Source organism: Cottoperca gobio, chromosome 1 (genome assembly GCF_900634415.1).
Source record: "Cottoperca gobio chromosome 1, fCotGob3.1, whole genome shotgun sequence".
Taxonomy (NCBI): Eukaryota; Metazoa; Chordata; class Actinopteri; order Perciformes; family Bovichtidae; genus Cottoperca; species Cottoperca gobio.
In genome coordinates this window covers 6,498,150-6,552,459 of record NC_041355.1, presented here as the reverse complement: position 1 = coordinate 6,552,459, position 54,310 = coordinate 6,498,150, and the positions used below count along the sequence as shown (strand labels likewise).

General features: G+C 41.2%; 4 protein-coding genes across 9 annotated transcripts; 1 reads left to right on the top strand and 3 right to left on the bottom strand.

The window, feature by feature from the left end:
- Nucleotides 1-6,473: 6,473 nt before the first annotated feature.
- On the bottom strand, nt 6,474-21,806 carry arfip1 (ADP-ribosylation factor interacting protein 1 (arfaptin 1)). 4 transcript variants are annotated; one of them, XM_029442171.1, is made up of 10 exons: nt 21,340-21,806; nt 19,791-20,176; nt 16,007-16,108; nt 13,745-13,853; nt 13,036-13,137; nt 11,847-11,959; nt 10,228-10,449; nt 9,273-9,430; nt 8,755-8,929; nt 6,474-8,642 (listed from the first exon to the last, which is right to left on the bottom strand). In XM_029442171.1, exons 2-10 carry the CDS (start codon nt 20,172-20,174, stop codon nt 8,487-8,489), a joined length of 1,521 nt encoding a protein of 506 aa, XP_029298031.1. In that variant the 5' UTR covers nt 20,175-20,176; nt 21,340-21,806; the 3' UTR covers nt 6,474-8,486. The 4 variants fall into 4 exon arrangements, with proteins under 4 accessions (XP_029298031.1, XP_029298091.1, XP_029298167.1 ...); XM_029442231.1 differs by having other exon boundaries at nt 21,486-21,806; XM_029442307.1 differs by lacking the exon at nt 13,036-13,137.
- Nucleotides 21,807-21,938: 132 nt separating this feature from the next.
- Nucleotides 21,939-39,305, top strand: fam193a (family with sequence similarity 193 member A). Of its 2 annotated transcripts, none has more exons than XM_029442065.1 (23): nt 21,939-22,331; nt 23,864-23,938; nt 26,158-26,397; nt 28,789-28,964; nt 29,068-29,235; nt 30,045-30,291; nt 30,402-30,526; nt 30,640-30,787; nt 30,908-30,982; nt 31,092-31,166; nt 31,249-31,361; nt 31,723-31,965; nt 32,141-32,297; nt 32,495-32,641; nt 32,855-33,133; nt 33,471-33,693; nt 33,782-34,096; nt 34,733-35,015; nt 35,150-35,336; nt 35,813-36,052; nt 36,231-37,125; nt 37,718-37,799; nt 38,259-39,305. In XM_029442065.1, the coding sequence occupies exons 1-23, from the start codon at nt 22,110-22,112 to the stop codon at nt 38,350-38,352; spliced, it is 4,809 nt and encodes a 1,602-aa protein (XP_029297925.1). In that variant the 5' UTR covers nt 21,939-22,109; the 3' UTR covers nt 38,353-39,305. The 2 variants fall into 2 exon arrangements, with proteins under 2 accessions (XP_029297925.1, XP_029297846.1); XM_029441986.1 differs by having other exon boundaries at nt 21,940-22,331; nt 33,782-34,144.
- Nucleotides 39,306-43,683: 4,378 nt separating this feature from the next.
- Nucleotides 43,684-47,117, bottom strand: tnip2 (TNFAIP3 interacting protein 2). 2 transcript variants are annotated; one of them, XM_029435173.1, is made up of 6 exons: nt 46,595-47,117; nt 45,915-46,208; nt 45,696-45,785; nt 45,213-45,476; nt 44,908-45,048; nt 43,684-44,734 (listed from the first exon to the last, which is right to left on the bottom strand). In XM_029435173.1, the coding sequence occupies exons 1-6, from the start codon at nt 46,910-46,912 to the stop codon at nt 44,480-44,482; spliced, it is 1,362 nt and encodes a 453-aa protein (XP_029291033.1). In that variant the 5' UTR covers nt 46,913-47,117; the 3' UTR covers nt 43,684-44,479. The 2 variants fall into 2 exon arrangements, with proteins under 2 accessions (XP_029291033.1, XP_029291025.1); XM_029435165.1 differs by having other exon boundaries at nt 43,684-44,737; nt 46,595-47,109.
- Nucleotides 47,118-50,900: 3,783 nt separating this feature from the next.
- On the bottom strand, nt 50,901-52,368 carry sfrp2 (secreted frizzled-related protein 2). The gene is made up of 3 exons (XM_029438473.1): nt 51,873-52,368; nt 51,525-51,605; nt 50,901-51,205 (listed from the first exon to the last, which is right to left on the bottom strand). The coding sequence occupies exons 1-3, from the start codon at nt 52,366-52,368 to the stop codon at nt 50,901-50,903; spliced, it is 882 nt and encodes a 293-aa protein (XP_029294333.1).
- Nucleotides 52,369-54,310: the final 1,942 nt, after the last annotated feature.

Genomic DNA, 54,310 nt, shown 5'->3' with positions numbered 1-54,310 from the left:
TTGCAGAATGAGTTAAGTTAAATCTAGAACTCAGGCCGACCAATTTGTACAGGTCAACAACCTCCAAAACAACGATACAGAAGGCTCTGCATGGAGGATTAACGTGGCTCGAACGAAACTGAACAGTTTCTTCACTCTCAAATCTGCAAAATTGGTGTTAAGGGGATTATAACGTGGTGTTATTTGTCTAGAGTGAGGAATAAAATCCTAATGAGGCCAAGGTACAGTACTCAGCACCTCAGGCCATGTGGAACTAAACCATCAATATGAACAAACATGGATCATTCCAGAACAGGTTTATCTTCTAAACGTCAGCAGAGGAAGTCTCCGTCTTGCTTGTCAACAAATAAGTTAATACTCTCATTTAACAGAATCTAGTTATGCAACTTTTGAAGTGTTAAGAGGCAGGTAATGAGTGAGGAGTGAGACGTCCCCCTGCAAACAGCATCTTCTTAAAGTCTGCAGTGCACTGTCCTCCTAAATTAGTTGAAAAACAATTGAAGCCTGCTCTAACTTCAGGTTGGCAATCACTGTAAATCCACTTCGAAACGGTCCCTGACGCTCCTCTGCCTTTACTCAAAATTGGCACACGATTCACAAACGTTACTATGAATAGACCGCAATCTCCCTTCCATCTCGCTCTGCATCAGAGTCCCCTTCTGTGTGAAAGGAAAGCGGTCAGCTGGAGGTGACAGCTCTGTCTTTTTCATTCCTAAAGTTTCATAGACATCTTGGTTTTTTTTGTGTAATTGAGCGTGAATTGCTAGAGGAGTCAATATGACACATGTTCACTCCATTTAGTGATTAAAAGAAGTTACTCTGTAGGTGTTATTATTTATAGTGGGACATTTAGACGACAATGAATATTTTCTAATGGAAAGAAACTGTTGGTAGAAACTTAAAACAACAAGCTGACATTTATCCATGAGTTCTTATGACAGCAAAGTAGGTTTCTGGGTTATGTAGTGAAAAACACTTCGTCTATTTGGGGCTCTTAAAGCTCTGATTAATGACCACGTCACATAATTATGGCATTCTGATCCGCTGCTACACTTTGAGTCTTGTTTAATGAGTCATGAAAATTAGTTGCAAGTAACTTTATCATCCAGTGACTGAGCTCCTTTTCCTAGAAATGTTCAAATTTAAAGAAAAAGTATTTTACATTACATATATAACATTTATATGGTGCTACAAGTCTGTCATAAAACAATAGTTAGATATGACATATGAACATTTGGATGTTATAATGTCTCCTGTTCATACTGGACATTAAAACATCCTTCCTAATGTGCTGTCAAAATAAATGATGTGGGACAAAAATGTATTAAAACGTTTATCTGACGTTAATTTGAGGGATCAGACAAATCAAGTTGATATCCTCCAAAGTTATCGTCTTTTTAATACAAATGTCCCTCTTTATTTACTCTATAATTAAACACATTGATCAGATCTATCATGGAAATCTATACAGAAAAATATTCACAACATATTAAAAACTTTTAAGAGAAACTGTGTGCGACAGCCTGCAGAGAATATGTCTAGCTTCCTGTTGACACTATGACAACATTATTTATGATATGCCTGATATTGGAATTAAAAGCAGAAGGATTGCCAACACTGTCATAAATCATATTATAGCTTACATCAGATCGTACAGCACCATATAATAAATACCTCCCAGGAGAATGTAATGGAGATGCATATTGACACAAATTAAACCTCATAACCCCCCAAAATTGTCATGTAACTGCAGTCCCTTCACCGGGCCTCCTCTTGCTACACAAACACCTGCAGAGTCATAGAAGGATTTTGTAAAGACTGTGTGCAGATGCAGTCGCCCCCAACACAACATATCCCCCAAGCTTAGCACAAAGCTGCTAATAACAGCCCGTGTCTGAAACGAGGTTTTCAGATTTGAAAGATTAAAGCTGGCAGTTTGCAGAGCACGCGTTGCTGCTCTGTCAATTACTGTTTGAACAGGCTTCAGACGGGTTCATGCTAAGACTAATATGAATGACTATCTCACCTGTAACACAGGTTGTATCGCGCCTGTCAGCTAACCTGTAACTGAGGAGGGAATTCATCTAATTATATAACCACCAGGAAAACCTTTCTTAATCAGATTCAAACAAACAAGGAATCTGCGCTTATCCTCTGACCAGGCAGAAAAATGTTTTGAACGTGTCACTCAGTACCTCGTGTGTGTGTGTGTGGGGATCATAACGTCTCTCACAATCCCAAAATAAATGTTTGCTATAATGACACGTCAACCCCGACATTAGAGCATTTCCAATGATGCTGAACTCGTTAGTGGATTCATTGATTGGTTGATTGACACTTGATTAATAATCCTTTAGCTATTTATTAAGCAAACATTTGCTGGTTGCTGAAAAAATGATTTTCTTACTTATTTAATGAACTAAACAATCAATCCATTAATCAAAACAATAATATGCAGGTTAACTGATAATAAAACAATCTGTAGTTGAAGCCCTAAAAAAGGAATTAAGCATGTGCGTGATGATATATACCATGAGATGCCCTAAATGTGTCAATTGTGGGACATTTTACAACACCATAGTATCTAAAGTCAGTTGCGAGTTAATTAGCTACACCTGCGTAACACTGATGTGTCTTATATAATCTCCTCCCTGTTTATATCAATGAGGGAAGACTTAGTACAAATCACCTGTCAGTATAATGCAATACAAACAAACAGAGCTGATCAGAAAATCAACACCTGTCTCACAAAAACGGAACATTATAACCTTCATGACGTTACGATCTATCACAGGACTTTTTGTATGACACTGCATTTTCTTTGGCTAGGTGTACCGAATGACCTGGCAACAGAGTATATATATATATATACATCTTTAAAAAGGTGTTCAAACAAACTACACCACCTGCCGAGCACCAAACAGACACCATGAGCAACTAGCTGCTAAAGAGACAGGATTTGGTGGAGACCAAAACAGAGCGAAAAAGGAGAGTGAACAATGGACTTCAACTTGTCAGGTGGACACAAAGATGTAGCTGCGTGTCTGCTGAACTGTCTTTATATATTGATCACCCACTTCTAATAGGATGGACACAATGACACAGCAGCTTCAAGACGTACTCTATAGAGCATTTTCCAGAAGTACATTACACTTCAGATCACAAAACAACCACTGAACCTCCGAATAAGAACCACATGGCAAACCCAGAGAAGAAGAAAACAAGGTGAAACAGAACCCACTCAGGTGAGGTAATGACAAGGAGGAGGGATGAGATGGGGCAGACGGAGAACACCATCTGCGAGGCTACGGATCAAAAACAGAGCTTTGACTCTTCTTCCGTTTGTTCTTTTGTCAACAGGTGATCAGTGTCTCGCCTGCAGCAGACCACTGCGTCTCTAACACCTCTGGCTCGCGCTCCAATTGTTGCTTCAGCAATCTGAGCCTTCTGCTAAGATCAGCTTTAGGCAAATCTCACTGTACCTCTTGGCTTTCACAGTCTTGTGCAGCGTTAAACCAACGTCTGCCACGGAAGCTTACAGATTAATCAGAGCAGAATAACACAAGTACTGTTTGATTTAGTAGAAGCTCAAACCAAACAGATCCCGAGTAAGGGCTATTACGATGTACAAAGGTGACAAATAAAGCAGGTGTTCAGGTCACCATAGAGACAACAGCAGGGAAACAAGGAGGGAATGCAAACTTGTTTACATGGCGGCGGGGAAAAGTGTTTGCCCAAGGGCCCGGAGACACAGCAGGCTTCATTAGAATACACTTTAATACCTGCAAACCACTACTTACATGCAGCGCATGTACACGGATCACATTACAGACCCTCGCAAAGCACAACAGGAGCCACTGAGCGATGTTCATAAATCCCCTAAACAATATTTATTGAAACATTTGTGGAAGGAATATTTGTTGTTGACAATTTTCTTATTTTCTTTATTAGACAGTTTATAGCTGAGAGATTTGGATTATATTTTTAAACCGTTTTTCATTGCAGATTAAAATGTTATTTATAAAACAAGGACAGATATTTAGGCAATAAAGACCACTCGAGTTGACCAGGTTGCCAACAACTGTTCAGCCCCTCTCCTGCTCCCACAGAAATAAATCAAGTCCCCCAACATCTTCCTCCTCTGGGATGACGTCAGAGAATTGAGTTTTCCATGTTACCCTCTGCTTCCACAGCAACCGGGGGGGTGACACCGCCCTCTCCCTTGACCTGACCCGGGGAGAAACCCTTTTTTTCCACGGGGGGGGTATTGTTCCCAACACTTGAATGGATTGCCCTCTAATTCATCTCAGCATGTATAGTAGTGTACAAAAGCCAAGGAAGCCGGGGTCTGAGGGGCAGAACAAAACCAACAGGGGCAGAGTTATAACGCCATACATGCTGAACTAGTAAGTTCTGTTAGTGGATCCGCAACAACCACCGCAATACTGAAACACTGCTTCCAGTAATCACTTTAACCTAGACTTCAAATGTCCATTAAATAAAAGGGCTGCGTTTTATTCTTTTGTAGTAGCAACCAAAATCCATCCAAAGCGCCAAAGAATGTCAAAAACTCAAATAAAGTACTGGAAATTAGCATGTTTAAGTATCGGTAAAAGTATTAGTGTAATCAAATACTAAAACATATAGCACCAATATTGGACCATTTTAAATAATATTCTGTCCAAATACAATATTTATGGTTCATGCAAGTAGGTAAACAACCAATTACACACAACTTATAAGCTTCAGTCATTTGCATACAGTGATTCTTAACTGACTACAACTACAGTATCTAGAAAAAGTATTCTGGTATTGACATATTGTAAAACATATAAAAAATGTTTGATTCAATGCTGTGTAACACGATAATACATAACAACTTCCAAAGGGGATTACTACTTTGTAAACTGTGACTACTACTCTTTTACATTACAATGTGGTTGCTTGAATGAGATATACACCTTTAGGTATACAATTCTTAATTTGTTGTGCAATAATTTACATGTTGAGCTCTATACATTACCAACATACAGCAAAGCAACACACTCAGGCCTCAAACTACACTAAATCTTCATTATGATGTAATTTTGGACCTTAACTGCATTGCAGGACACCTTCTGTGGTCCCCTTAAAAGGCTCAAAGAGACAATAGAGTGGTAGGAAGGTTAAATGCTGTCTTTAGACTCTACTCTCACGGTACAATGACTTTTCACAGCAGAGTTGTAGCAGGTCGTTACATATTTCACATCCACACACACAGCATGATGCGGCGGTACCGTCCTGCTTGACTTACCGGGGGGGGATGAGAGGGCTCGCGGGGTCACGTAACGCGCTCTGACACCGTTGGAGTTAGTGGTCGATACTTTTCAGAGGAGAAAATCTGTGTTGTTTCAGGTTATAAGCCGGTCAGGTGAGCTGGAGCTGGTGTCCTGGTCGAGCTGCAGCACAAACAGTGCAGACACACTCTCCAGCAGCTGCAGCAGCAGCAGCAGCAGCAGACGGCGGCGGTGATGTGAGCTTCCTCGTACGTGATTGGGCCAGGTGGAATAGGCACGTTCACGCGTCCCCCTGCGCGCGCCACACGCAGCGTGTGACCACTGGTGCAATCACAAGGCTGCAACCAGTGACATAAACTCAGGTGGTTTAATGTTCTGATCCAGATAAAGATCAGAAACGCACAGATCTGCGGTCATCAAAATAATGGATCAACTTTTAAATCAGAGCATTAAACGAGTGTTAATAAATAATAAACTAAAATACAAACTAGATTAAAAAAAATACAACATACCTTTTCATTTCCTTATTTTTCACCAGTTATATTGTATTCCTGTTACAAAAATGTTGGAGCATCTCTCTAGTTTTTGCAAAAATCACTAAACTACACAATACAAAATATAATTAAGTTTCTTTTTTTTTTAAATAGTTACTGAATTAAATTAATAAATAATTTTGTAATTGCTAGTTAATTAATCTGTACACTCAGACATCTTAGAACTGCAGAGCTCCATTCCTTTCAACTAAGAAACATTAAACTGCTGCTTTAAGTCTGGAAAAGGAAATCTATTTGCTTTGCGACATTTGAATGACAATGTAACTACAGATAAAACACATCACTGAATCTGTGATCAACATCCTCAAAGCTTTTTTAAAGATGAACCGGATCCTGACAAATGTATACTCGTGGGTGTGGTGGGTACCTAAAAGCACCTGGACTTAAGTAAACAAGTCCATTTAAATCCATAAGTCAACAGACTATAAACCGCTGCTGTATTCCTTGAAAAGAACAAAAAACGGTAAAACTTCTCAAACGGCATGTCATAAGCTTTCCCCCTCAGTGATAATGTCTGCATCCTTTTTCGCTGTAGCCTTCTGTTACCAAGTGTACTATAAAGCTTTATCTTGCTTCATATTTCTTTGTTGGCCCCTTGTGGGGACTCGTCATACAACCTGCTACTACAAAACACATCTAGGGATAAAGAAAAGAATCTTTTATTTTCCCAAAGAGGTTACACAACATTCATAATCCTTCTCTTAACTCAACATTTGTTAATGTTTCATTATTACAAAAAAGGTAGAGTCCCATTAGCACATCATTATGTAGGTCTTCAGGAAAAAAAATCAAAATCAAAAACTACATACTTAAGGTAAAATAGAGAAAATTACAAATATATATCCATCTATTTCAGGGAAACAATAGATTGTTGTACAAGATTCACACTCTCAAACTGCTATGGTGAGCCATAGGAAAAGTACAAATCAACCAAGTGAGGTCATGACAGCTGGTTTTCAATACCAGAGTACAATATGTCCTCTTTGAAAAATATACTTTCATGCAGCCCAATGAACAAAACCTTTAGAAGCTCAGACAAAGGATGCTGGTCTTTCAAAATTTTGAAAAAAGAAAAAAAAAAAAGTTTCCCAAGTTAATCATATTTTGGTTTTCACCTTACATATCATACACTTCTTACAACTTTTTTTGTAATTCGTCTCAAATGCATAAATGTGCATATGTGCAATATGGATAAATATCTTTGAGAACAGCAAGTCTTAAAATGTATTTGAACCTTTCGCATGTTAGTAGAGTATTTATTTTTAACACAGCTATCATATTTCTTACATGTACAGTTGTACAGGCTCTAACTGTACCGTCCTCTGAGTGTGTGTATGTGTGTGTGTGTTTGGTCCCTTCTCTTCCTGCGAGAGTTGGTCCCGAAAACTGGTAATGAGAGCGCCCGTTTTCAACAACAAGACCAGATATCAAAGCACAGGGAAGGAAGAGAAGAACAAAGTCAAGGCACATTTAGTCTCATACAGTAAGGCTGGTCCTTCGATCTCTCTGGAAGAGAATCATTCTTTAACCCATTCAGTCATATGCCACGAATGAAGACAAAAGAGGGAAATGCCAAAAAAAACAAAAAACAGAGGGCAATATAAATTAAAAGTAGCGTCCTGTCAACATAATCATATCACAACATACATGATTTGTTGTGAACGGACATCAATATGATTTTAACATATCAAGTTAAGGAAATAGTTTGACATGTTGGGAACGTAGAGTTAGATGAGAAGATCAACACAACTCTCATGTGTATGCATTAAATATGAAGCCACAGCCTGCAGCTGGTTAGCTTAGCTTAGCACGAAGACTGTAATCAGGGAAAACTGTTAGCCTGGCTCTGTCCTCGGGCACATAGCCTCCAATATAACCACAACTTGATTTTTTACACTTTGGTTTTAGTGAGGTTTAGAGGTGCACCAGAATGTGTCTTACATTTGAACAGAGCCAGGCTAGCCGGTTTCCCTGGTTTCCAATCTTCATGCTAAGCTAAGCTAACCAGCTGCTGGCTGTAGCCTTATATTGAACAAACTCTCAGCAAAGAAAAGCAAATAAGCGCATTTCCCATAATGTCAAACTATCATTTTAATATGAGTTTGATTGTAAAAGTGACCAGTTTGCATTCGCATGACTCCTAAATCTTGAATGCCACTTCACCCTGTAAACTCATGTTCAGAGTCTACTGAAGCTTCCCGATTAGACTTTATTAAAGCATTCATCCCAATCTCAGTCAACTGAGCAGAGTGCAGTATATGATGAGCAAACGGCAGTCGTTTTGATCCCGTAGCTGCCACTACAGAGCCAAGTTAGCCGCCGTGCTGGGATACAACATTCATATGCTGGAATACAGTTGGCCATTTACAGTTTCCAAATGTGTTCAATGCAGCAACTCCTGTTCAACGGATTTGTCAAACAGTTTAAAAGTGCGTTTCCTATGAGTTCAAATAACTGCAAGATGAAAAGGATGATTAAAACAACAAGAGTACAATGGATTGTATGGGTTTTTCTTTTTTTTCTTCATTTTTTGTTAAGAGTTAAAAGATTTACAAGTGTGAAAGGCAGTGACAGTAGAGTTGAAGGGTTCCTGTAGTTTCTGTAGAATTTGACATTTTCTGTCACACTGAGCCACTGTGGCTTCAAAAAGGAGCGATTAGTGCTCTTCCAGCCAAGATGGACTGTCCCCACCTGGCATTTTCAACTTGATGTGGAACTGCTTGAGTGTCTGTTCCAGCTGCTGTTGGTTTCCAGCGTAGTACGCAGCTATGGCATTGTGGAACAGGACGAGCTGCTTATGCAATACCTTCACCTGTTTGGGAGCAGGAAAAGGAAATGAAGAGATGGTGAGCAGTGAGCACATTTGAACTGAAAGTCATTATATTGGCGCAGTTATGTGGAGCAGAACAAGCCACCACACCGACCTTGTTCTCTTCCAGGAAGTTCAGCTTGACGGCGACGTCGTTTCGCATCCTCTCGTATTTCTCGCGGTGGATCTGGAACTGCTGCTGGGAGTGCTCAATCCTGGGCATGGTGGTGGCATCACGTGGTCCCAGATTCAACTCCTCCAAGTCTGTACGGTACGCATCATACTCAACCCTAGAAGTGTGGTATTATTTAAACAGCATCAGAAATATGCAATACGAGTGTATGCATTATGTGCAAAAATAAACATCACTATACATACATGTGACAAATGATCCCTGAAATGTTAAACATGAATTCACTAATAGCATTATAATAAAAATGTATTTTGAATTTTCTATAGATATTGTTATAATAATGTCGTTATTGGGAATTCTCTTGGCCACGACTATCGTGTAGTGGAAATATGATAACAAGATCGGAAGACTGAAAAATTTCCTCCAAATGTTTAAATAATAATTTGTTTTGGAGATTGTTCGCAGGCACAATAAAACACACACAATCATGCATGACCTACCTGGCAAATTCATACTGTTTGATATTAACCAAGGTGTCTTCGATCGTTTTGTCCACGAGTGTGTCAACGCTGGAGATGAAAAAGTTGATGGCACTCAGCAGTGTGTCTCCATTTTTGGACAAAAGCTTTTGGGTGTCAGCGTTATAGCCAAACTCCTCCTAAAGAACAGAGTAAAATACATTTTAGTATTCTCCCTAAACGTTGCTCATTTGGCAACGATCGCAGTGACAAAAGCAACTGCCAGAATTACACTGTGCAAGTACACACACACACACACACACACACACACACACACACACACACACACACACACACACACACACACACACACACACACACACACACACACACACACACACACACACACACACACACACACACACACACACACACACACACACACACACACACACACACTTAAAATGTATGAGAAAAAATTATGAATTTTGTCAGCATCTGCATCGATTTAACACACATTTCCTTAGAAATATTTAAAAGAAATAAACGAATATGCAGACTAAGCAAGACATAATAAAACAGCAATGGAAACAATAAATCTACAGCACAATATTCCCAAAGAACATCAGTGTCTGAGATACAAAAATATATATTTCTATGATGTACAGTCTTTGTACTGTCCCGTATATGCACTCACTCGAATATGAAAAAGAAAGCACTCGGTATTTGAATCATGGAGCAATATAGATAAATCCTGTAACACACTTGGAGGACTCTGAGAAAGTGCCTTTAAAGCCATTAACTTGTGACGGTTATATCCTAATGCAATAAACATAAAGAGTAAGGGATCAGAGTGGAGTCTCAGAAACATTTGCACACCAGCATTACATGCTGCACTTATGACCCTTTGTCAGAACACTAAGTAAGGATGATAACACGCCCCTTCCCGTTTATCCTACCTAATCTGATACATTACAATGCATCTATATTGACTCACATGCAGTTCTGGTGACTTGAGGCTGAGGTCGGCGAAGGCGTCACCCAGCTGCCTCTGCGTCTGCATTATCTGGGACAGCTGATTGGCCAGCGTCTGAGCCAGCTTGATTACGTTCTGGTACTTTCTCTTGTTGTCGCGGAGGACTTCGATTTGTGCCTCCAGCTCCAGGTCCACTGTCCTAGAGCCCCGTCCCAGCTTCTCAGACAGGATCTGCCTGGTACACTGCAGAGGGCAGCAGCATTTAGTTTAATATTAAGAATGACTGCTGGGAGTTGCTACTGTACTTAGTCAAGAGAAAAAGAGCAGAGAGACAATCAGAGGAATGGAGCCAAAATAGCCAAAAACAAGAGGATATCAGTCATTTATTTTTGTCACTTTGGGGTCGGGAACCTTTTTGGCTGGGAGAGCCATAAAAGGCAAATATTTTGTTATGCATTTCCTTGAGAGCCATATATTTAATAGATTTGAATGCAACTTTATGCGTGCATTTTTTAAGAATAACACGTCTCCGAGAACTAATAGCGGTATCAGCGTTTCATTGAACACGTGCTCTTTTATTAAATAAACTAAACGCTTACGTTATTTATCTCATTTATGAGCACGTTTCAGTGTTTACTGGGCACGGGTGTCAAACTCAAGGCAATTATATCCGGCCCGCAAGAAAAAATCATATGTCTGTCATAACTGGCCCGCCGATTTTGGTAAATCAATGCATGGCACAACCACGGGGAAAGACATTCGAGGAAGTAACTAAATATGTGAATGAAATGAAAGTTTTTGGAAAGCAAAGGGAAACACACCACAGATCTCTGGGACGATGTGAGCTGGCCTGTTTGTGCGACATAACGAACCATCTCACTGTTAAACCTGCAGCTTCAGGGCCGTGTGATCACAGACATGTGTGATGCAGTGAGAGCTTTCTAAGCCAAGCTGCCTGTGGGAGACTCTGATGCAGCAGGAAACTTTGGTCACTACGTGTTTCCAAACACTGACAAACATCTCCACCGCTGTGTTCCCGACTGCATTCTGCTGATCAACTGAGACCATTTGGCGACTTTGCTGCTCAGATATTTAAATTGAACTGCTCAGCAACCCGTTTGCAGTTGACTTAAATATGTTCCATATCTTTTTGCACTTTATCCAATATGTGTATCCTGTTCAATAAATGTGGACCGCGTTTGGCCCTCGACGTAGTCCCAGTTTTTAATGTTGGCCCCCAGTCTACTGCTTGCTTTGTGCAGTTTGTCCTATGCTCGGTTTCGCGACGGGCGGGGCTCCGCCCCCTACACACACACACACGTGTGAACACACCTTCACCTACAGCCAGAGACCGAGCGGAGGAAAGGAGAGGGGAGAACTAAAAACAAATCCGCTGCTAAATGTTTTACTTTAAAATGACACAATATAATTATTTATTACTTGTTAATCATGTTAAATGTCAGCGAGCCATATTGCGTTATCGAAAGAGCCATAGGTTCCCGACCCCTGGTGTATGGTTTACTTTTCTGCCAACATCCTAATAAACTGAGAGGAGATAAAGACTGAGACTAAGACTGAGAGAAGAATCAGGGTGAGGATGGACATAAAAAGAAAAAAAACACAAGTACAGAGAGGATTACTTTATAAGTGTTGATGCTCCACTTTCTCACTAGGTCCAGTTTTTCCATGGCCGGGCTCTTTAGGTCATCTGAAAGGACTACCGCTCCACTCTGTGGCTGTGCATTCATCGTGCCTGGACAATTAAAAGCAATTCACTTAGTGGGAGACTAAGTTATTCGATTTGCAGGCTAAAGGAGATTTGTTGATAATTAGGGAGGTACAATCCAAGTGTTATAATCATTGAACAGTTTGACGAGATTGTCATGTTAACATTAAAACTTTAACACAGACACAATACTACATTTAGAGGCCAGTTTACATGACATCTATCATTGTTCTAATCAAGATGAACATTAAAAATACAATTAAATCATGGACTTACCACCATGGAAAACAGTCACAGTCAAAATGATTTATTGTGGTTTGGGCATAGAGGGGAAACGCTGGAAGATACTGAGCACCGAAACTTATAAATTATAGTTAAAAAGATATCAGTCAAAAATATAGCTGAATACATCAATAAATAATATCGTTAGTTAAATAACTAAAATTGAGTATAAAAATAAATGTTTGCTTACCAGATAAAAAGGGTTTAGATATTAGTTTTAGCAACTGATTAGAGGTAAAAACTATTGTACTACTATACTGTATGGAATTCAATAGGCAAATTCTAAAATGTATATTTCTTTTTTAACTTTCTTTGAATTATTTAACAAAAAGAGATCTATTGATGTATTCTTTTGTATTTTTTACAATATTTTGTCAGTGTCAGGACTCCACAGTTAGAGACTATGGGAGACTATGGGTGCCAACAAAGGACAAAGATTACAAGCATGAAAACCCACTGCGATTAAGTGTGAAAGCAGTATTTCTTTCCAAGCCAAACAAATGCTTTTAGGCATCAGATCTAGATCTTAGGAAAATGACTCTAAAAAGGGAGGGTGTGTGTAAATGCAGATCATTAGCCACTGTAAAAAGCAGAAAACTACTTCAGTTAGCCCAGACTTATGCAGAGACAAAGTTGGAGAGCCAATATACAAGAAGGGAGAAGAAGAAAGGTTTGATTCTGAATGGAGCACAGCCTGTGGGAACAAGGAGCAGGCAAGAAACTGATGAAAACCAAGAGGTACAAGAGGACTGCGGTTAATTTAGTGTGCAGAATGGTGACGATTCAGTATCATCTGATTCATACTCCATCGCTGCTGGTACCTTTCTCAGCCTGACTATCGCTGGAAGAGCGCGCCAGGCGGCTAGCAACAGCTGAGCTGGGAGCTACAGGTGCCACGGGAGACGTGGGCAGGCTTGCTGACCCTGGGAGATATTCAGAGTTATGATTCATTAGTATGTCACCATCCAGTCTACACAAGTGTAAGGGAGAATTTCTCATTGAGGTTGATTTCCTGTGTGTTCGTTTTTCTTCTTTGTCTCATCTCAGTGGCCGTCTCCATGTTGCAGAAATGAATGCGTTAAAGAACAAAAGCCTACCGACCGGCGTAAACAACATGGAAAATATCCATGGCAACATTGTGGTAAACGGGCTACAACAGCTCACCACTCCATGGGGAGAGTTTTTATTTGCATTTGTAACAAGGGGCGTGATGATGAAAAGGAAAGGAGGGTTAAAAGCCTGGAGATCAGAGGAAACTCATTCAAAATTCAATTGGATGTCCACCTTTACAAATTCAAATGTCCACCTTTTCATTTTCACAGAGATTAAAAACCCAAAAGTGGAGCGCTGTGAATACACGGAGAGAAAGACCGTTTGTAAACACAGATACTGCAAAGCACTCAAATTATAGCAAGGCCTGATAAGTTTCTGATGAGCTGCTCCGGCACAAAAGTTTGACAAGCGCGGTACAATGGTGAACACACAAAAACAAGGAGAGCAACAATAAAAACGGGGAGCGAATGTTTTTACCTTTGTACGGTCCGGATTCAATGATGCCCTCTGTTGTTGAAGCAAAGTTGCCGGCGGTGACACAGGACTCTGAGAGGTTTAGGGCCCCGGGGACACTGGGGTAAGAGTCCTGTGAAACAAATCAAACAGGGATTATATTAATAGGTTTAGTGGTTCTTAACAGACATGCAACAGAGACAGGGAACTTTCTGTACTTTCTGTGTGTGTGTGTCATTTGGGGTTCACCAAAAATTCATCCAAAACACAAAAATAATATATTTAGATCAACTTCACAACAAAACTCTTTCCCTCTCCAAAAGTATTTTATTGTAAATGAAAACGGTTGAGAGGGTGTAAAACAGCAGAGGACCATACGTTTTGTGAAGCTGCCGCTACTGTATTGTAACGGTTGAGAAGGGAACGGTCGATTGTACAGACGCAAACATTTCATATCGTTCATGTCACGCTCGTGATTGAAGCGAACTCTCTGCAAACCTAAAGTAGCAAACAGCAGCGATGTGGTGCACTGTTGATATGACATTTATATGCATTCAATGCCTGAGCCAATGTTATGAAGATTTAATGTTTTGAGGCTGCAAAACATTCTTGTGGCTGTGACGTCCTCCGTGCCACAGACCGTCAAGTGTGATGTGAGCCATTACGGTAAGCAGCAGGCCATCTGGAAGCACTGCTCGCTCAGTCAGACAGAGGAGAAGCAGAGGACTCCCTGAGGTCTACTTTAAAATGGCTTCACTGCTAAAAGGATATCACGTTGACTTGTCCGAGCATACCACTGCTACATAGAATGAAACCTATTTTGTAGAGTTGCAAATGTGTCTTAAATGTGTAAGATTGTGATGATTTTCTTCTCCATATATCAGTGGTTCTCAACTTTCTTTGGGCCAGCGCCCCCCTATCCATTATCCAGGTCCCTTAAGACATTCAAACTGTAACCGGTGTTAAACACAGCAGCCTCAGAAATGTGAAACAAGTTGCACTCTCGATAAACGAGCACAAAGGAACAAGTCTAATCCAACACATTAATACATGGAATTGGAGTTTCGGGCTTCAGGTGGAATCGCAATGCAGCCAGGAGCTCAAGAATATTGCTGTGGAATTTAATGCACTTGAAACGGACTCATCGACCAATGTTTCTGGACATCTCGTTCCGTCAAGACCTTCAACTTTAGTCCGCCTTCGCTTCGAAGGAAGCTCTGCTCTTGGGGTAGGCGCTTTCCTTTTTGATGATTTGGGGTTTGACACATACCACAGGTCGAGTTCAGGATCAGGGAATTCATTTGTTGGTTTTCCTTGCATGAAATGCAAATCCGCGAAGATTTCTTGGGCTCCCAAGACTTCCCATTGTAATCCTGTCTCTTTACAGCTTTGGTCCATGCTAGCCTTCCATCATTGTTCTTTCGTGCTGTTGGAAATGGAAATAGTTCGAACGGGGGCTTGCAGTCGCAATTTTTCATCAAACAAGTGCAATCGTGAAGCTCACAATGCGATTCTGCCCATTTATTTAGCTTTTTCCCACCGTTTGAACATCCTTTCACCACACAATTTCGGTGTCCAAATCCCATAACTAGAAGAGCGATGATTACACACTAAAAACTAGCCAAATACAATGTAAACACGCGGAGAAGAAATCCAATATGGCGGCCCTTGTTGAGTTGGTGCTCACTTTTCTAGGCCCGCCACACCTGCATGCATTGCGATTCCACCGGAAGCCCGAAACTCCGATTCCATGCATTATAAATGGAGCGACGTCGACCCCAACGTTCAGAAACTCAGGCGAAAATATCCACGTTTTTTTAAACCCACACAGCCTGAATCAACAGCAGTGATGCAGGTGTTAGCTCTGCTGGTGTTAGCTCTGCTGGTGTTAGCTCTGCTGGGTAGGGGGGGGGGGGGGCTGTTGTCCCCGTTGAGAACCCCTGCCATATATGATAGTAAACTGAAAACGTTTTTGGATTGTTGGTTAAAAACCAAATGTTTTCTGATACATCATAGACAAAACAATAATGAATTAATCGATTAATTGAGCTAATGGTTGATTGATAATAAATAATTGTTGGTTGCAGCCCTACTATTTTGCATTAACGTTTTATGTTGAGCCAACTCAATGAAAGATATTATACTTGCTGTATCGGTTAAAGACATCATAACAAGGGGTAGCATTGTTGAAGGACTTTTGGGGTTTTGTTTGGGAAGCCAGAAGTCTCACATTGTCCAAGACAATAACCGTTTTGAGAGATGCTGTTCTCAAAACAAAGCCCTTACCCTCTGGAAGACCATGTCCGGGCTCTGATCCAGGTCCCCGTTGCTGGTGACTGGGATCTCAGCCGCTGAGCTTCTATGGGACTCCTCAGTCATTGTGCTTTCCTGTAATGAGGACGGTGAAATTAAGTTATTCTTTAAATCTTTTCCAAACATCTTTTGAGAGAGAGACCTCCATTAAGAAAGACAACTCAGGATCCACTAGTGGGACACAACAGTTGTTGGCTGCCATCTTGTGGACACAGCAATGGTGGAAATCTTTAGCCTGGGTCAGGATCAAATACTGATCATTTTATTCTGAGGGCATCATAGAGGCTGCGTTCCTTTTAATACGGACTGCAGCTACTCTTACAATGAAAATACTGTTGAATGCACTATACATACAATTGAGACGTACTACTTTGCACCGTGAAATTTGACCCTCTTGCTCATATATCCGCTGCGCAGAGGATTGTGAGTCAGTATAGCCAGAAAAGCATGCTGACTTGCATACTACCAAATGTGACCGCATGCAGTAGAGCATCCTGGAATGTTTTGGCATACTGCATGTGACATAGCAGCTTAGTGTTGGGACATACTACATCTTTTTGGGTATCAAATCTGACGACGATTAGCACTCAAAGCATCTGCATTTATGTGCAGATATCAGTTTAAAGAGATTATATGAACGCACCCATAGAGATGAGATGATAGTGTGATATCAGGATGAACATATACTGTACACCAGTGATAACAATGGGAAAGTTTTAAATGATCGAATGAACACCATTTTGATTATTTAACATTATTATTACTAAAGACCTATTGTAACATGCGCTATAGTTAAATACGTACACTGATCAGGAAAGGTTTGCAATATATTATGCCTATAATCTGGACAAAGCTCTTAGTGAAAGCTTTGTGAAGTCAGTAATGTTGCAGCATTTACAGATATCTGCAGTTATTGTGCACCAACTTTCAACACTATTTTTTACAACACTGTTTCTGTTTAATGACTAAACACAGGATGGAATATGTTACTAAGAGCATTACATACATCTTTTCCTTTAACATACTTACATTCTTGGTTTGGTGGAGTATTATCAACACAGGATCCTATGTGTCACAAAGGTTCAGTGTGTAATACATCCACTCACGACGCTATGCAAGAAAAAAAGGGCATCAACTAGTTATCGCCAACATCTGCTGTTCTCCACAGCAGCAATGCTTTGGACCGACGATATCTGGTTTCTCGTTGCCATGTTCATGTCAGTGTTTCCTAGCAAATGCAACGTTTTATGTCCCACAGTGACCTCAATTATTTCAGACCACATTAAACCCTGCGTGTCATGTTTTAAAACTTGGAAAATCCTGTGATGCTGGAACACGCATGGAACAAAATGCACAAGGAAAGACCTGTTATAATCTTTTATGAAAAACATAAATCATGGTCCCTCTTGATTGTGCCTGTGGTTTAAAAATATGACACAGCAACGCATTGGTTTGCATAGCTGCACATTTACATGTCAGCTTGTAGCAGGCCACCGGGTGGAGACAACAGTTTGTGGCTCCAGTTTTGTTAAAACTATAATAAACTATAATCACAGTGGACTTAGGATCGAGGACTCTGACCTAACTATTCTATAAAAGGTTTACATGCTAGCTCTAGCTGGTTAATGTGGATAAGTGACACACCTGGCAAAGGGGGTAACACTGAAACAATGTATTATAAATCAATCAGAATTTCTCTCTAAACAAGATCCTTCACCTAGAGGTAGACCTTGAAATGTGTCTAAATAATGCAAATAGCTACCAGATCAGCAGGTAACCAGATCTGGGTCTCGTCTAAACTCACACGACAGGTTTTACTGCGAGAGCTAAAAACTAAATCTGGGGTTTGTAACAATGGGACATTTCATACCAAAGCTAGCATGTTTGGTTTACTATTATTTGGTATATTATGCCTTTACTGACCATGTACAATTCACTTAAACGATCAGACGATACAATATAAAGAACCAGATAGCTTCTTCAAAACTAGTTCAACTGAAGTCTTAATTAATACACACAAAATGTGGGTCATATATTGCAAATACATCAAGCTGCAGTGTACAACGTGTCATCCGATACGGTACGCATGTGTTTATATAAAGAGTTAAAACTGGCCTCGGAGCAGAATGCTTTATGTAAAGAGGTTAGTATGTTAGGAGGATGTTTAGCTCTCTGGAAGTCAAACCATCTTTTAGAAAAAAAAAAGAAAAAGAAACCAGAACCAAAGATCTCTGATATGCTCAACCATAATATAACCTTAAAAAAGACCAAAGTCGAGGTTTTATGTTGGCATGGGTACCAAAGAGTTTACTTTGGGTGTTGTGTCATGTGACAGACACATAAATACTTAAAAGGCCAGATGACGCCAGCATGCGGGCAGCTCAGCACAGACATGCACTGGTAGGCTTTTCTAGCAACCTACTGCTGATAACAGACCCGTGCCTGATAATCTCTGACATCAAGTTTAAACAGCTCTGAAACAAAGGGTGTAAATCCAGACCGATTACACAATTTGCCGACAAGTACTGTTTTTTTATTTTTATTTATTTAGCTGCAGTACCATCAATGTACTGCATCTTGATTTAATATTCTTTTCATATTGCAAAACCTAAAATGGGACTGATTAAGCCGGGTATCCAGGGAGGATCCGGCTTTTCGGAGCAAAGATGATCCAACCCAACATCTGCAAACACTGAAAGAAAGTTTGCCAATAGTGAGTCAGCCTACCGGAGCACAGAGAGTAGCAAAGTGGCTGCAAAATAATCAAGCATATGAAAATGCAAGGTATGGCAAGTCATCTTGTGCCGTTCCCTACAGTATCCTGGATACAAGCAAACATGACGTGGGAGGAAGGGATAACAACAATAAACTAATTGTCCAATTAGCTGCGTCAGCTGAAGAAGAAGGAATCACGGCTTGCCTCTCAAACTACAGAAGAAAGTGACACAACCGTGTTTGCACAGTGCCGAGTTTCTGCTGCAGAAAGGAGTAAAATGTATCTGAAAATGTTGGGTTACTGCTGTGATGCATCGCATGGCACTGAGCCCCGACACAGAACGTGAATCAACAGCCTGACGACCTGAGTAATCACACATTCCAGGGACACAAGAAATGTGGGGATGTCTGAGAATCAGGAGTCCAAACCCGTTTAACTTTCCAAGCCATGTGACAGTATGTAGAACTCAAGAGCTCCATGTGCACCCAACTTACAAAACGGGGAAACATTGTGAGTAAATGGAATCATTTACAAAATCATGTACACGTTCAGTTGCACACAGAGTCAGTGTCCAACAAAGGAAGGCAAAAACATAGTGTATACTTACTGACTTTAGAATAATGTGCATATAGTTTGCATGGTAATAAAACAGCAAAGATAAATTATTCTTCAACAATCACTTTGAGATAAGCCAGCTTTAATACAAAGCAGAGGAAAAGTATGAAGCCTTGATCATCCCCAAACACACATAAGGCACCTCACGGAGCAACACACATGTAAAAAGAAAGCAAGCCACCAACTACTGCACCATCAACAGCTACACCAGCTATATTTCCAAAACCTCCAGCAAAGTAGAAATAAATCTGAAACATCTACCAGGGAGAAACAAACAATCTTTTTAGAGCTACAACTCAGGCTCATGTTGTTGATTATATAGGAAAGAGACCATCACCATCACAGCAAGTAAAGATCGAAACAGCGACATGAACAAAAGCCCAGTAAGGAAGTGCTAGAAGAGTCCATAGTGAAGGTAAATATCACCTTTGTTTCAGTGTGAGAATCTTCACTTTCCTCTGGTGTGTCAGCGGGTTCAACATGAAGATGTGTCACGTGTCCCTCATCTTCTGCACTTTCAAACCTGTGTGCAGCATCACTGTCCCTGCGTGTCACCACACCCTTTCTCTGAATGCCCTCATCCTCCCTCTGAATAGCTTTGTCACTGTTTTCTGCATTTTCCTCAGCGCTGTCAATATCAATGTCGTACAGGACGTCATCCGTGTCATCTCTTCCCCCACTGTTGTCTACACTCTCCTGTTTTACATCTTCACTCAAACTCTCGTCCGCTTTGTCAGCCCCCTCACAATCCAGCTGAGAGTCCTCGGCTGAGGTGTTCCCCGCTTCAGCCTCAAGACTAACTTCAGACATACCTGAAAACAGACAGATAGAAGGGTATAAACAGGTCCAACCAAGCCAGCTGACAGCACTTTACTTTCCCCCTCCAAGTAGCAACTCTATTTGTTTAGGACGCCTAGTGGAAATGACACATCTCGTAGTTAATTATGTACAACACAAGAACATTATGAATGCATTATTGTGAATGAGCACTGTAGGTAAGATATATAGGATAACCTAACCCTAACCCTTCACACACTGTGTGCATTGTCTATGAAACAGATGCATCCATACAGCACACACACACACACATTAAAACATCCATACAAACAAATAGGCACATTTAATTTTGGCTCATGTCCTACAAATCAAGAAAAGAGAAGGTCATTTCCAGCTACCACCATTGTTTGGTATACTCAAACAATGGTCCTTTGACTTGCTTTTGTACTATTTTGTGCTTGAATTGTATAATGTTCTGTTAGCATTGGATGATCTCAACCTTTCCTCAATAACAGATAAATATCAGCAGTCACCTGAAACAGTAAAGCAACCCTTGGCTTGGATACAGACGAACATATGTGAGCTAAGTGTTGACAAGGCAATGTTAATGTGTGCATTTCCAGGTTTTCAGTTTCCTGCAGGAAAATATGACCCATTTCTAACGTGATTACGGCGTTAGGTTTTTAAGCTACATAGGAAATGACGTGGCTGCTATTATTTGTAATGTTGACGGTCAGGCATCACAGCTGTTGTCACAATGTTTGCTATGTTTCTCTCTGCAACATCACACACCGGAACTGGCTCTCAGTTTGAGGTTAGGACAATTACCTGTTGCAATAAAGTCACGTGAATAGCGAGGGTGTCCAAAAGTGATTAAAAAAAATACATATATGCCAGTAACGACACATCATATAATGAAATGTTATGGTTGTATTTCATGGCTAAGCGAGCATTCAACAAACATTTTTGTAGCTCACCTCCCAACCAGTTAGCTTAAAGCTGTCTACTAATTTGATATAACGTGAATGTATAAGAGCCGTTGACGTGTTGTTTGCTAACGTTAACCTAGCTTAACATCAGATAACAAAACATGTGAAAAACTTCAATAAAATAACTTAAACGTTTGCTTCTATTTTGACAGATATGCAACTCAACGCCCTAACGAAATGGCGATGCTGAAAACTTTAGTTAACATTACCTGTCTGCGGTCGTGGCTAACTATTTAGCTGCGAACTGTTAGCCGTTGAGGTGGCTAACTGAAATCCTTGTTGCCGTGCCGCACTGGACGTCTTTTTGAAAGGCAGTGCACGTGCTGTTAATGCAAATGTTGCATAGATATTTTACCAACTTATCATCGATGGTTCTCGACTCTCCTTAAGCACACTAGTCTTGCTGTTGGAACCCCGGAAAGACCGATCCACTGTGCGGGCCCTCGGCTGTCATCAGAAGCAGACCATATCATCTGCTGGTTGCGCTCTCCCCCTGCTGTTAAAATATGCTGCTTGCAGTTTGTGTCCAAGGTATAAAATATGTTCATTTAATTTTTTTTTAAATAAACAGAGTACATATATTTAGATTAATTTAAGTAAAATCGCGAAAATGAGCAGACTAATATGCTAGTCAAGCCTTCGTCGTTAATGTTTATCTCAGCTACAACTCCATATTTCACTTCGCTTTCTACGTTGCTACAACGTGAACTTAACACAACAAACTCAATTTCCCACAAGCCCCGGGATGGAGGACGCACTGTTGCGTTGTAACGCAAGCAGCCTGGTTGAGGCAGTCCGGCTAGAGGCCATATTGGAATATATGAAGTCGGCTTGCACTTTGATGGAACTGAGTGTCTGTCGTTTTGGGAGTCTTTAAATCGCTATCCCGGATTTATACCCGAGTGATTGCGCCAGGCATTCCACTTGAGACCCTGCCAAGTCTGGACGGCAAGTTGTCTCGCTTCTTTTGTGGAAGAAAATGAGTCCAACCGATGCTAAACGAGGGGCTAAACGCAGGAAGAACAAGCGGGGCGGTGGCAGTAGTTGCAGTGCTGTCTGCAATACCAGCGGTGGCAAGGCCGGGGTTGCCTCGGCCCTTGGCTGTGCGGGAACAGCAACACCTTCCTCTGTCGTCAGCTTTTTAACACCTGGCAGCACAGGCAATGGGAATATTGGGTCCATCACGGGCATAAACGGAGAGGTAAGAGTGTCACGCAATGTTAACCGGTGGATGTCAAAACCGGGCGACTAGCTAGCAGCGTTATCAACGACACAAATCTGATTTGGGCCCGACACTGATGCGAGGAGGGCAGCTAGCTAACTAACGTTGACCAATGTAGCTTGAAATTAACTGGCTTAATTACCCCTAAAGCTGGTTGTTATGCTTTGTGGATGGCTGTGTAGTTAAGCTGGCCTTATTATAATGTAATACACTGCCGTAAACATTAGGGTTGCTTGTGTCCTGGCCGAACGCTGTGACTATCATCCTTAGCTCAAGTTGGGACATCGTAGCTGAATCGACAACAACTTAAGACACCATGAAGCATTATTTCGGGCTAATACAGTCCAGGTAGGAGGAGATTATATTGGCCAAACCAAGATTATTCTGGAGCACTATTAAATTCAACACATTTGGACCATAGGCTGCTATTGCACAGATAAACATTGTTAGCTAATGCTAACAGTAAAGAGTACCAACAACTCCAGTCCCGTCGGGCCTCGGATGTGTTTTAATACTAGCTGACCTTCCACTTTTCTTGCTTATATAGAGTTAAATTGGTTATATTTTCCTGATAAGATAAATCAATTTACTAACTTCAGTTATCTAGAGTAGCTTAGTTATACACCATTAGCAAACAAGTTATCACTTAAACAATAACATTGATAGCGTAAGACGTAAGCTAGTTTCTTTGTAACTGACCCATGTTTAACAGTTCAACTCAGATGACTGTTCAAAAGTTATTTACTGAGCGTTTGGGGTCACAAAAATCACACATGTAGCCAATAACTGTATTACTTCAGTCGTTCTGCATGACAGTCAACCCTGTTTTCTGTGTTTGTATGTGTATATGTAATGTGCTGTTTGAATTATAAAGGTAAACAAAGCTTTTCCTTTAGCAATTGTATATGTTTATGATGCATGCACAAACCAACAAGTAACCTCCTTCCTTTTATTTAATGACCCCCCATCCAGACAAATCTTGCACATCATGAAAATGACTTCCTCCATTTATCATAGGAAAATAATAGACTACATGCATGTTAAAATACACTGCATATGTTGAGGTCACAGACAGTTGTTTTTCTACTTATATTGACAAACAGAAGTTTGTCTAATAAGGTTATACTTTGCTTAACACAGATATCTGTCCACTATCAAGTTGTATGTACTTCTTGGGGCCAACTTATGTATTATGAAAAATAATCAGTCAATTAGTTTTACGCAAATTGCAAAAAGAGCAAGTTAAACCTAAACTAGATACAAAATAATCTTCAGTTATGTACACATTATGTTTTTATAGCAGTCTACCTATCTATTGTGGGCAGGCCTGACTGTATTTTTGAACAATTTTCTGCCTTGAATGTGCACAGCACGCGTATAACTTTGAAACTCAGAAAATACATATCTATACTTCACCACGTAAGGATTTTAATTTGTGATGTTATCCTTCACCAAGCCAATCAGTCAATAGAAGTTATACTATCTCTAATAAAGTTGTTTGTATCCCTCAGGTCAAAGTAAACAACAGTGTTACACCACAGTTTACGGAAGGACCAGTGAATGCTGACTTCTCCGGGGTCCTTCAGGTAAATTTACATCCGGTTTCAAAAGTTCATCTAAGGCCACTGTACGATCTTTCTTCCAAAGCCATTACTCATTTTCCACACATTGTTTACACCTTGATGCCAAGACTTGAGAAGGGGAAGCACACAAAAAGACGTCTTCATTTGGTGTTTATTATATTGCCTTTACTCATAACATTTAAAACATTCAGTGTCCGGAGTCACACAACTGTCACACATATCCAGCATATTCAAATCTGATGGTCTCCAAACACAGTTGTGCGCTTTGCAACAGCATGACATCAAGAAGGCGCTCCAACATTTGTATTCAGACTACACATCAGGAATATGAGTTTTTTAACAGTGCTGATGACTCAAATTCAGCTTTCTGTTCGCATCTAGCCATATGTAAAGTTACTGTCATCAAAACATTTCTGTTATGTAAAATGAGGCCTAATCCGATCTTTGTGTTGGCCTGATGCAAAGATCTTGGGCAGTGAAAATAATATCTACAAACATAGAACATTTTTATATAAGGAAAATAACGAACTTTGCCCGTATCCTAGTAAAATGTCTGTAGATCTTATCAAAAAGCCAAATTGTGCTTTCAAAATTAAATCCGTCTGATTGACAGTTCTTAAAAAAGTATAAACGCGTGCATTACTAAACTTGTTTGAATATGTTGTCCTGTTTACATGCGCCATGGTAAGTTATCAACTGGGCTGTAACAGGGTTTTTTTGTGTATTGTTCAGAACAAGACGTTTTATTCAGCACACAAAGGGAATCAAATAATCCACCCTATGCTTGTTCAAAATATGTCAAGTGGCTGTTGACCTGCGCTACCTTCTGTTTTTGTCACCAGTTTTTTGTTATGTTGTAAATCTGACGAGAAATTACTCTATATAGGTCAGGCAAAAACAAGTCAAATATAATACTTTTACAAAAGTGATTGTTGTCATAAATTGAAAGTAGAATTGTATTTGAGTGTTACACAATCCTATTGTGTTGAATCAAACTATGAACTATTTCAGTTGTTATCTGACCTTTGCAGTACATCAGAAATATACTGGCAAACAATTGGGAAGAAATATTGCTTTACTGCTCTACTTTTTTAGTGTAGTAAATAATAAAATAACACTGCTGTAGGAGTGAAGGAAGTTGAGTAACTCGCAGCACCCAGATGTTCAGAATTTCCTGGGAACTACCAGACGGGTAAACCCATAAAATGTTGCTGAAATAGATGCAACGTAACCTTCTTTTAAAAAGAGCCCATAAGCCGTTTTGTTCTCTGTCTAACGGCAGCAATGTGGAGATCATTAATTGAAACTTCTGGCTGCTAATTATGTGTTTGTGCTACTGTGCGGTTCACTCACTGACAAGGCTGCACATTAAGAAAAGGTTCCAGTGTTTTAATGGAGTGCAGAGGGGTGGTTTAGACAGCTGGTGTACCCAGCAGAGAGCAATGGCTTGCAAAGGAATAGAGGCTGATCTGCTTCGATATAGCAGATAAACTGCAGACTGGTCCGTCCTGGAGACGATCTTCGGAGAAAGGCTTTAGTTTGACAGGCTATGATGATTGACATAGTTTGATGTTTATCATGTTTCCTTCAACTAGTAACTGAAAAGTCCCACTGTATGTCAGTATATTTACGAATATTCATTTTTTTTGTCAAAGCCTGTTATGTAAAAATAATAAAGATGTTTTTAGTGCTGGGCGATATGGGCTCAAAGCTCTATCCTGATAAAGGTCATTTAAAATCTTGATAACGATGTACATCATGATATAGAATGTTTTCCGGTAATTCAATAAATAAGTAATCTATATGATATAACCACACTGTAAAGCCTATTTTTTTATGCTCCTGTGTGAATTAAATACTTTAAAAATGAAAAGTATTTCTAAGAACTTTAGTGCAAAATGAACATAAAGGTTTTATATAAAATATTAGAGAAAAACTAAATATTTCCATCTACACAGACTGAATACATGCATGCAGACATAAAGATGATTCAGATTAAGACAATAGGATGATTTAACTGAATTTGAACATATTTTCTTAGTACGTGCTTGTTAGTATTGACATACTTGTGTATCGCGATGTCTCGTTATACGATTCTATTGAAAGACGATAAATTCTCATATTGAATTATCGCCCAGCCCTAAATGTTTTTCGTAAATGCTAAAGTGACTTATGGTATATTTTTCTCTCTCTACTTCCTCCTACTAACATACTCGCAACAGACTCCATTCACGTTCGGCTTGAACCAGAGGGCTCCGTACACGGCCGGCGATCGCTGCCTCTTATGCCGATGTGAGCGCAAAGACAGCGCCGTGCCTTCAGAGGCGGGGATCTTGGGCCAGAACGGTACATCACAGCCCAAGACACCCAGTGCCCTCCAGCTGCCTCTGTGGGTGTGCTCTGACTGCAGGCGCACAGTGGAAAAGGAGGACCGACACACTGCTCTGGAGCAGTCGTTGGGGGTAAGGGGACACTTTTCAAGAGGGGTTTTTAAGTTGTGGGGAAGGAGTTAAAGTTAAAAGACGAAAGCCAGAAGTTTGTGTCTGTAATGAAAGAACGGCAGGTCCTCTGGATCTTTTGAATGACTTCACAGTTTCCAAACATCGTCCGTCTCAGCACAGATGCAATATATCTGCACTTTAACTCGCACAGCTGCGGCCGATCTTTGGATGGTGTAGCTCTTGTGTTCGCATCTGTTTCTTTGCCAGACATTTGGATCAACCCGAAGAAACAGCTGTTGCTGTAAAAAAAAATCTATATATATTATGAGGGACATACTATCATTTAATAGTATGGCTTCACTTTAAACTACAGTTCGACAATAGTATCTAGGTCAAAAATATGCAAATGATGATTTTATTTTATATTTAAACAAAGGACAATGCAGTGGATCAACTGCTTATAATACGATATTATTGTATTACATTTGTTCTTTTCAGTACGTGTATCCCTAAGTTCCAGATGTTCTTCATACTTTGTAAATGTTGGATTTGATTTACACTTCAGAGCTTGACTTTAAATATCCTCTCAGGCCTGTGTAGTATAAATGCCATGATGTCTGAGACTAATGCCTCTTCATATAAAGAGCTTCTTTATGTTAGGCGGCCTGGTTATGTGCTTAGCTTGCGTCTTTGTAAGTCCAACACCAGTGTACAAGTGGAAACATCTTGTGATTCAACATAGCATTTTTCTTTTTCTTTTACTGGAATACAAAGTCACTTTCCATCCTCTGGGTTGTGATTGTAAGGGTGTGATTATTTATTGTAATTAATAAGGCTTTTGGCTATAAACTCTTTTACTATACACTGAATTTATTGAGAATAGAAGTTTGACTTTTATTACAAAGTGTTTGTTTCCATTCTTGGTTTGAATAAGTGAAACATAATGAGCAGGAACATGAGATATTGGTTGTGTGAACTCTAAGCAATAGTTTCATTTTCTACTAATCCTTCTTAAGAAAAGCCGAAAGCTGATTGTCATTATTGTTTATGCATTTCCGCTGCCACTTTACTGCGCTGTGTTTAAGCTACATTTTTTATTGTGTGACCTGAGCCTTAAGTAAACTCTTAATTCAGAAATAGTGTGTGTCTAATAACCACATTTATTGTTTCATCACAGAGGTCATGTCTGGCTCATTTCGCTGTTTGCACATTGATGAAATTCCTGAATCATTATTTAAGCAATAAATTAAGAAAACAGAACTTTAAAAACACCAAATTGGGTATTGCATACTGTAGCAGAATTTCTAAATAAAAATAAAAACAAATTCACAACACTATTAATTTGTGCTGGCACACATGCGTACAGCGTGTGCGGTGCAAGATTTCTTTACTGCAATGACACATTGGCTCAAACACACACAACCACACTGACCCTGTTATTCAAAGTTGCACTAGTTCACAAATGCACCCTGCTGTATACTTTAACACATGCAAGTGAATATGTAACACTAATCAAAGTAGTATAACTCAAATCTTTATTGAGTGCTGCAAGCGGTTGTAACTGTTGTGTCGTCGAGCTGGGTCACATGCTATTGATCAGGCTGTATGTATGTTAAGGCTGGTCTGGTTGGTTTTCCTCGTCGTGGGTGCCTTGGGTTTGGTTTCCTCATTAATGTAGTGTTCCCCAGCATCCTCACAGCAGTGGGGTACGATGCTGACTCACGATATCATCTCCCCGTAGTAAACGGAGCCAAACCACTGGCAAGCGTTTACTGTGAAGTGGCTGCAGAAAGTTTGCCCCAACAGAGATTTCACACTAAATCGTAGCTCCAATAGCTCAGCAAAGATTCTTTTATCAGAAAGCAGCGAGGCTCCTCTCTGTTACTGACTTCTAACCTCAAATCTCCCAGCATGTGGTTCAAGTAAGCAACACTTACCCCGTGTCGTTCCTGTTGTTTGGATTCATGGTTGGCATCACGTCCGTATTACGGGTTCTTAATCGGCTTTAATACTCTCTCCTCGGATTGGCTGATTCCAGATAATGTACCTAGACTACCTCCATTGTCTGCATCGTCTGCTCTTGGCCTTGTAGCTGCCACAGTGAACAAGGAGACGGGTATTGCTGGGGTTTATGAATTTCCAGACCTCTGCAACTCACGGTTCCAGCTTTATAAAGATATAATTTCTTCTCTTGGAGAATTAAAATAAAATACTCAAATACACAATATTACACATCGGGTTTTTTTTGTTGACATGCCCATTATGTGCTAGTCATATGTGTCGTTCGAGCATGTTTTGGACATGATTAACACACATCAATAATTGTGATTCAACAATTTCTATAAACCTCACCAGCTTGAGGAAAGTATAAAAAATGTTCTGCGTCTCAGTTTGCTGTTATATTTCCCACAGAGCCAGGACTTCCTTTTGCACATGCCTGTGGGTAACGGAAACCTGGGCCAGGAGGCAGCCACAGGGGACAGACTGACCACTGCTGTGCCTACACTACCCATGCTCCCTGCCCCGGACCTCGCCACACCAATGCCTGCTGATACAGTGTGCAGCTGTGAAGCCTGCAATGAGAGACGGTCAGTTCAGAGCGATGACCTTCGAAAGTCAATTTAATTTTAATATACTATTTAATCTTTAAAGTTGATGTGATCTTAATTAATTAATGTCCTTGAATAACAGGGAGATTTCGGCTGAATCGGAGAGGGAGTCACAGCAGCTACAGAACCACTGGTCGGAGGTTCGCTACCTGGTGCGCTGCATCTACCGTCAGACAGGAACACCGTTGGCAGATGACCATGACCAGCCCCTAGAGAGAGACAAGGAGGGCATGAAGGAGCTGGTCGATAGGTAAAACTACTTTCTCATTTCTGTCTTTTAGTTTGTCCACTAGAGGTCTCTATTGAACTGTGGATGCAGGGAAAAAGCCTCTGTAAAAACAATCAGGCCTGACAGCCTGTGAAAGGAATGGAGTCAACAAGTTGAAACTACTGCCGCCTTTACTGTAATCGGTCAGGTTAAAAGTCCCATAAATCTTTACTTCCTTGATTCATGTGGAAACTGGACCTTTTGCCGGTGCCGTGACTCACCGAAGGGACAATTTCAACTGTCGACCTGTGATGTAATTAAGAAAAGAAAACCAGTTTTTTTTTGTTTGGAGTTTGAGTTTTCATTTACACCAGCGTCTGCAGCCTCAACAGAGTGCTGCAGGCTGCAGGGATGACATATTTTTGCAGGCCAACCCGGATGTTAGCAGTAAATAAGCTCTGTGACAAAAGCTTCACAAATAAACACCACTTTTATACATTTGGGAAAATGCAATAAAAAGCTAACGTAAGGCTATAAACTATCTGACTTTACTAAGCAGAAGACGGCCCAGTGTGCGGCGTGATGAGGTTTCATTTCCCCGACAACCTCTGTCATCTCATTTAGCCACTTGTTAGAAACACCCTTTTTTAAGACGTGTAAAAGCTTGTGTGTAGTGGGATATTTACTGACGTTTATGTTCTAGAATAGAAAGTTAGAATCTCTTAAGCTTTTCTTAACCAAAGACCTTGTTTCAGGTATCTAACCAGAAACCCATTAAAAAAACTTCTTGTACTTGTACTCTATGTATTACAGTTTTTAAAAGATGAATCACTCTTATTTCCCTCCTGTAGACTCTGTGAGAAGGACCCCTACCAGCTGTATCAACGGTTGGAGCAGCAGGCGCGTGAATACGTCTTGGAAATGAAGGTGCGGCTACTGAAGCATCTCTCTACAGGACCCAAGACTACAGGACCGGCAGGGACCGTGGCTGCAGCCCTGGGTCCTCCTCAGGCCTACCAGTTCATCTCCCTGCTGCTGGAGGAGTACAACGCCCTCTGTCAAGCTGCACGCACCATCAGCAGGTTCCTGCTCACCCTGGTCAGTTTACTTTTTGTGCAGCCAGAGCCAAGGAGATACTGTGTTGGCTGTCCTGCAAGTTCCATTACTATATTTGCGTCAATTATGATTGTAACCCCTTTTTCCCTCAGGAAAATGAGCACCTCCAGAAATTCCAGGTGACGTGGGAGCTGCACAACAAGCACCTTTTTGAGAATCTAGTGTTCTCTGAACCGATCTTGCACAGCAGTTTACCTGCACTGGTTGCACAGCTGAAGTAAGATATCGTTTTACTCGTTTAAAGAACAGTATGATGAGTTATTTTTTTAATAAACTGTTGACCTTTAGTCACCTTAATTCTAAAAATCTCTTGTCTTATTCTTATTTTAGACATGGCACAGCTTCCCATGATTCATACAATGAAGATATGTACAGGACCTTGTTAGAAAGCTACCATCAGCTGCAGCAGGAGATGGCTTCAGTGGCTAATGAATGGCAGGAGTGTGAGAAGAGGATTGATGACTATGTAGATGAACAGGTATAAATATTCAAGTCAAAAGCAAACACGTCTCATACAGAAAATAACTACTTTTATCAAAAGGTAGTGCTCTATAAAGACGCTGTAACTAAAGCTGTGAGCGTGTGACGTTTTGTGCAGCTGCTTTTTAAGGTGGAGGGTCAGAGTCTTACCAACCAAAGAACGGAGCCTCACAAGTCCTTGATTAGCAAAAACGTAAGAGACTTAACACAGCTTTTGTTTTTGTTTTTAAATCATATCTTCAAATTTGTATTTCGTTAATCTATGGAAGTTCATGTTTTTCTTATTATCCGCTCGTATACAGACTTTGAAGACGAAGCAGCGAATGCTGAAGGAGGACTGGGAGTTCTTTAAGCAGAGAAGATTTATAGAAGAACAGGTAAACGAGTGTATGGAGCCATCGCGGCAGATTACTATGTGAGCACTCCAGAGCAGATATTAATATGTTGTTCTCTTTATAGTTACCGAACAGTAAGAAGTCTCCCACCGGAGAAAACAACTTCACAGACACGATGAGAATGCTCTCGTCTCGTCTTAGTATTCCAGACTGCCCCAACTGCAATTATCGAAGAAGGTGAGTGTCCAGGATTAACTGCTGTGTCATTTTCTGTACAGTGAATTTAAAAACGTACTTGAAACTGCCTTTTATCGACAGATGAAAGAAATTGTATTGTTATTTACCTTTTTAATCTATTAAGAGGTTTGTCGTGATCTTCTCATGTCAACTGTTTTTCAATTTAGAAAAGATTTTATCCCCCAATTATGCATATGTCTTAACTAATCAGTGAGCTGAAGTTTGAGAACATGTAGAATGTGGCGTCTGTAACTCTTATTAAAATGATTATAAAGTAAGGCCACTATGAGCTCGACTTTTATCTCCATTTTTTTTTTTAAACTTGCATTATTCATTTTGTCCGTCTCGCCCGTCCCAACAGGTGCACGTGTGATGACTGCAGTCTCTCTCACATCCTGACCTGCGGCATCATGGACTCTCCCATCGCTGAGGACCTCCACATCAAGCTGCCCCTACAGGGGGAACTTCCCCGCGACTACCTGGCAGAGGTGCACCCTCCCAGCCTCTCCTCCGGCAGTTCAGCTTCAGGCTCCAACTCCAGTTCTCCCATCACCATCCAGCAGCATCCGAGGCTCATTCTACCTGAGGGGGACACCAACACTTTGTAAGTCAGCCTGTCACCGACCCTTCGAATGCTTGTTAATGCTGCGTCACAAACCATGTAGGCACAGTTTAGTATTAGGCATATCGGATCACAACTGCCCATCTCTTCCTGTAAACAGTAATTCCCCCCCCTCTTGTCGCTTTCCCTGAACATGACTACTCATTTCTTCTTTTAGTATTAGTGATGATGATGAAGTGCCTCCGTTGTCCAGTAAGTTCGGAGACATCTACCCTATGAGTGGTTACGAGGATAACAGCGTTGTGACCGCTGCTGTGAACGGCCTCCATGATGACATCAATGGGGAATGTGAAAATGTGGAACTAAAGGCAGGGGTGAGTTCTGTACTGTGGTGTTTTACTTAAAAGAAAGAAATGCCCAAGATTAGTTGTGAATTTCCCTGACGAGTTTCTCGATGATGAAACCATAGTTCATTATGAGTGGGCTCCCAGTAGTTTGGGAAATGTTTAGTGTACTGTTCCTCGGCCCTTTCCTAATTGAGTCGTCTTTGTTCGATACATTTCTGTCTCAGTCTCCTCGCATGACCAGCAGCAGCAGTTCATCAGAGGGCGACGAGGAGGAAGTTGATGGTGAGGTCGGTGGAGAGCCCCGAGGGCAGCAGGAGGAACTTTCCTCAGGACAAACCAACAGTCCTCCACCTTCTTACAACCACCAACAGGTGCTGTAACACTTAATAAGTGTTCTTTGTTATAATTACTTGGTGGGGAAACGTGAATGAGCCTGTGGCACTTACAGTTATGTTCCATAGTGAACGTTTGTGTCTCCGATTCAGAACCGTTACACCCCCGTTTATAACATTTAAGGGCAGAGGAACACACTCTTCAGAATACAAGTAGACAACATGTTTTTGAATTTGTGTCGCCACTCTCAGGTAGAACAGGTCCAGCATGCCTGCGAGTGCCACGTGTGCAACCAGGATCCCAGCTCCTCCACCCTGGGCCCCGCCACATGCCTGCCCCCTAGTCGGCTCCACGCTGCACCTCCTCCCTCTGTCGGACACCAGTTCTTCACAGACAGCAAGACACCCCCTGCTCACCCTGCCCTCCACCTCTACCCCCACATCCACGGCCACCTGCCCCTACACAACTTCTCCCGGCCCCTACTGCACCCGACACTCTACCCACCCAGTCCTCCTCTCACACACAACAAGGTGAGGATACTTCTGTAGCCCAATACCTCCATAAAGTTACTTTCCTTTTCAAGTGTGTAAAATCTTAGCTTTGAGAGTCTCCTTTTTTAAGGGAAATTTTATTAATTTCCTTATCTGGGTTTTTTTTTAAGTTTCCAGGACCAATACTGAGCTTAGTTGTATTCTAGTTTCACTTAGTTTCAGTGTAATTGTAATTATCTGCCACTAGGGGTCAGACTGAACCCAGTCTTGAAGTCCAAAGCAATACAAAGCTGTATTGTACACTTTCACATAACCCCAAATTAGTGACATGAATTGTTTTGTAACTTAACTTTCCCCATTTTTTCCCCCCCTTAAGCCTCTGCCCCCAAACCCAACATCAAACCACTCAGCGGCCAAACAGCCGGCCTTCAGCCCTTCGTTACCGGAGCACGTTTACCAGAACTGCTTCGGCGGTGCAGGTGGAGCAGGTGACTGGAACAGCTCACTGCAGTGCCTCTCACTCAAGTTTGAGAACCTGTGGGACGCTGCTGTGATGAAGAGCTGGAATCCATCTGTGCTGTTGCCCGAGTCCCTGCCAGGTGAGTCACTCTGGCACAGCAGAAATAATCAATATAAAAAAAAGAATCTCAGCAGGTCAAACGGTTAAAATTATGACTTGTCTCACAGGCGACATGCTTGGACCACCCCTCGCTGACGTGCCCCTCCCCCCAACGTCATCTCTCGGCCCCCAAGGGGAACACCCCTCACTGCCTACCCCTCTACCCCCTTCCTGCTCCGCTTCCTCGTCTTTGTCATCGTCTTCATCGTCATCCTCGTCGTCATCATGCTCCTCTTCAGAAGCCAAACAGCAGAAGAAGAGTGGCGCCAAGAAGAAGTGTCTCTACAATTTCCAGGATGCCTTCATGGAGACCAACCGAGTAGTGATGGCCACCTCCGCCTCCACGTCCTCAGTGTCCTGCACCGCCACCACTGTCCAGTCAAGTAATAACCCACCCATCCACCTTGCATCTAAAAGACCCAACTCTTTAGGTAATATAGGCGGCAGGAGCAATGTTAGGTTTGCACTGATGATGATGCAATTATTGGCCCGTTAGAAAATCACCACAGTTATTACACGGGCTGACATCCATTGTAAAAAGCCATCGAGGAAAATGTTTAAATAACAGACGATACCAAGTAAGGAGCTAAGTGTAAATCCTGCTTTAAAGTCAAACTGAAACTAAATTCTCCTCCATTTTTGTGTAAGGAAACATGAACTATAATTATACTGCATAGTCTTCCATTAGTTTTCGGTAAACGTATGTGCTCGGCATCTTTCCAGGTTGCTCGTGTTGGCGCTGATCACTAATGTAGAGGACACTGTGCAGAAACATACATTAAACTTACATTTCTTCTATTCGGGAGTTACAGTGTTGACCAAAGAAGTACACAAGTCAAACATCAAGGATATTTATATTCAGTTCGACTTTAAGTGAATCTTAATTTCCCTGCAGTTTCTTGCTGACTTGTTCCGTTGTGTGAGTGATTTGTAAATAACTGCGTGTTTTAAAGAGTTTTGTTTTGGGACTAAGAAGCACTAAACAATGCTCTCAACCATCATATCTTTGTCTCCTCTAGACGATGTATTTCACAATCTAGGTAAAGAGGACCATAGGCAACCCGCTCCAGCCCCCCCTAGAAGCTGTCCTGCAGGACTGACCTCCCTCCCTCCACTGTCGGGCCCCACCCTGCCCCCAGCACCAACCACGCACCTTCCCACAATGGGCTCCCAGCCCTTTCCAAAGATGGCCGCTCCAGCCCCAGACTTCATGGAGGCCCACCAGGGTCTGTGCCTCCCGCCCGCCGAGCCTCCAGCCTCCTCAGCGGATGGTCCTGTCAGTGCTCCGCCCAGTGTCTGCAGGTAAGACCTCCACCCTATCCTACAGGCTCAGGAAGATGGACATAAGGAAATTAAATATCAATGACTGAGATTGTTTGGAAAGGTGTTTGAACAATGTATTTGTAGGGATCAGTATTAATTATCGTTCTTTTCAGTGATCCTGACTGTGAAGGCCATCGCTGTGAGGGAAATGGGGCTTACGAGCACCAGCCGTACGATGGGGAGGAGAGTCAGGACGAGGACAGCTGCTCCGAGCATAGCTCCTCCACCTCCACCTCCACAAACCAGAAAGAAGGAAAGTACTGTGACTGCTGCTACTGCGAGTTCTTTGGGCACGGAGGGGTAAGACGAACACATTTATTACTCACTGAAATTAGCATGACTTTTAGGAAATGCAAATGTCGGTGCAATTTGCATTTTCTTGAATAATGTAAATGGGTTTTTAATTCTCATTCAGTTTGTTTTAAGTTCAAATTTAGGATGTAATACATCGATTTTTAAAGTTTGAAGCATCATCTACTGTCTACCTGTGTTATTCTGCAACACAGGTTTGCAGAATGCAGATGTAGTCACGACAAAAACAGTAGTGAGTTCCTGTTGTGCATCTTTTTGAATCTGCATTAGGAGGATTGTAAAAGGCAGCAACAAAAAACAATATTAAATTCTCTGAGAAGCATCTAAACATTAACGATGTACATAATGTAAAACTAATAATGGAAATTTGGCATTTATAATGTTGTGACTCATACTGTAGTTTATAAGCTTATAAGAATGTATTTATAGCGTCCTTTAATGATCATTCTCTGTTTTATTCCCAGCCCCCAGCTGCTCCTACCAGTCGAAACTATGCAGAGATGCGGGAGAAGCTGCGCTTGCGTCTGACGAAACGTAAGGAGGAGCAGCCGAAACGTGAGGAGCAGCAACCAGTGATAGAACGAGATGGCGGGGTGGAGGACCACAGGCGGGTGGAGGACCTATTGCAGTTCATCAATAGTGCCGACAATAAACCTGCCTCCAGTTCTAAGGCAGCCAAACGGGCCAGGCATAAACAAAAGAAGGTAACCAATCCTCGCAATCAGTTCAGAAGTCTTTAAAACAAATGTAGCAATAACTTCCTGTGTATATCCATCAAGTCTAAAGCATTTAGAAATACAGCAACCGGGTAGTTCTTAGTGCACGGCTCTGTTTGTTCAAAGTTGTCATAATGCTAAAAGGGTATGTCTCTGTGTGCCTCAGATGGAGGAGAAGGCTCGTCTGGAGACAGAGGCCCGTGAAAGGGAAGAGCAGCAGATGTTGGAAGAGCAGCAACGGCGACAGCGGCAGGAAGAGGAAGAGGCAGCGCTTCAAAAGGAACTGCAGCGGCTGCAAGAGCTGCAGCAACATCGTGCTGCCAAGAAGAAAAAGAAAGAGAAAGCAAAGGAAAACACCGCTCCCCCACAAAACAACCCACAGCCCCTCAAACAGACAGCTCAGAACGTCCTTGATAACCTACAGAACGGAAAGTCACAGTCACTGCTCCAAACCCTCATCCGCCTCCCTGACCAGAAGGAACCCAGATTTGAACCCGTACCCCGGCCCAAAACACAGCACAGCCCTAAACACTCGAGTGAGAGGGGGTTTTCTACTGAGACCAACATCCCCAACTGTCAAGCCATCCTCCACATTGGCGCGCCCACATCTCACCTTGAGGTCAACAGCAAAGTGAAGGCCAGGCAGTCTGCTAAAGTGGCCACTTGTGAGGCTGCTGTAAAGAAAGCTCCCGAGCCACCCAAGTGCTCCGATGTGGCAGCAAAGCTAGCTAATGGCACCACTACAACAGACACCAAAGCAACGCGAATCAGGCCTGCTGAGGCTCTGGCTCCTCTCCCAACCACTGAACCAAGGAGGGAGGACAGTTGTAATATCAGAAGCGCCAGTGGGAAAAGGCAGCAGCAGCTACAACAACAACCGCCGACCCAAATAAAGGAAGACAGGAGAAGTCCACCTGTGTCAAACCCTTCCCCGTCCCCTCCTCCGGCCTCTGATCAGACGCATCAGAATGGCAAACCTCCCAGTGCGGAATCCCCACAGCCCAAAGGCAAGACCAAGAAGAACAAGAAGAAGAAGGGGGACAAGATGAACACATCAATAGGTTGGTATTATCATGGTTCACAAAGATTCAGGTGTGTGTGTGCAAACTGTGTCCTGAACAGAACCCTCTGACCAGGGACAGCTAGATCTATTTCCTCTCTTGTCTCCTGGGTATTCTGTGGTGTGTGTGTGTGTGTGTGTGTGTGTGTATACGGCATCACGGCGTGATTTAGTGAATGTGTGCACTGTGCCGATTGCATGCTGCCATTTACGTCATGCCATTAGCAGGTGGTATGGGGAGTCGCTTTAAGTAGCTTCACTTTGTATCACAACTATCGGTGTCGCACTTGTGTTCTCACAATGTGGCTGCATACATCTCAAAATGACTCACTCACTCACTCACTCACTCACTCACTCACTCACTCACTCACTCTGGCCCTTAAGCCTGCTGAGCTAGCACCATTTATTTGTTAGGGTAACAATTCAAACGGGTTTGTTGAAGGAATAAAAGCGGGAAAACTTGCACACTGTATCAGCTGTTAGTGAGACTGTGTGCAGGATGTTTAAAATGTTTTAGACACTATATGTAGAATTCCTCATTATATAATACACCTACACAATAGGAGCATTAACATGCATTCATGTTGTTTTAGATGATGTATTCTTGCCCAAAGACATCGACCTGGATACCACTGAAATGGATGAAACGGAGAGGGAGGTGGAATATTTCAAAAGGTACGTGTAAAAAAATAATAATTCTGAAAGCGTTTCTCTTGGCGTTGGATAAATGTACGCGCACACAGTTTCCAGAGTTACACACGTACTGATTGACCAATGAGGGAGACACACATCAGTGTGCCAGCTGAGGCAGCGAAGAAGACGACCGCTAGCAAGCGAACGTGGATGTAAATCATCAAAATTGTCGTCTTTGCAAGGAAATGCACTCGACACCTTTTTAATTGGTCTCGGGGGGGGGGGGGCATACAAAATTATATACAAAAACTCCACAGTTTACCTTTTTAACATCTAAAATTGAGGTGGTATTGTTCTTCAGAAGGTCAATTGTGCCCCTGAGCAAGGCACTTAACCTCGAGTTGCACCAGGGAGTTGTTAGTTCACTGCAAGTCGTTGTGGATAAGAGCGTCTGCTAAATGACATGTGATGTAATGCTGATGTGGTTTTTCTCTCCTGCAGGTTTTGCTTGGATTCTACCCGGCAGACGCGTCAACGGCTTTCCATCAACTGGTCAAACTTTAGTTTGAAGAAAGCGGCGTTTGCTGCACATTGAGGCTGTTAGTGAGTGACTGTCAGGACACAATCAGTACCTTAACAGCTGTACCAACCCACACGTTCCCCCCCCCCCCCCCCCCCCCCCCCCAGCCCATCCCTTTACCTCCACTCAGCTGTTGTCCTCCCAGAAGTTCTCTCCTGCTGTGCCCGAATCACACCCACGCTGCCTTGCTTTGTTCTTGTCGCTGTGTGGTTCCAACACAGACCCATCTGGACTGATCCACCTGCAGAACTGAAATGAAAATGAAATGACACAAAAAGAATCACAAAATGCTACTTTACATCTGATTAATTTTCCTTGCGTGCTTTTGTGCTTTTTAGTCTGAGTTGGGCATTTCTCTTGACTGAAAAAGCCATGGTCTGAAATTTATTTTTCTTATATTGGCTTAGTCAAAAGATGCTTAATATGTCTGGATGGTTTCCTTCCAAAAAAAGAGACAATGGAAACTACAAAAAAAGAGAAATGTAATGAATTAAAAGCTGTATTTGAGATATTTGTGGCTTACTATCCCATCGTTTCCCGTTCCTAGCACGGCATCTCATCCACATGATTGACAAGGGAATGGGCTTGGTCAGCTGGTCTCCACTCCCTGCTCCCTTCCCCCCCCCCCCCATCCCCCCACCCACCACCTCCACCCTATTTCACAGAAAGGAGGAAAGCGTAATACTTGACAATGTTCTTTTTTTGGTTTTTAAGTTCTGTTTAACAAACTGTTGAGTAAAAGTGTACCAGTTACATATTTTGTTTTCTTTATTTTTGACCTGTAGCCAGCTTGTATCAGAATACTTTCAGAATGAAATTGAAAAAGAACAATACTCACACTATCAATCTGTTATAGAGTGTATATTGTATTAACACTGAAGCCAAACTGGCTACTTTTAACATATTGTTAAGTAATATTAAATCTTGTCTTTCTTTTTTGAAAGATGGAATACAGTAGTATGGCAGGATTATGCGTCTTGTGTCTAATCTTATTTCCTACATGCTGTAGAAACTTCCACTTAAGGGCAAGGACACTTAAAACTTCACATACATGTAAAGAAATAGTTTGACATTCTGGGAAATAAGCGCATTCGCTGTCGGGCGGAGAGTTAGACGAAAGGGAGCGCTCTCGTATCTGCTTTATAAACCAGCACCTAGTTAGCTTAGCTTAGCACAAAGACTGGAACAAACGGCTAGCTTTGCTCTGTCCAACGGTAATAAAAACTCCTACCAGCACGGCTAAAGCTCGCTAATTAACACGTTACATCTCATTTGTCTAATTTGTTCAAACTGACCCGGGACCAGTAGCTTCTTGCAGGGTTCATACAAAGTCTTGATCGTTTGGAAAATGCTTCATTTGAACAGTCGTGTTTTTTTTAAGGTTAGGGATATGATTTGAATTCGATAATACTTCCTGAAATATTTCAAGATAATCATCTACACAATCGCTCATGGACACCAAAAGTCTTCTTTTTTTTTTTTGGAATATAACATTTAATAATCCCGTCGCCATTTTTGTTTTTGATGTTTCAAATTAAAAGTGTCAATCGGAGCAATGCGATTGGTTGCTGTGGGTATAAAGGGATTCTGTACACTTGACTGTTCTTTGAGTCTACGCTGGGTTAAAAACTGCATATTGTTGTTTTTACACAGCCATCTTTTCGTACTGATGAAACAAACCAGATGCAGCGTGTTGATCGGTGGGAGTTTGACAGAGCCAGGCTAACACTTCCTCCATGCTTCAAGTCTTTCTGCTAAACTAAGCGTCACAACTTCATATTCGACATATTTGAAAAACATGAGAGTTGTATCAAAGTTGTCGTGAAACTATAAGAAAGCAAACGCTTATTTCCAAAGATATCAAAGTCATACTTGATTTGAATTTAAATACATTTTAAACCAAAGTGAGAAAATCCCCTTCAAGGTGAAGTCGCTTAAACATAATGCACATATGGGACTGGTGAATAACATACTGCTTGTGGCAAAGCAGGAATTCTACCCATTGTTGCCGCTCTGCATGTCTGCGGCTACACAAGGTTGCAGGGTGAGTCCCACCCTCAAATAAATACGTCTTCCTTTTGGGAAATCCACTAATTGACAGTCATAATCAATCTAGAAGGCCCCTGTCACTGAGTCATGTAGATCCCGAGGTTCAGTTTCAACTGCGAAGTTAAACCAAAAAAAAAAAAAAAAAGGTTTTCTGCCATTGGGCTGCTTCAGGTATTTACATATGTAGCACCATTTGATATATGCACATGAAACTCGAGGGAAAATTGAGTTGAGGTAGTTTTGAAATCAAGTACATTCCCTCAGGGTGAAGTGAGCATGAAATGAGGTCACGCTTTGGCTTATCTAGATGTAGATGAGTTAATGCATACCTTTCACTACACAGCACAGACGGGACTTCAGCAGCAGTAAAAGTTTTGCTTGAGGTTATAACAGTTATATATTAATTAAATGGAGGTATAATAACATTTGTGTAACTGCTGAGCTTCCCTTTTGGCCTTATACTGCTAAACTATGCTCTATTTAATATGTAACTGTAGTGGATTTCAATTTGCAGTTCGTTTTTTTTGTTGCTAAAACCTAATTTCACATGTATTTGCTGAAATACATAAAGATAAAGAGATGTCCAACAAGTACAGGAAGCAGAATATTCACATGTTTTCATTCTTACTTCAAAAGGAAACTAGAATGGAGCATTAAAACATCCCTTGAGGTTGTAGGTTCATGTCATACAAATGTATAATGTGTAGAGGAAGTGAGTTGTGTTCCTCACAGACTGCTTCCTCTTGACTTTTTCGAAGAGTGACTGTCACTTAAAACACACAATGAAAAGCTACCACTCCTACAAATGTGAAGATTGAGAGAACTGTGGTGAATGTGCTTCATACAAGGGAAGAGACACCAGAGCAGATCTGACTCATAATTTATTTCAGGTATGAATGACTGTCTGGCTGTAGAGCGTGCTCACTCTCAGTCACCGGTGATGTAAGATGGGATATACCACATTTGAGCAAATGCCCCACAAAACTACGCTAACGTAGACGCTCCGAAAACACCGAGCGAAATGTCTACGAGTGGGCCGTGAACTAAATAAAACATGACATCGGCACGGATTTGTGTTTTTTGATAGACGAGGAGATAAAATCCACTTAATCAACCCTTTTCCCTTAGTAAATAATAGATTTAAAGGGCTCTTAAAATGACATTTCCATGTGTCCTTTTGAAATGGTTCCTTGTTTTGACCTTGGTTGATGAAGGACTACACAATGGTGCACTCAGAGCGGCCTGACAATGACAAGGGCAAGCGACATTAGGCTTATTAGAAGGGATCACAGCTGCCTTGTAGCTTGTAATCAGAACGCTGATCTTTTCATTGTCGACGGCCTGGAGCGCTTCAGGATCACACACGCACGCACGCACACACACACACCTTCCTGGCTACAATCTGCCACAACGCTGTGTTTGATCGTGGAAACGTTGGATTTTCTTACCAAGAAATCCTTTAAAACAAACTGTCAGCATTAATACCAACCACCCTCAACCAACATGCGCTAAATCAAAATGATCTGCTCAAGTCGACAGTGCTCACTTTTCAAATAAACCTGTCTGCTTTTTTTTGGGAATTCCCTCGTGATGGCGGGAAATTCCCGTTCTTTTAGGATACACATAAGATTAAAGGCCCTGTGTATCCATTCTGTATTTGTGTGGATAAGTGTCAGACTGAAGATGTTCTTTGTTAAAGCATACGACAGCTGCATCACTACATCCTGATGCTCTTTTGAAACTAGTTTCCAACAGGAACTCGTCTACTGCTGTCATCTCACTTTTATTCATTCTTTTGTTGAAAAAGTTCCCAGACACTCAGGTGGGGACTTGTGACCTATTTCTTTCCACTCTCAGATCGGTGGGTAGCGCATTGTACTGCGTGGAAGTTCAGTCACTTATAGACCCTGCTGTAAATGAGTGGGTGTGTGTGTGGCGTGGGGGAGAATCCCCAGAAGACAGCTCGTGGCCTTTTTAGGGCCCGTGTGTATTTCTACCAGTCTGCGTGTGGTTGTTTTATATAAACGAGATATTGAAGTTGCCCTTTAAAGCAAGAAAATTGGAACAAATAGTTCTGTGGGCACATGAATTGGAGGCAGGCTGCTGTGATATGTAAATTCAAATGAACTAAATGTGTTGGAAACTAATTCAGCCCCAAATATCTCCCCCCAAGTTATCTGATGAGTAAGTTAGCATGTGATGCTGCCTGGTGTCACAAACCTGTTCATCTTGTTTTCAGTAGCAGACCTTCAAAACTATTCTTTGCTTAAATAAAGCTTAATAACTTTTTTTAAATTGACCAACAAGACAGAATCTTTCCTTAAGAAAGCTATAAATTTGAGGTTTACGTTGAAATACCTCTTAATATTACAATTTTACTCGATTCCTGACAAAGTTAACTCAAAGTTTTCACCTGTAACAAAGCAATTAAAGCCATTATCTAGAAAGATATTTAATAATATAGTATTTAAAGCGAGACCACAGCCACAGTTGTCCCATGAATGACGCACAATAACATTCCAAAGCAAACCAAGTAAGGATGGATGTTAGTATAAGTATAAGGCTTTATTACTTTGACAGCATTCTCTTACACTCGTGCCGATGAAGCAGAATGAGTTTTATTGCTCATGTATTAAACTTTCCATTTGTAAGAAGAATTTGTTGCATATTTTTGCTTTAAATGAGTAATTATGTGATCACTAAACAATGCAGCAAAAAGGGATATGTGTTCGCAGAGAACATGTCTTCGCTCTGCAACTGCCTACTTCCTTTTAAACAGGGGATGTCCAACTTCCTGTACTTACTACACTAAACCCGTGACAACTGATTCACCAAACAGTACCATTGACCCGTTTGCGTCAAAGATACAGACTGCAGAATTGTTTTGGTCACTAAGTGATCCGCAGGCGGTTGTTGAATGTAACTTGAGCTAGAGTACGTCTTTCTCTGGTCTTCTCAGCATCCCTGTAGTGTTTTGCTTCAGCCACGCAACAGCTGAGAATATGGCTGTGACAGTACAGCGTGCCCATTCAGGCAACGCTGGGAAGGGGTTTTCCACCGCGCACAAGCACATACACGTGACACAGATGGACACACACACACACACACACACACACACACACACACACACACACTAAAAAGATATGCACAGACTTAGATTAAGTAGCGCCAACATTTTCGTGGTTAGGCTATGATCTGTGGTTACAGCTCGAGGCTGCAGACTGTCTCCAGAATTAAAATACACCAGGCGATAATGAAACGTACTTAAAGCTAAATAAATCACCCCTTAAGATAAAGTGTGGTTAAACAGTCTTTTATTACAAAAATAATGTGCCAGCTCAAGAAAAAAACAGCACAAGATCTCCAAAAATAAGCATATTATTGTCAGTTGGGATGCAAATCTTTACAGTTACAAAATAAAAATAAAAGAGGATCAAACATTTCTCTCCAGTTGTAATGTATTTAACATCTGTGATCCCAAAATGACTAGGAAAAAAAGATTTCATGGCTTTGGTGGAAAACATTGTACTAAAATGCTTTGCCTTTTCCTAATTATCTATGCAAAAGAGAATAAATATTAATATAATAGTTATATATTTTAAATCTGTTATTACGAATATATCATTTACAGTACAGAAATATGTTATGTATTGATATCAATCAAAAATAAACAACTAATAGCACCACATTATCCAAAACAAGAAGCTTATGCGTCATGAAACTCTTAATCGTATGATTCAGTTTTTTTAACTAAAATGTCAAGAAAGTGCAACTGGTTTGTAATTTGACACATTGAGGTATATGATATTTGATATATTGCATTGGCTTTCACTTTCCCACCACAATAATCTCCTGCATTGCCGCAGGAGAACACTAAGAACCGGACACTGTTGATTATGCAGACTGAGGGGAAGTTTGGGTTGTACGGTTTTGCTTCACAATGTACAAACATCTCAAGTCAGTCATTTGTAGTCAAGTCTCTCCGAATTTGAAACTCCACTCCGGTTATTTTCTGCCGTGTAGTGCTGCTCTTCAGTGTTGAGTTACTGTCAGCAAGAGATAAGTGTCTTTTCCCAAATGAGTGTTGTTCCGTTTACAGTTTGACGCACTCTTCACAATGGTTCAGGTACTCTGTAGTCTCCCTCTCGCTGTACGTGACGAAGCAGTACGGGCACTGTAGCTCCGACTGGGCCGGGCATTCGCTCCACGCGGGGCTCGGTGTTGCGGCTGCAGCTGCGGCGGTCCTCAATAGAGGCTCTGATGAGTCCTTGTGTCGCCTTGAGGAGATCATGTGTCCTATGTGCACACGACACATGGGAACCGATTCTCTGTTCTCTCTGCTTGTTCCCTGCTGAGGACAATTATGCACATACGGTTAGGACTGCACGAGCCGACACACGTAGCAATGTGTTAACCAAAAATTAAAGTGACAAGCACAATATATCGGTTTTTATTTTCTTATTCGTCAACAGAACTGCCCTTTTAAATGTAACTACCATTCTTTTTTTTTTATAAATGTACCTCGTTTAAAGGCTGTCGTCTCCCTTGTTTGTGCAGCTGCTGTTTTAACTGATAAACCTGCTCCTTCAGGTCTTGGATCTGGCCATGAGCTCGCTCTCTGTCAGCACGCTCCGACTTAAAGTCCTCTTCGTAGAGGATGACCTGATTTAAAAAAGGAAAAAGAAAGAACCTTTAGTCTTTATTCTTCAAAGATCTGATTTCAAAAGCCCCTCAGAGCTGCATACAGTCACATTCTACAAATGTAATCCCAGATTCAAAAAGTAGCAGAACACAGAGATGTACTGAGACAACGACGTAGCACCAACCTGATGCTCCAGAGTCTGGATGCGCTCTTGATCGTGCCTCCTCGTCTTCTCCGCTCCTCTACTCAGCCGCGCACACTCGCTCATCTTCTCCTTAAGTGTGCCGTTGAGCCGGGAAATTTCCTGATGAAGCAACGCGGTGCCAACAGAGCCAAGCCCAGGCAGCAAGCCCTGCCCAGATGTCTCCTTCAGCCTCTGACATAAACCTCTGATATAGTCCTCCCTGCTGGAGTCATACTTCTGCCACTGAGTATTCAGATTTTGTACCTAAAAGAAGGAATTACAACAAAAAGTTAGATCAGATTATGTATTTCACTCTGATGTTGAACTTAAGACATTTGAATAACTTTTCTTTATAAAAAACAACAACAACAACACCATATATCTTGTATACACATTTGTTTTTCTAGTGTTGTATAGGAAAATATAAGTAGTGTCTGTGCACATCTCGCACAATTTGTAAACTTGTTCTCGGTGAAGACTTACATATGCCACTCGCTGCTTTAGCAGTTGATTCTCTTCCTGAAGTTCACAGATTTGGGCGTTAACACCACTCATGTCAGAGGACTCTGTCGTCTGTAGGGAAATTGAGGAGTACAGGTTACAAATGTGTCCTCCAAAAACAGTGCTAATGCTGCATTAAAAAAAAGAAAAGGTCCAAAGAACAAGTAAATAAAGGCAAATAACAGCAAAAGAGTCACACACCTCATGAGACGTTTGCTGATCGTCCACTTCTCCTCCCCCCTTCTTAACTTTCTCCAGCCTGGCCAGCAGCTCCTGGCACACCTTCACCGTTGCATCAAGCTGGCTGCGCATCTGATCAGCCTCCTCCGCCAGGGATGTGCGGAGTACGGCTCTGGTGGCCTCGGTTCGCTCCCTCTCCTCCAGGGCTGAGCGCAGCCTGTGGATCTCCTGGTCCTTCTCGTGCTCCGGCTGACACCTGACGCTCTCCAACTCCAGCTCCTTCTCTCGGAGCTGCACATTCAGCCTCTGGATCTCCTGGGGAGGAACACAGGGAGATTAATTGCATGACCACATTAGTTTGTAATGTGTAATCATTAGTAAATATATATATATGTCCAAATAAAATGTTTTATTTTAATTACTGCTGTCAAGATTTGTTCTGTATTTGATTATGTTTTTAATCATATGTCTACTATCTCTGAGGAAGTCTTTGAACATATTTTTCAGTAAATAATAGAACATCACAGTAGGAAGACAATAATAAAACATAGTTAAATATGGAAATATGTACTTGGGTTTATTATTATTATTGTGGAAAGTGTAATAACTTTCCTCCAACAACCAATTATAGGCTCCACTGTCAACAAACACTCATCTGCATGAAACTACATACAATAAATAATGTTGACATTGTGTTTTACCTCAGTCTGTCGAGATGCCTTTAACTCCATCTCGTTCTTCTTCTGTTTCAGTTTGCATATTTCTTTACACAAGCCATCCACCAAAGACTTGGACGGCCCGATGACCACAGACTGGTTATCTCCCACCGTCACGTAGATCCTCTCATGTCTGCACAGCCTCGCTTTTAAATCTACGATGATATTGTCCTTAACATCAACCTGTTTGTTGAGCAGCTCGATTTCCTGCTGCGTGTCATGATGCAGAGTATTCAGTGTGCTGCAGCTCCGCAGTTTGTCCTTCAGCAGGTCGTTATCCGACTTTAAACTGACGTTATCCATAGTTAGGCTTTGTAGATTTAACAGACAGATCAGTCTTTTAATAATCCAGCATTTGACGCCTCTGCTTCTAGCCCTGTGTCTTTAGAAATGGACCGCGGAGGTCAATTGTGTCGAAGATTATGAGCATCGGTGTCGAGAATAATATCCCCGAACAGGGGATTTCCTAGGGAACTTCCCCGCGGACTTTTTTTGAGCTTCGTCAAACAGAGCCCTGCCTGCTCTCAAAGACGCACCGTCGACCGTCATTGGGGAGGTAAAAAAGGGGTTTTATAGACTGCTGGCACAAATTGTTAAAAAAAAAACAAACAAACACAAAGAGACACAAATGTTAAATACAAGCTAAAGAAGTTTAAGCTAGGTAACACCAACGGCCAAAACAGATATAGTGATGCTGCCTTCACGGTCGTAGTAAACTCGCACTATACAAGCGAGAGGTGCAACGTACCAACGCACTCAAGTGTTTTGTTTATTAGCAAAGGAGTGGTTGTTTAAGTGTAAACAGCTAAGTGTGTTCCTATGAGTGGTTTTGTTTTATTTTTGCAAATTGGGCCACAAAGCTTGGGTGTGAAGTGGAAATTATAAAAGTTCTTAATCATGTAGCTTCAAATATGAAATACCCTATAAGTATTAGCTAATATTTTTGCATGGGATGACAAACAATAGTAATTCCTTCATAATCATGCAAGATTACAGGGTTTTCACGCAACCCGCCTCCTAAACGTCACAACAGTGCATTTGGAGTGTCACAACAAATTCCCCATAGACTTAAGGGGTGTTGATTTTTCCCATAACCGTGAAGGCATCATAATTGTGGTCGCTTCTCTTCATTATGATGTAATTTAATATTTCTGTTAGGCAGTCTGAGTTGCGCATTTACAGACTTTAGGCTGATTCATACAGTATGACTGACCATTCACCTCTAAATAACCATGTGGGGCATTTCCTGCTTTCTGAAATTTTGGAAAAAAGCACAATATCCGTTACCGTAACAAATGAACTTCAATTAGGAATTAGCCTATAGTACCATTTTGACATCATGATACTTGATTTTACCGTATATTATCCTAGTTATATATATATATATATATGTTGCAAGGCTTCACATGCACTTGTTTTTAAAATGTGTTACATAGGAAAAATGGAAGAGATGTAATAAAGTACACAGCACAGTGATGAAAGAAGTATTAGTGCTGTACGTAAAAAGTATCAATACAACAGTATAAACATACTGTTAATAATAGGTCTGGCATTCACTATATAACTTTCACAAAAGTATGAAAAGTCTCTCATTATGCATAGGGTCCCCTGTCATGTTGAATCTCACATTAATGTTTCTTAGAAACTGCGTTTAATGCTGTAGCTGGTCGAGGTGGATCTAATTTAATCTATTTACAATCTGTAATTCAATATTGTATAAAGGTGATTGCACTTGAATAAATGTAGTTAAGTGTAAAGAACAGTCAAGTTGCTTGAAATTGTACTTAACTTGAGTAAATGTATACAAGTTTAATTTAACTGTGCATGTAAGGCATACAGCTGAAGCTGATTTGCAATCAAAGATATATTTACACACGTACAGTCCTATGCAGGAGTGTTACACACAATCCATTATAATTCATACACATAACCTATTGTTGATACACAAACAATGTACTTCTAGTCATTATCAGGTCTAAATTAAACTACGGTCTAGACTGTAGGAGTAGAGTAAAAGCACTTTATTCATTCATATAAAAGGTCTCCTCAGTTCAACTGGCCAGTGGGGAGTCCCAGGTAGGTTTACTCACACCATAATGTCACATAATGGATGTAGAGGTGAGTCATTCCGGTCACGTGGCAGTTGTCACATGAGTCAAGGTGTGAAGTGTGTAAAAACCGTGAGAGAAGGGTTATCAGGGCGGGATTTTAAATTAATCTTTAAACTAGTTTCCGTTCACTTATGGTGAAATCCAGACGCCAGAGAGGAGCCTGAACGTTGCTTTCCTACCTGAATATTTTAAATGCCATCCTGACACTCCTTGTTTGGTTTCACCTGAAGTTGCACCTTGATTCTGCTTGATTGTGCTCATGTGACACAGCGTGATGGCCCAGAGAGGTGGAAATGCCAGGGACTGCCCCGCTGATTCAGCCGTTTTGGTCTAATCCTCTATGGTCCAGTAGGTACTTTTTTTTACCTGTTGGTATGTTAGTCATGACTCAGGTGACACTACCGAGACACATTTTTACTGCACACTCAACATTAGTTGATGTGTGGACCTGTAAGTAGTTTGTTGTAGTCTGACATAATCATTTTAAGTCAAATACATTCTCAATAATAGCTGCTTCCAGCTTCTCATTATTTATATTTCAGTATAACTTTTTATTTATTGTTTTGGTCTGATGAAACCAGGTGAAACCATTAACTCAGGGAAACTGACGGACATTTTACTATAAGTTAATATATATAAGTTAAGCCTATAAGTTTAATAATGATGTTTGTCATTGGAAAAAAACCCATCTCTCCTCATATGCATCCAATTATCATCATGACCAGGTAATACCATTGAGTTCCACTAGATGGCAGAGTTTCATTAATAATACTATAGACCGTATGAATAACACTACTGTAGGTTTATTTATAAGAGTATATTGGTTTCCTGCCACACATAATAATGAAAAGAGTCTTTTCAAAACATGTCAGCAGCTTTTAATCGCTGAAAACTTTATACAAGAATAAAAGGCAGTATTTGGTATTTACACAGTAACACTTTAAAAAAAAATACTTTTTACATTGCACACACACACACACACTTGATTATTGGCACCTAACAAGTTACTGCTCATCAAATCAACACTACCAACCAAAACATCCTCTAATAATACCTAAAAAAAAACCTCATCTTGTGTCTCTCATCAAACAACAGGATGAAGATGGAAACCAACAAAAAAGTTTAAATGAAATATGAAAGTCTGGAGTAGAAAAATATTCGTTTTGAAAAGTATGCAGTGGTTCAAGTACAAAAAGAGTATTAAAATGTTGAACGGGGAGAGAATATAGCCAGCTATCTCTCATCTTTGAACATCACACTACGCACACAGGACAGAAAATTGTTTTATCGGATGCAAATACCTTATTTAGGAAGACTGAAGCTCCCAGCAAACATGTTACCCAGAGCTCTTTTCTATTTTACTTGAGTTACTTTAAATCAGATTGACCCTTGTGATGTAATTTGTTCCTTTTTAGGAGTTTTGAATAGTCCTAAACCGACACCTGCTGGTGATTTAACCTTGTTTGAAGAATGCCCCGTGACATTTATTTATTTATTTTAGGTTTATGATGCAGATCCCAGCATAAACAGATCCCAGGGAATAACAGAAGAGTAAAGGAAAACGTCTCTTAAACTCGCCCCCCAGTAAACCAACATCTGCATCTGATTTTTTGAAGTCTATCATTTTTAATCCTGGATTCAAAGCTCTGCTCATTTTCACTCTAACCATATAAGGAGTGATTCCTTTACACCTTGGACACAAGCTGAGCAGTTAATGAGGTGACAGCTAATGCAGCACCTCAGGAAAAGACACACCACTTTAACACGGGCCGCTAAGGCGTGCCCACTATTCACTAAGGGCAAAATGAATGGGAGTCAATGGAAAACAAAAATCTCACATTTCTACAATTTACGGGACTTCTTTTCTTATACTTACTGACTTCTGTGTCTGTACTAGATATACATGTGTGCCCTGCTCAGAAGTCAGGTCCAAGCTGTGTGATTGAGCCACTTGTGCGTTTAAGAATATTGAGAGAACTGGGGCATAACACCTTTCCGAACATGAACATTTGAGATATGAGGGTTTTTTTTAGCCAGAAGGTGGTGTTGCTAGAGATCTAGAGAGGAATCTATAACCCATAATTGCAACTTGTGTGACAACTGGAAAGAGATAATTAGAAAGAGCTCAACTAAACTTTTCCTTCAACACCAGCGACACATGTAGTTTCCTTTCTTCCTTCCTAGCACTGCAGCTTACGGATGCTGCGGGAAATCCTCTTAAACTCTCGCTGTCCCTTCTGCCAGCGCTTCAGCGAGGTGATGACCAGATGGCCGTCCATCTTCTGGCCCATGACCAGGTAGGCAGCGTGGATGTCGTTCATCTCCTCACAGATGCACTGCAGGCCGTCCTTCAGCCACAGCACCGTCTTCTTCAGGTCACGCTCGGTCACGCCGTTCAGCTTGTAAATGGTCTTGCTCTTGTTCTCCGGCACTATCTTGGTGTCACCGTTGATGTAGGAGATCTCCTTAACTTTGATCTTCAGAGCTTGATGCAAGCGGGAGAGAAAAGAAGGGATTATGAAAGACACATGGAAAGGCCTTTGTATATGGTTCAGTGCTAAAATGCATGCAATAGTTAACTCACTTCTTATTATCTTATAAGAAGTGAGGAGGGTAAGTTAACTATCGCTTGGAAAGACTAGTCATATCACACATTCTTTATTTGCACTTTCTAGAGAATGAAGCTCATTTAACAGTGAAAAAAGTTGCCTGAAATTTCCTGGAACATCCCTTTATGACCTCTTGGGGCCCCTGAGCTTCACCTTGGGAACTACTGTTGTAAGAAAATAGGAAGGTGAACTTACCAAAGTCATTCTTACACAGGTTGTCAACAATTTCGTTGTCATTTTCATCTGTTTCCTTGCACGCATCGCACACTCTGGGCACTAAAAGAGAAATTACATTAGGAGAATAAGACATAATCTGCCACGCTTCAACAGAAAAGGTGCACAAATAAGTAGGACACATGTATCCATATGAAACCACAGTGGATTCTGGTGCAATAAATAGACAGATGAGCGAATATATTAAATTTAAAAAATCATGCCGATCACACATGCACTTTATGAAGCAGTCCCACTAATTTGGCATTTATGCACAACACTTGGAGATGGTCAATTTGCAAAATAAAATACAGTTGAACGAAATCTTACCTTCTTTGGTGACAGGCACAACGTTATCGACGCCTGCAGGTGGTATGCACAGGTCATTGTCGAGTGGGAAACGCTCGCAGTCCAACATCTTTGGCCAAGGGAAGCCAAACGCGGACATCACGGGCGCGCAGCCGCTCTTCACGCTCTCGCAGAGAGACCTGCACGGCTGGATGGGCTCATCCAAATCGTCCAGACAGACGGGAGCGAAAAGGGAGCAGAGGAACTTTCTTGTGTCGGGGTGACATTGCTTCTGAACCAGGGGGATCCAAGACGAAGCTTGCTGCAGAACTTCATTCATGGTTTCGTGTCCGAGCAGGTTCGGGAGGCGCATCTCCGTGTACTCTATATCGTGGCACAGGAGGAGATTTGCGGGAATGGGCTTGCAGTTATTCTTTTTGTAGAATAAATCATGCTGGCCGAAATTGTACAATCCGTGAATAGCTTCCATGCAGGGTATTGCTATCACCCACAACACAGTCGAAATAAAGGCCCTCATTTTGTGTAAAATGTGCAAAATATAAATGCGTAATCAGGGGTTGTTGAGCGTCAGTCAGCGTGGATGGAGTCTCTGTCAGTGGCAAGCTCTTACTGTAACAAGACGTTTTCTTCTAGGCATGTCTGGGAGGAGTCTGTATGATGTGCGTAAAGACCATTTCTCCATTCAGCACTTGGTTTCCTCATATCAGGTGAACCTTGTGGACACATGTGTCTCCTCAGTACCAAAAAAAAGCCCAAATTCTCACTTGTTGCCCCTCTGGGTCTGACAGGCATTTTTGATTTCTAATTATAGCTCACAGTATTTTATCACCAGGCGTTTTCTTAACAATTTCCCCCCTATATTTCATCTCCTGCCCTTCATGGAAATCATAACAAAACGTGCCTGACAGGTTTTCCTCATTACGCCCAAATCAACAGAAATATATCCTCAGTGATCCCTTAACTTGCTGTTTTTAGACCCTTGCAGTAAATAGTTTGGAAATGTTGTCAGTGGGGGCATTTAGCTCAGCTCAGTGGAGCGTTAATTTTCCATCATTAGGAGTTCAGTGGTGAAATCCTCTGGGCAGGTCTGCAGGTTCATACCACATGGTGATATATTGTTTGCCCTGGTGTGAGAAGCAGACCTCCACTCAGCACACCCTGGGGTGAAACCAAATCTGCCTCCTCCTCGCACTCCAGCTCTGGCTCCTATCCGCTCTCAGACCCCCTTGAGCTACAGTCTGGTCTGCAGACAGCAGTGTGGTTCTTCTCAGGCTTGACCTCCCTCTTTGCACTTAAATCTAACATGTGATGTTTGTGGAATTTCTGGCTAAAAGGGTCAGTTCACCCAAATTACAGAAACATATTTTCCCACTTACCCCTTGTGGTTTCTAGATATTCAGATACATTTTTGTTTTACTTACCCAGATTTAGAGATATGTGTCACTGAGACTTCTGCTGCCGCCCGCAATACAAAGGAGGTGAATTGAATTGAATTTGTGGTGCAGAACACTCAGCTGCCTTCGGCACAATGAATTGATGAGAATAAATCGACTCTAAAACTCATCCGATGTGAAAAGTAGCACATGTTGGTTCCTGTATTGTCACAATCCAGTCTCTCAGAACCTCCTCAGCAGCTCATTCAATCCTTCAAAAAAGGGTCATGAGTCACTTGTTTTAAGTGGTGGGGAAAAGTATTTGAATAGAAAACACAGTTGTAGTTTCTTTTCTGTGAATTATACCTGTCATTAAAGTTTATAGCTCAAGGTGTGCCAATTTTTTATTTTTTTTAGCAGAACTGAACAAAGACGATATTTTGGAAAGAGGTCCCGCTTCTTTTTCTTTCCGTATGAAAACAAGCCAGAACATATAAAAAAAACGATTTTGTGAACCTGGCATGCACAAATAGTGTTTTATGAATAATGTGCTGCACCTTTAAATTAGGTGTTTGATTGTTTTTGCTACTGTAGATACAGTAAATGTTTTGAACTCCTTTAACAAAGGAGTCTGAATGAAATAAGATGCATCATACTGACTCACGAATCCACCTTATTATCTCATGATTTCCATCGTAAATATATATTGCTCACTTTCAGAAATGGATTATTGCATGAGAGCAAAGCTTTCGCAGTAAGACTACTATGTTGTAACCGGTGACAGATGGGCTACAGCGATACTTCTTACCAATATGACTTTGAATAATTTATTTCCTTATATTTAAAGGGACCCAAATTACAAAAAAAACATGTTGTGTCCTTTAACTGTAATAATAATAATAGTAATTTAGGCATTCAGTAGCTTAAAAGACATATGACATTACACATCTGCCCCCGCTCCCGCCATTAAAAAGTAAGTAAACGGGGGGTGTTGCTTCAGGTACCGGTGGGTGAGACATGAAATACGATCCAGGAAGTTTTAGTAACAGATCCACGAGTTTGAAGGATTCTCAGATGGCAAAACAC

Coding starts and splice junctions, on each gene's coding strand:
- arfip1 (XM_029442171.1), bottom strand. CDS start 20,174: ATGTCTGAAGTTAGTCTTGAGGCTGAAGCGGGGAACACCTCAGCCGAG. Junction 16,109..19,790: donor ATTCTCACACTGAAACAAAG/GTGATATTTACC, acceptor TCCTCATTACAG/GAAAGCACAATGACTGAGGA. Junction 11,960..13,035: donor CGATAGTCAGGCTGAGAAAG/GTACCAGCAGCG, acceptor TTAATTGTCCAG/GCACGATGAATGCACAGCCA.
- fam193a (XM_029441986.1), top strand. CDS start 22,110: ATGAGTCCAACCGATGCTAAACGAGGGGCTAAACGCAGGAAGAACAAG. Junction 30,788..30,907: donor ATGACTATGTAGATGAACAG/GTATAAATATTC, acceptor CGTTTTGTGCAG/CTGCTTTTTAAGGTGGAGGG. Junction 36,053..36,230: donor CCAGGCATAAACAAAAGAAG/GTAACCAATCCT, acceptor TGTGTGCCTCAG/ATGGAGGAGAAGGCTCGTCT.
- tnip2 (XM_029435165.1), bottom strand. CDS start 46,912: ATGGATAACGTCAGTTTAAAGTCGGATAACGACCTGCTGAAGGACAAA. Junction 46,209..46,594: donor AGGCATCTCGACAGACTGAG/GTAAAACACAAT, acceptor GTTCCTCCCCAG/GAGATCCAGAGGCTGAATGT. Junction 45,049..45,212: donor TCCAGACTCTGGAGCATCAG/GTTGGTGCTACG, acceptor TTTTTAAATCAG/GTCATCCTCTACGAAGAGGA.
- sfrp2 (XM_029438473.1), bottom strand. CDS start 52,368: ATGAGGGCCTTTATTTCGACTGTGTTGTGGGTGATAGCAATACCCTGC. Junction 51,606..51,872: donor TGTGCCTGTCACCAAAGAAG/GTAAGATTTCGT, acceptor TTTCTCTTTTAG/TGCCCAGAGTGTGCGATGCG. Junction 51,206..51,524: donor CCTGTGTAAGAATGACTTTG/GTAAGTTCACCT, acceptor GCTTGCATCAAG/CTCTGAAGATCAAAGTTAAG.